The sequence below is a fragment of the Mixophyes fleayi genome, chromosome 1, assembly GCF_038048845.1.
Source record: "Mixophyes fleayi isolate aMixFle1 chromosome 1, aMixFle1.hap1, whole genome shotgun sequence".
NCBI classification, from domain to species: Eukaryota; Metazoa; Chordata; class Amphibia; order Anura; family Limnodynastidae; genus Mixophyes; species Mixophyes fleayi.
In genome coordinates, this window is record NC_134402.1 from 172271650 (window position 1) to 172343738 (window position 72089).

General features: G+C 39.9%; 1 protein-coding gene across 2 annotated transcripts; it reads left to right on the top strand.

Moving 5' to 3' along the window:
• The first annotated feature begins 5622 nt into the window (after positions 1-5622).
• Positions 5623-38217, top strand: CNOT6L (CCR4-NOT transcription complex subunit 6 like). 2 transcript variants are annotated; one of them, XM_075204035.1, is made up of 13 exons: positions 5623-5997; positions 10299-10408; positions 19804-19925; positions 20744-20930; positions 21158-21243; positions 21872-21961; positions 24271-24339; positions 26706-26863; positions 27824-27978; positions 29746-29897; positions 31412-31639; positions 31879-32081; positions 32518-38217. In XM_075204035.1, exons 3-13 carry the CDS (start codon positions 19814-19816, stop codon positions 32728-32730), a joined length of 1653 nt encoding a protein of 550 aa, XP_075060136.1. In that variant the 5' UTR covers positions 5623-5997; positions 10299-10408; positions 19804-19813; the 3' UTR covers positions 32731-38217. The 2 variants fall into 2 exon arrangements, with proteins under 2 accessions (XP_075060136.1, XP_075060125.1); XM_075204024.1 differs by lacking the exon at positions 10299-10408.
• The last annotated feature ends 33872 nt before the right edge of the window (positions 38218-72089 follow it).

Below are 72089 nucleotides of genomic sequence, written 5' to 3' on the forward strand. Positions count from 1 at the left end.
TCTGGATCTGGTGTCTCAACCGGGTTACCCTTGAAGGTGGGGATCCCCTCTCCATCACAGCCCTCTCTGAAGTTCTTTACTGCCCTCATTGAGCTATAAAGTTTGGGGGCATGACCACCCTTACAGGGGATTTTAATTATTGTGCCTCGTGGGACCTGCCAGGCCCCCTTCCACTTGCTGGGGACCCGGGACCACCCACCTCCTAACCAGGTCCAGACTAGCATGGCTGCTCTCCTCTGTCGGGCAGAAAGCCAGAGTGATGCATACCTGGGTGCAGGGCCACACAGGTAGCGGTCGCAACCTTTACACTTGTCCTCAAATCATGACACGGACTGTGTCACATACAGCTTCTTTGCACATTCTGATAAACTGAGTAAATATAGGTTGTACTATTTTCATTTTTGCACCTTGCACTTTTAGGTTGCAGACTCCACTCCTCAGTGAGGGTCGGAGGCATGTATCTTAACATGTCCTTGCTGGACCAAGTTATTTTGCAGTGTGCCTCTAGTTGCAGCTGATGACAGCAGGCAAAATCAACACTGCTCCAAAGGAGGCTTCTGTCCTCCCTGAGCTTGACTTGGGACACCTGCATTACGGTTTGACAGGTGTACAGTCCCAGTCAAACTCCCCAACTGCCACTGAAGGAAGAAAGGTATTGGTGCAAGGAGGTGCCATGCATAGGAGCAAGAAGGCGCCAGGTATAGGAGAAAGGAGGTACCAGTGACACTTGAGGTCGCATCACTGGAGAGGCTGCGTCATTGGTGGGGGAATGACCAATAAAACACACTTCATTCTGCAAACATATTAAAATGTCATTACAGTAAAATTCTGCATTCAAAGTTAGAAAAATTGCGCCGTTCTCTCTTACCTGATCTTGCAGTGTAGACTACCTGACATTCTCTCTTGGTTGCTTTTGGAGCGTTGGTGTCAGCTGGCTTCTGGAAACCTGGAGTTCTGTATTGAAAATATGCAAAAATTGTATTATAGTTCAAAATGTAACAAACCCCGAAATTATTCAAAACACAACACTCCATTATGACCACATAAAACAACCCCCTAGAACAGACATAGACAATAAAATATATGAAAATTATTTACAATTATATACCAAGATCTTCCAGTCCTGACTGTCCAATATTTAGCATTCTAGCCACCACCACACAATAGAGATCATGCCCCACACAAGCTATTTCATCAGCTCCCCCCGCCAACCAATTTATCACCCCGTCAATTCATTAACCCCCCAGTTAATTCATTTCCCAGCCAATTCATTGTCTCCCCCCTAGCCACTTTATTATCTCCCCCTAGCCACTTCATTGTCCCCCCTCCCCAGCCACTTCATTAACCCTCTCCCCCAACCGTCAAGCAGCCTGTTAATCACTCCCCCTACCCCCACAGTTATCTCCCTCTTGCTTACTCACTCTGCTCCTCTTCTCTCCAGGCTCCGGGACTTCTTTCTTTTTGAAAGGTAGCTAACAGCACATCCGATGCTATTAGCTGCCCTGTCAGTGCAGGCGCAGGTTCAGTGATTAGTGTGGTCATGTAATCATCTCACGTGACCACACTAAGTTTAGCACCACAGCCGCACTGACAGGATTGCATGTGCATAAGCCACATTGTATACAGTGACATTCAGGGCCGCCCCGATCACTGAGGAAGTGAACAATGGACATTTTAGGTTGAATATATATATATATATTTTTATTTTTAAATGCTTGTGAATTGTCCCGGCGCTGCGCCCCCCAGGACCCAGCGCCCCCCAGGACCCAGTGCCCCAGGCTGCATTCTGATCAGCCTAATGGTTGATCAGGCCCTGGATGTTGGTGTAGTTTTTTTAATGACCTTATATGTTAGTATTTTATATTGGATTCGGTTTAAACAGACAACCAATAACTGACAGAGCAGATCAGCAGTAGAAGAACGATTTGCAAGGAAAACCAATCCAGCCGCTGGATGAAAATGGACTGTAGGTGTAGTTCCTTAACTTTGCATAATCTGGGGATTCTTTATTCTCTTATATCTCTCCAAACATAAGAGACAAAGCAGAGCAAAGAAATTCTAGTGAATACCCTTTATTTATAAACTTATAATAATCATTGTTAGCACTCACATTTTAAATGAAATAAAAACAAGTACAATATATCCCCCTCCTAAAGTGTGGCAATTCTCCCACCCAGAACAGCAGTTCAATGAATGTGTTTAAGAAGTCTTTTATTGGTGTATTTACTGGGGGAAAAAGGTCCTCTTTTAGCCAACATTATTTACTTTGCTGCGTGGGAGGTGTTCGCAAACACCCAGGAACAGCCACGGATGCTTTTCAACTTACAAAGTCTTACAAAGGCCATTGAGAAGTGAGTGTCTGAAGGCATTGTAACAACTGGCGCTGTGTATTGTCCTGCTGTTCAACTCGAGCAACAAGATGCTGTAGCATATCCTTCGCAGAAGGCTCCACCGGGGGATCAGGCATTATGGCCTGTTCTTACTGTCACGACTCTGAATGATTTTTGTAGATCCCTTGCCTCTGCTTAGATGGAACTTGCCCAGGAGTGCGGAGTCTAACGGATAGGAGGTTTTCACCAGGGATCCACGCAAGGGGATATGGACTCCGCTGCTCCTATTCCGCAGGTCGCGGTCTCCCAGACAAGAATTAGCAGAGGGTAGTAGAGGCAGAACACAATGGACAATGAGAATGATGATATTCACAGGATTAAAAGTTCACGGCTCACAAGTATCACTGATAATAATAACACTGGAGATAGTGGTAGGCTGCAAAGTAATGTATTGGCTGATGGTACAATAAGAATGAGAGAATATATACAACGGCAGAATATATACAACGGCAGAGACTAAACACACGGCAGGTTGGTCAGAATGCAGAGACAAATCCCATCATGCTACTTCATAGTTGATAACCCTTGACAACTGCATGAGATGAGTAAAGCAATAGTTCAAACGCAAGGATGATGAATGGAGAACACTTGGATCCAATAAAGTAACACACAGCAGATAAATGTGAATCACTGGTACAGCAATAGTCCAAACAGAGTAATAATATAGAACTGGCTGATCCGAAAACAAAGATGATTCAACGTAGCAGGTGGGTTACTGGTATCACGGTAATTCTCATTGTGGAAAAGCAATAAGCGTTGGTTCTACAGATAACAATCCCAAATGACATAGATGAACACAAGTACATCAAACAGTTCGTTACCTAGAAGTAGCGGAGGAGTGAAGTGTATCTGAGCCGTGCGTGGAACTACAGGTGACAGGTAACTCAGCTGTAGATTCAATAGAAGGTTCAAAGCAATATTGAAGCAGCCGGATAGAGACAAGCAGCTTGAGCTGACGTAATAGACACAGGTGCAGCAAGCAGTTCACGATAACAGTTCAGCGTACAGGTAACAGCAGAGTGAAGTTACAACTGAGCCAAACGTGGAACTACAGGTGACAGGTAACTTTGGCAGTGAATCTATCAGTGAAGTAATAGCGGTATTGGGCCAGCCGGGTAAAGATAGAAACTTGAGCCGTAGGAATAGCCAAAGGTGCAGCAAACAACTCACAGTAGTAGTTCAGCGTGCAGGTTAACAGCAGAGAGGAGTTTCAGTTGAGCCCAGCGTGGAACTACAGGTGACAGGTAACTTCGGCAGTAGATCTATCAATGAAGTAATAGCGATGTTGAACCAGCCGGGTAGAGATGGAAGCTTGAGTCAATTTTATTTTTAAAAATATAATTTTTAAGGTAAATCTATTTTTATTTATATTTATTTTTCTTAGTACTTACATTTTTAAGGATACTGTAATGGCGGTGGGGCATATACAGCAAAGAGGAAGGCGGTGGGGGGACCCTGCCAGATTAATTAGTCCTGGGACCCACAGCTTCTGAGGGCAGCCCTGGGGAGCACTACTGGGTGGCATGATATGACCTGGGGGTACTATGTGTGGCATGATATGAATTGGGGGCACTACTGTGTGGCATAATATGAATTGGGGTACTATGTGTGGAATGATATGACCTGGGGGTACTATGTGTGGCATGATATGAATTGGGGGCACTACTGTGTGGCACAATATGAATTGGGGTACTATGTGTGGCATGATATGATATAGGGGCACTACTGTGTTGCATATGAATTGGGGGCACTACTGTGTGGCATAATATGAACTGGGGGTGCTATATGTGGCATAATATGAACTAGGGGTACTACTGTGTGGCATAATATGGTATCAATGTATTATAATCCTGGCTGTACATCAGGAAGGGCCCTGTCTCTTTCGTTTGTACTGGGCCCCACAATTTCTGATGGCAGCCCTGTGTGTGATAACAAAAGTATACCCTCCTACTTCCATCCCTAGCCATAATTCCTTCTGCAATTCTCTTACCTCCATGCCACTAGAGACAGAGTCTGTTTTAAAGCAGCGTATCGGTATCATTATATCACAGGATGACTGTGAAACTGAAAATAATAATATGTGGCTCTGCATAGTTGATTAAGACAATGGCAAAATAGCCATATCAAGAACTCTCATTTTTTTTTAGTACCACTGTTTTACTATGGTACCAGTAAATTGATCACCCCTAATTGCCACCTGGTTTGTATTTTACCATCCTGGCCAGTAAGATGCTGGCTCATTAACAATTATATTAATAGATTTAGGGGCATATTCAATTGGCGGCAGGATTGCCGAAAATCCCACGCTCAAAAAATATAACCGTTAATACGGTAATATCTCGCTGGATTTCAGCTGGCAGCTCCCTAAGCTGCCAGCTGAAATCCAGCGAGTAAATTACTGTATTAATGGTTTTCCCGTGCAGGATTAATAATGGTAATATTTTTTGAGCGCGGGATTTTCGGCGATCCCTCCGTCAATTGGATATGCCCCTTAGAATTATATTAAAAAAACAACATAAATTATAATAGTGTGTTGGGCTACACAAACCTTTAGCGGCCCTCTTCAGCCATTCAAAATGTCTGTAATAATTAATATTCAAAATAGGTGTAAAGCAATAAAAATATTCATTGATTAAGAGACCCTGAAAGATTTCCTCACAAACCAACTAATAAGTATAATCCGTTTGTCTCAGTCAACATTCCAGCATAAACTTAACATCTCCTATAATAACCAAATGCTTTTCCACACTGCAGTTGTTTATATTTTGATCTTGCCTCTCACCTAATACATTACTCTACGTGCATTTCAGGAGAGGGAGAGATGGAGGGAGGGAGAGCGTTACAATTTAGATTAATTTATAATATGCCACATGAATGACTTTTAAAGCCTTGAAAGCTTGCAATGGTTTCACTGAACCATCAAAGGGACCGTCGTAAATAACTTTTCTCGTTTTTATTTGCAAACTATTGTCACAAATCACATACTGGTGTCCTAAATGCTGCCATCTTGTGCTGTCTGCCCCCTTCTGTCAGATGACGTGTTTTATCAGTACGTATTGCCCCCCCCCCCCCCTTCCCCTTGCCCTAAAGCACCATGCTACTTAGACCCCACGGTGACTTGAAGGGTACGTAACCCCAAAGGCTAAATTTAGCCGAGGCTGTGCCAGCAGGCCATGTCTCCTCCTCTTCCTCCCTCATCATCACCTCCTCATCATCATCATCAGGGCCCGCCTCGGCCTGTAAACGCCCCTTTTATCCCCCTCAGTGTACACACACATCCTCCTCACCCTTATTATTCATCTCAATATTTATATCCCTCCACTCAGCGGGCAGCGCTTATAAACAGCCCGGGGACTCACACAGCCGAGCGCGCTTGTCGGAGAGGAGCACGGTAGTAGCAGCGGGAAGCGGCAGAATACGAGCGGGAGCTAGGAAGGAAAACACCGAAGAGACCCAAGCTCGGCCAGTTCCCCCGCACCTCCTGCTGCCTGCATGTATTTACTGTCCACCGGCTCCCGCTTATCTCCTATCCCCAGCCAGCAGAAGCCAGGCCCGCTCGGAGAGCAGCAGCAGCGAGTGACCCCGTACTCTGAGGCGCTGAATGCAGGTGAGCGGGGGGAGGCGGTGTAGTGCTTTGTCTTGGCACATGATTGTGTGTGTGCTGCACATGTGCCCGGGCCCTCAGATTACCCCCACTGCCCCGGGTGAGGCCCCGCCAAGCTTTACTTCCCATGAGGAGGTGAGGGCCATAGCCCCCCCCCCCCCCTCCAAGCGCTGCACTCTATAGACTTGTTGTAAAATAATCCAGTAGCCCCCGAATAGTAGTAGTAGTAGTAGTATAGGTTACCCAGGTTTTCAGCATACAACTTATATTTATTGAGCTGACTTGTTGGTACACTTAAATGTTTCAGTTGTATTATTGCATTGATCTAAAATTTCTTGTCCTTTTCTATCTTCCGATTGTGTACTTCCTCCTTGTGTTCTTTGTTTCCCTTCTCCCATGAGGAAAATAACCTGTTATGTACTGTGGATAGAGGTTTTAGTTTACAATCATATCACTTTATTGGTTTAATCTTCTGCTTGGCCTAAAATGCAATAAAATGTTTAATTTTCTCTGTTCTTTTTTTCTTCTGGTGTCTGACATGTTATAGCTTATAGTCTAGATTTTGGTCACATATCCACTTTAGTTCTTTACACTGTATAAAGAAAATCAATGTTGTATTGTATTCTGCATTTATCTTCACAACTTAACTTCTAGTTGATGGCTTTAATAGACTTGCATTATTAATGGGCTGCTGCTGTTTGTAATTCTATGAATAATATTTTACACGAATAGGTTTCAATATTGTCTGTCCATTATTTTAAATCTTTTGCTCTGTATGCTAATGGTCCCAGTCTTTGTAGTTATACACTGGGTTTCAAGGTGGTGTTTTGGTAGAGTATCATGGTTATATTTTCAGAGATGTATCTTTAATGTGTGTGTTATATCTTTACGCAACCATTGGAGTGTGATGGTTTGTTGTGCTCCTACCTTCAGAGCATCCTTACTACAGGAGTATTTAAAATGATACATTGTAAATGAGGCCTAGAGATACTTCTTACTTAATGTCAATTAGTGACATTTTGAGTGCCTTATTTCAGTCCTGTTTTGAGGATTTTGTATATGCTTAAAGATGTAAGATACAATATATTTCTAGTGGTTGCATAACCTATGTTTGTTTTTGTCTCTATTATATCACGTGATATATATGTGGGAACTGTAGGAAGGAAGAGTGTGTAGCAGAGACACATACACAGCCTCAGCCTACAAAGGAGGAAAAACAAAACCAGCGGCAGAGACTATTCATACAGCAGTCAACTGTTTCGTTTTTATCTAATATTAGCTTTCACATTATTCCTTGCACAATGATTGTTTTTTGTTATGCTAGGTTACTGCTTGGTTTTATTCTTGGCTCATACTGTACCCTAGGTATGGCTTTTATTCTGGTGTTGATTGTGAACATGTATGGGATCCCACAGGCTATGTTGCATGTGTGAATGCCAGTGAGACTTGAACTCTTATTTTATTTTTTTATCTCTATCTCTAATCAGTTTACTCAATTTTGGTAACCAAAGGAAACTTTACTTTTACTGTAGCCATTTGTTCAGTACTACTCTAAAAAACAAAACTAAAAAATTCCTGGCTCCATTTTTAAAGTGCAGGACTTAAAATATAAATAAAATCTGTTCTGGGTACCTTGTCTGCTTTCTTGCTATTAAAAGCCTTTAGGGATGGATAAAACAGTTGCTATGGTTAGTAAAATGAACCAAAGCAATCCAGAATAATCCTGTCTTGAAATAAAGGCAAAGCAGTTGTGGAAAATATTTGCAACTTAATATTCCCCACAAAGTACTATTGTCCAACATTTCTTTGTAGTTTTTACTTTATAGGTGTTATAACTTGGTGTAGTCATCCATTGCAAACAGTTGTTTTAATGACATGCAGGTGAAAGGATGATGATGTAAACAAAAAGGCTCTTTAGAATTCAAACTTTCCGAATTGAAATAATGAATGTCTTTGTAGTCTTCCACTTTCCAAACTCTCTTCACCTATCTCTAATGACTAGCCCTAGATGATGGAGAAAAAATTTAATATTTTTTTGCCTTGTTGAAGTACAATATTTTCTAGACTGCAGTTATGTCTCTAACAGATATGGGGGCCTACTTAAGATTTTTGTCCCGTTAAGTGTCATCGCAACAATGAGAAATTTTTCCCCTGGCAGTTTTCTATAAAAGTTGCCGGGACAGCGCATCTGATGGGAGGCTGTTCTGGCAATGACTCTTTTCTAATGAAAACTCTGGGTTCTGACGCAGTGTCTTTACTACGCTTGTGCTACCTATGGATGTGCAGGGTAGGGCTGGCAAATTTTAGCCTGGGGGCAAGACTCTACATTTTAAAAGGGAAAAAATGCAGGAGACCAGCCCAAGGTAGCCCACTATGGACAGGCCTTAGGAGCAGATGTTCCCTGGCAGCAAGACTGCTGGAGAAGAATCTGAAGATCCAAGTGATGTATCAATCTACGGATGCCGTTGGGGTTTAAGCTCAAAAAAACGAAGCTTTTCAAAGATTGATGGAATTGCCCATACCCCAGTCCCCATTGAGAGTATTGTGTGGTAATCTGCCTAATGCAAAAGACACCTCAGCTATTTCCTGTGTTAGGCTTTTCTTAAATTACCATTTTGCTTAAATGCCTAGACCATGCGGTAACATCAGTTTTGACATGGTTTAGGGCTTTGTAAATAGGCCACATGGACACTAAAAATTAACTTAAGTCCATGGATGACTATTTTATGGTGAAAGCTATATTGCTCTTTTACCATTATACAGTATTGTGCTACTTGCTGCCGTATTACAAATTCTAGTTAAGAAACTGAAAGGATGCTCTCAGTACTGCAGCTGTCTTGAGGGTTGACGGGATGCCTTGAACTTGGTTTTTATTTTTGGGTACATTGTGCCTTGTCTGTACTTTTCTGTATACATGTTTGATATTGCAGGTTTTCATTAGACAAGTCTCAGACACAATCAGATCATTTTTTTATTTTTTGAGTCGTTGTTCAGTGTGAAAACCATGCTTGGACATAAGCTAGGAGTCTGCAATTCCTGCTATGAAACACTTGCAAGTCGTGCAAAATGTAGGAATAGTTTTAAGCACCATGGCAGGTAATGGCATACCTTTATAATGACCAGCATTCATAACATGTATGCTGGTCATCATTTTATACGTCTGTGCTTTCCCTTGTTGCTTACTACCCTTTGCCTTCACAAAAAGATTATACAAATAAGGTATTGCATACAAGCTCTTGATCCCCACCAGAATAACATTATCCCACCTATAACCACCCCCATAAAGGTTTTCGTCTCGCAGTGCGCCTCATGGAAATTATTATCTGCTTCCAACATCTGGCTCTTAAGGGCATAATGATCAGCACTGACATTACAATTTTGTTTAGAGCCACTTTCTCCTATAGGTTGACCCTAGTAAGGGTGGCACGAATATATCTAAGGGTTAATGCCAGGAACCAAACCTAATGGTTCATGGCAGGGGCATGGCACTGTCATGCATAGCTGGTCACTGGTGAAGGGGGAAGTGTCTTTAGTTGCCAGGGTACATTTCTTAGTTGCCATGGTGAACTGGCTTTTGGCATTTGACCAGCCCAGACTGCTTAGATAATTTAATACTCATTTAATCCTGCGTGGGTTTGACAAATCCTAATATAATTTTGGATTAAGGAATGTCAGACTTAGAAATAGGTGTATAAAAAGCAACTTTTGAGACTGCATGACCAATAGACTTGCAGAAACAGCCTGTGAGCTAGTCTTACATGGCCCATATTAAAGTCCTGTTCATTTGTCATAGTTGTTGTGGCTGGCTGACCACACTTTACCAGGCTGCATTTATTGGGGAAAAGTTTATGGCCATCCTGATCATGTTTTGAATTGGTATATGTTGTGTATAAGACCACAGTACCAGGCAATCCAAAACTGGCCAATCAAAATGCCTGTCTATAGTCTCTTTAATGCTGACCACATGCATTCTAATCCAGGCATATCTGTTAGCGGTATAGCTTCTCAAATAAATGGCCTAATTGCATGGATCAGATGGTATTGCTGTGCAATTTGTACTCACCTGTTTTTTTTACTGCCCTGTCCAATAAGATAAAACATGTGGCCAAAATAATCCTTGCATCAAATAAAGCAAAAGGTCTAACTTTTGAATATTGGTCATATGTAGTTGCTTGGTTTAACTACATCAGCCCATACATTTTTAGCTGATGTATGTTTAATGTAATAATAACTTGCACTCTAAGCTGTAGTTCACCATTGTAGCCAATAATGTCCTTTTAAAATCCATCCTTAAATTCTTCCAGGTTTCTTTTGCCCTCTTGGCCATCTATAACGCTGCTTGAGACGTTTTGCTTGGGGATTCTCCTACCTGGTGCTCTTTCAGCAATCAGCCCACTTCATGCTGATTTGACAGGTAACACAAACTGCTGTTTTCTAAGTTCTTTATTCTAAAACTTTTCCAATCCCGTTAACAGGGATTAAAAAAAAATCCATTCACCCCCATTCATTTCAGGTGATTTATTACAGCCACAGTTGCTAATGCTTCTGTCTAGGTCCCTTCTATTTGAATTTGCCTTCATGTGAATCTTGAACATGAATTAAAATGTCTAAATGACTACTATACCTAAAACACAAGTTGCCATTTATAACAAATGTAACTATTTGTAAATGTATAAATAGAAGTTCCCAAACCTTGATAGAGATGTGCAAAATACCCTCTAACCAGAGGTTTTCTTCAAAAGATAGCAAGAAGAGACAGATTGCAATGCCCTTCATTGTGGTTACCTAACCTGTTTTGTGGTTTGTTTGTTTTTTTTGTTTTACTTTATATTGAAGCATGATTAACAATCCCCTAGTCCTCAATTTGATACAGTTAATCTCTTGACAAATGGCACCAGATTTTACTGTGTCCTCATTTATTCAAGAACAAAATTGGTGAACATGAAGTCATGTATGAGAAAGAAACCCCACATTTAGTAGTTTGTTAAACTACCTTTAGCAGCAATCACTTGAAGTAGCCATTTTCTTTGCGTTTGGCAGTCTCTTGGTTCATACTTGAGCTTTGGCACACTATTTATTTTGAAAAATAGCAATCATGTACAGATACAAATCAACAATTAGTACATTTGCAGGGCAAGAAACAAAAACAGAGAACAGTACATGTCATGGGCATATGTCAATGAAGCTGAAAATGTTTGAGTAGCAAATATCTACAAAATAGCCAGAGGTTGTCAATAAACAGACATGTAAGTATACAATTGGGCACACATTTCTTTTAAAACACTATTCCAGCTCAGTGTTGATGTTTGAGGACACTAACTTAAGCACAGTTTGAGCTCTGGGCTTTGACTTGGTCGTTCCAAATGCCTGAATTTTTTTTTTTCAGCCATTCAATTGTAGGTCTTGTAGTATGCTCCAGTTTTGTAGTCTTATTTCAGGAACCAATTTCAGTTAAGCTTCAGTTATTGGCCAAATGACACTGGTATAAATAGCAGTGTTGGTGTGAGGCATCCACAACTGTTCTTCATGGTTAGTATGAGGCTCTTGATATGTTGCATTTGGTTTTTGCCTTGTATGTGTTGTACATTAAGGCAATACTGTTCCAGAAGTCTTGTGTTTGTTGAGATGCAACTGTACAAAACCATGTAATACCACAATTTTTTTTTTTTTTTTTTTTTTGTATGGTGGGAAGGGGCTTTCTCCTGGTTACAATTCCATGAAAGCCATACTTGAGTGTTTTGTTTTTGTTTTTCTAGTAGTAGACTTATGAACTTTTACTGTCTGACAAAGGCATGTTGGTCCCTTTTTAATAATTGTTTTGGTTTCATTGCGATTTCTTGGCATGTCATACAATCTAAACTTTGTATGACATTTCCTGGGTGTACAGTCATGGGAAGAGTGAAGACCTTGGGTAGTGTTCTCGTTTGTAAATCAGTCGTTGTAGACTGACGGACTTTAATTTGTATGGAATTGGCCTTATGACCTGTTTCCAGGTTGAGAAACATCAATTGCTTGTGAAATCATTAGTTGTCTTTTCTTCTTGGCATGGTGTTAAGAAACCTTGTGACTGCTTCATACTGTACTGTTAAATATTCAGGGTTTTATGTAGTGGTGGTGGCACTTGCTCATAATCAAATAATGGACAGTAAGGATGAATTTCACATAAGGCACTATCATATTTGCATGATCTATTTAGTTGAATAAGTAATGACAAAGTAAAATCTGTGGTGCTTTAAATTCTTCAAACACACAAGTGTCATGTAATAAAATCCTCACTCATGATAAAAATTGCTAAATGTGTTATTTTTTATTTTATTTTTTTATAAATAAACCTTTATTGGTTTTAACATTGTACAAAGGTTAATATCAACAATATATCAAAAGTTGTTGCGGTACAGTGTTTATAAATAAGGGAATATGAAAGTACAAAAGTAGTGTCAAACAAGAGAGGAACAAAAATATACCATAAAGAAATTTCATGCCAAGATTTATTAGGGGAAGAAGTACAAGGTGGATAGATGGGGCTGGAGAAGATGGGGAGGGAGAAATGAGGGTGGCTATGCAAGTTTATTTAATGAAAGGAATGTCTCGAAAATGTTAACCAGATGGATTTTGATGTGATGTGTTACAATTTTACACCATCCACCCTAAAGATTTCCCTCCCCATGTCTTATGCAATGCTAGATGAACTTATTGGTTTTTAAAAGCCTCTCCAAAGACTGAAGGGACAGGTAGTTTTGAACATTGAAGTTTCCTTGGCAGTTACCAAGGTGTTGCATGGTAATATCTACTGTGCTTTTTAAATGGGGGTCCTGACTCGCTCTATGAAGCAACTGATTTTTAATGCTAGCTCAGAGTTGCTTGGTTAAAAGCCCTGCTGCAGACTGACCTCTCCATGATACTCTTCTCTGATGCTGTTTTCCACAGTAATATCAAATGTTTGACTTTACTCCATAATGTAATGGATATGGTTTTCTGTTTTCCACTAATGCTACAACCACACAACTTTCACTTCCATTATATTTGAAGAAATAAGCTTGTGCTTTGATGTTAATGCCCACTGAAGGGCTGAATCCTCTCACTGTATTGACTATCTTACTAAATCATAGTTCTAGAATTAGTAGTTAACATTTACAATGCCACAGACTAAAATCCACCATAATTAAAATGTTATGATGGAACATTTTGGTCACATTAGAAGCTGGCCAGTTATCGCCTTTTTAAATTAGAATCTGCAAGTGGTACATGACTTGTGTTTAGCTAGTCTTCAGTTTATTCTGCTTCAGTTCACCAGTCAATCAAGCAAGACATTCTTTAGGTGCCCATAAATACTGCAGTTTTGATGACCACTTAGGAATAAAATATATTGGGTGGATGTTAAATGCTGTTGAATGATGAATGCGTTTACCATAATAAGGTCTTCTGACTGCCCGTATGGTGTGCCCTTTCTGAAATGCATAACAAAATCAACTCTGGTGTTTGTGCTTGGGTTGAACTAGTGATTTCATTGCTTTTAGATGTTTTCTGCAGTCTTCTCCTTGATGTATTTGATATGGTAAACATGCCCTTCCCCTTGCTAAACTATTAACACATCTCTGCTCCCAGTAAGCATGTTAATGGATCTTATAACACATAATCTAAACACAACCTTGCTGATCTTTTCTTTAAGGCTATGTGGCAAGATCACTGTTTGGCTGTATACATTGTCACTTTGGGGATTATTAGTGTTAAAAGATGACTACATACACTCTGCCACAAACCTAAAATGTGAAGGGGTTGAAGAAATCCTGACGAAGGTGGTATCTAAAAATTCATATCTTCATATAATTCTCTATAGCTGTAAAGCTAGGAGTATATTTTATGGGCCAGGCGGTCCACAATGACCATCATAGTCTTACGAACACATGCTTATCTGTCTTGTGTTACTATTCGCTCAAAAACTCCTGTTTTCATAGGTCATACATTGTGCATCTGCTTAAGTATAGATAACCAAATGGAAACTGCAAGTACAGAATAACTGTAGTGATTACATGCAATGTCCTTTTTATATCCCATGGCTATCTTGATTCATTTCATGTTCATTCTCTTTATCTCATGGACTTTGGTTTTAAATTGGGTCCATTTGTTAGAGAAGTCATACATTTTAAGCAATACTACAACATGCCATAACTTCTGTATCTAATTTCTTGTCTATACTAACTTTACAAATTGTGGTATGTTGAAGCCTTTAGTCATTTGTGTGGCATTGTGTTGAGTAGTGTGAATATAATGTTTCTCATTTGCTTCATTACCCATAATTTTATTATTTCACAGTGTTATTTTTGAGTCTATCTAGGGCTCCAACAGGCACTCCCCTCTAATTATGGCCACACCCAATCATTAAACTTGCAAGGTCACCTGTTACATTGACACTTAAATGTATTGGGGTGGAGATGGCCAACATTCTCGTAACATTACAGAACATGATATGTAATGAGTGGTGCACAGCTGATTGGAGACAGGCATATGTGATACAGCTGTCTCTTCAGCTCCAAGTGTAAGTAACAAAGCACATATATATATATAAATTTATAGGTTCGATGTATCTGAAATCCAAGCGAAGATTACTTTTTATATTTGCAGGCTAGTGTAACAGATCTGAGAAAATGGTATTTGTACACCTCATTGAGTGCAGTGAGTTGATATCATTTTATGAATTTAGACCTGGCGAAAAAAAGCTTGAACCATTGGTCTTTACTCATTGTGGCATTTTTAGTAATTTAACATCCACTGATTTAAGGTGCCACTCTGTGCTAAATCTCAGTCCTTTACCCAGTTGTACTTTTCTGAGGACTCCCAACATCTGCTTTATTTAGAAAGGTCCCAGTGCTCCAATGTAATCAGTAACCTTCAGTACTACATTACTCTCTGTATCAAGAAGGATTGTAAGCAGCAGCAGTTCTAACTAAGCCATAGCGGTGCTATACTGCTGTGGAGACACCCACGCAGCACTAAAGGTGAAAGACAGAGGTCCCAGCTGTAAGGTTGGGTCTATGACTACAGAAAGTACAATTCTTAAATCAATCAGAATGATCATTAACCAAATACACTATTTTAGCGGTCTAAATGACCAAGCATAACTAGTACATGAATTTAACATGGAACATTAGTAAATGAGATTTAATATGGCAGAATGGCCACTATGCTTAAGGCATATAAAAATAAGATGGGAGAGGGGGGTTGCAGTAATATTATGCAAATTAGTTTATTATAATAAAAACAAGTACAGAAATAGAAAAACTTTCTTATCTCTATTTTGGGAGAATGAGTTTGATCCATATTTCTGCAATCTGAATTGGCTTCCAGGTAAAATCAACAAAGATGCCTTAATCCGATGGTGGATTTAAAAGATCAGCTTCCCTCTGAGGTCACTCAGTCAGTTTACATGCTAATGGGGTTAATTCACACTGGCTTGTGAAACAGTATATTCAAGAATAACCAGAAATTCTTAGAAGCCATAATTTTCTTAAACATCACAATCATAATATATGCAATCAATGGGGTATTAGCCTACATGTAGTCATAAAACATCACTATTGGGGAGATATTGTATTTTTATGGCTTCCCTTGGAGGCTAGTTTTGCTTACTTAATGTGCCTAGGTGCTCTAATCATACACTTGTATAGGGATTTTTGCATATATGAAGGATAAAAAAAAAATTTTTCCCCTTGTTCTGGCTCTGAAGACTGGGCAATAAACTTAGAGGTGTGGTGCTGAGTCTGGAGTTGGCAAGCCTCCTGAACAGAACACCCCATGTTTGGAGACAGGCTGGGTACCCAGATGCTTCATGGGTAGTACTGTCATGAGGGAGTGAACATCTTGTGTGTTGTTGTTTTTTTTTATTATATTATGCTGCTTATTTTGCCCATGGCAGAAATTGCTGTTCACATGTGTAAGAGAAATAATCAAATACATTTTGGAGAGCACTTATACATAAGAGCCTGTCTAAAATTTCCTTAACTTTAATGAAGTAAGCAGGAATCTTGCAGCTTTCTCATTCAGGAAGGAGGAAGCCATGTGATGCACACTACAGTTCCTCTGCTCTCAGATGTGCTGTAGGCTCTGTGACCTCCCTGCATTGTCTAGTGGACATCACGTCATGTGGAAGTATAGTAAAGAAGCAAATTAAGTGTATTTGTAGGTGGCTGTGGTGTTACAAGCGCATATCTGGAATGCTGCACTACTGAAAACTTGAACAATTTCTAGACTAGATATTCCCTGCTCACAAATTCAAATATACTTTTTACTACCCTTTTTTTTTTTTTTTTTTCCCACCCCTCCCCCCCCCCCCCCCCCCATCTTCCCCTGTTCTATAGGTATATTAGTTTGTACAGATACACATGGGATTTGTTTGTCTGCCCTTGGAGCAATCTTGCATGTTCTATATGCATCCAGGATGCTAGTGAAAGCGAAAAAAATAAAATTAAACAAATTTACTTATGTGGCTTATGTTCCTCTAGGGCAGTGCAGCACATCGGTGTGTCGCAATATGTTGCTGAGTGTGCAGCGGCATAATGCCTCCAACAGGAGGAAAAGCACAAGATTTTTGGCAGTACATGCATGCTTTTGGTGTGCCGTGGACTTCTGGCAAGGACTTAGGTGTGCTGAGGGTGAGAAAAGGTTGTGAAGCACTGCACTAGGGGATGCCATATGTATTGCCATTTCTACAATTTGAGTCCGGTAGAGTTAATTTAACATGTTCTTAGTAGCTCCTAGTTCAGTGTTTCTTAAACCTGATCCTTGGGACCCTAACAGTACATGTTTTCCATATCTCCTTGCTTTAGCACAGGTGTAGTCATTACTGACTGGCACACTGTAACAGATCCACAGGTGGTATAATAATTTCCGTTGTCACCTGGAAAACCTGCACTATTAGGGGTTCTCAGGAATAGGATGGAGAAACACTGATCTAGTTGACAAGACTGGAGAACTGTTCAGTTTCTATAGAATGCTATTTTAACATCTTCAGATAGCATTACTTGTTGGCAACTTATGTTAAGCCCACACAATAAAGGGAGCCTAACAGATGTACACATTGTATTAAATCATTGTTGCTCTGACACTATAATATGGATATTATAGTTGGTATATATCAAATATTTGTATAAGTAGCTAACCTGTTTTTATGTAGTCTTAAACTACCTTTAGGAAGTATGTTTGTTTGAACTATGACACGCAAGAAAAAAAAAAAATTACAGCGACTTCCTCTAAAGAAGAAGTTTCAATTGTATGTGGGTTCTCTGCCAAATCCACTTGAACTTGTTTTGCTGTATTAAACTCCTGTCAGTACATGTTTGTGCCTGTAGTTGTTCTATTATAGGTGTTGTCATTCCATAATGTGTATGAAAACATACTTGTTTGAGATTTTCATGGGTTTAATGTTTGGTCTTTCTAGATAGCTGTTGGCGTCACTTCTGTGGTTGACGTATCTGAAATCATGGTTGCTTATCCATTTTTTCCCTGTATAGAAAGTTGCATGTGCTTATAAATGTAGGTTATCTTGACACTACTAATTAACATGACTGAATTTTGAACAATATTCACCTATTTCAAGAATACTAGCAATCAAGACTAGAATAGTCACAACTACTCAATGTAAAGTGCTAAGCAATATATTGGCACTGTACATTGAAAATGCCTTATAAACAATGGTTTATAGAGGGTAAAGGCTTTAAATCAGGCCTGTCCAACCTGCTCCCCTCCAGATGTTGTGAAACTGCAAGCCCCAGCATGCTTTGCCAGTAGACAACCTGTTGATAGCTGGAAGAGCATGATGGGACTTGTAGTTTCACAACATCTGGAGGGCCGCAGGTTGGACAGGCCTGCTTTAAATAAACAGTGCACAAGAGGAGATGGCTTCTTTGAAAATGATGCCAGCATGGTTTTTAGTGTCTTGGCTTATATGGGCAACTTCAGAAGCATGTTTAAGATAAAATCCTTGGTGATGGTTCTCATTTCACCTTTGGTATAGACCTACAGAATTAGATGCTAACTTGTTTAGAATAGTTAACATAAATACATGATTTGCTGTTTCCAACTGCCTTATCAAGAGGATGTGGTTGTCTGGTCTCCTCCTACTCTTAAGGTGTACATAAACTGTAATTTTGTAAGCCCATTTTAGACCTAATTAGCCTCAAATTGCAGCATAGATGAGCGGATACCAATCAGACGTTCAGGTATATTAAGCATGTTGGCTGTTGCATTAGGAATTGGTGTTTGCAGACACTGTCTGACCACCCTACCAGTGCACTTTGATCCTGCACATCAATCATCTCTTTGATTGGGACATACATGTGTGTTCCCTGTTGTCTCGACAATCTGCAAAACTGTAATGAGGGTAAGTAGCCTAAGGTAGCACACAAATTAATGTGTTGTATATCATGCCATCTTTTCATAGTTGTCCAAATGACAGCTACTAAAAAAACAAATTTTCTGTTTTGTTGGGAAGAATGAAATAAATGCTGCTGCTGTGTAGGGTAAAAGTACATGCCCTGCTCTCCATTGTTTTTATTAGGAGACCTACAACTTCAAAACAAATCTCTTCATGACATGTTCCATACAAAGTATTTGTATGGATATTGACAGCTTTTGTAAACAAAAGCTTTGCCATGTTTCTCTGTAGTGTTGCACACCATAGATGGCATTATGCATCACAGTTGTAGCAGGATAAGCTGTAACATACTCATAGCTGATTATTTATGATATAAATGTTATCCTTCAACTTATGATATAGCCTTCTTTGCTTCTAAACCATTAGGCATTGTATAGAATCACTATTTATAAGGTGCCACAAAATGTCTACAGCGCCATACATGGCCTATACAGAACGCAGTGGTTCAGAACACATTACATGAAAAACAAAATACAAAGACCGAACCTACTAAATATACAGATAACATGGCACTGTGTCTTATAGACTGTATTGTAATAGGCAAAGTTTAGAATTCAGGCATCTGAATGTAGTATGTGGCTTGCATGTTAGTTCTATATTGTATGGTTATGCTTAACAGACAGAATGTTCCCAATGGCAGCTGCTTGGAACGGCATTAGGTTTTCCTTCCCGCAAGTGTACTCAAAGCACTGTTAAAATTGTGGAAACATATCATTAACAATGCTTAAACTAGGCTAAAATCTTACTATGCATTGTTAAAAACCTAATTTTCTCTAGTGATAGAATGTAGTGGACAGACAGTTTTTAATGTCAGCATGCATGTGCACTTCATGTGACAGGAGTTAAAAACTTGCATCAAACCTGAACATTTTCATTACAAAGGAATGTTCACTTGATAATGGCAGCAGTTTGAAGTCATTTCTGTTAAAAATTTTGTGCATTTAGGTCAGTGACTTTACAAATAACTGCACAGCTCCTTGATGCAGACATGTCATGGACGAATTCCATGAAGTGAAGAATACTACTTGACTTTTGTTTTTGTTTTTTTATGAACTGCATTTTCTTGCTGTATTAGTGCTTGCAGAACTTGTTAAATTATTATGTTAATATGGTTGATTAGCTGAAGAGGTATGTAAGCAACAGTAGTAGCTATTGCTTCCTAATGTTATCTCTAGGTTACCTTGTTTTAATTTGACCCAGATCTTGTTGAATGTGCCTCCTGTAGGAGCATATGTTGGAAGATTTAAGCACAATTCCTTAAATTGAGGTGTAAGTGTGGACCTAAACAGTTTCTCTATTTAACCTGCATTGCCTTGTTTTCAGGCATTTGGGGTAGACTGTAACCGTCTTGGATTTTTTTTTTTTTTTAAATCCCCTAGACTAACAGGGATGCCCAAAGAAAAATATGACCCACCTGATCCTCGTAGAATTTATACCATCATGTCAGCAGAAGAGGTGGCCAACGGCAAGAAGTCTCACTGGGATGAATTGGAGATTTCTGGTGAGTTTGTTACTTCACATCATCCTCTCCTATTTGCAGTTATTTTTTTTATTTTTTTTTGTTACTTGTTGCTTCTTATTGTACTATTAAATCCTTCTGGCATGTACCTCACATGGTGGTTAATGCAAAAAGAGAATAATCCTTGCGTATAATTTAAGTGCACACTTTAAGACACTGATGGACAACACATGACCCAACTTTGTTTGCAAATTTATTTTGTTCTAGCGTGCAACAATTATTTAAGTTGCCTGTTCATATGTTCTGATAGGCAACTGATTAAATGTATGATTTTTACTTTTCACTCAAGTAATGTGAGGCCCTTTTGTGCAGCCATCTATCCTTCAATGTGCCTCCCAAAGTGCATCAGTCTGCCCATTAGTTTTAAGGAGTGGGGTCCATAGTAACTTTAAACAGTTACAGTAGACACTGATACTATCTTGACACATGAAGATGTGGCTTCCTTTTTGTGAATGCAGAGATCCATTTAAAATGCTGAATAGGATGTATTTATAATTTTTAAAAAGTACATGAGATTGTACAGTAGCAGATCATAATTGCTATAAAGTTAATAAAATGTCATACTGCTACTGTCCTTTCTATTGTTTGCAGTTTTATTTTTTTAAACCATAAATTGGCTACATATTTTTTTTTGTTAACATTTCATAACTCACATTTAAATGTTCATGAACTTAGATACACATGTCGTCTGTTTAGTAATAAACATTTAAATACAAAACGTATAAATACAGTAACTCCTGTATTTCAGAGGTTAGAAGATTATTTCTTGTGATTGGTAACAACCCCTTTCTCTTCTACAGGTAGGGTGCGGAGCTTAAGTACATCGCTCTGGTCACTGACGCATTTGACTGTGTTGCACCTCAGTGACAACAACCTCTCTCGTATCCCATCTGATATTGCCAAGCTCCATAATCTGGTTTATTTGGACCTTTCATCCAATAAACTCAGAAGTTTACCAGCAGAGCTAGGGAACGTAGTGTCTCTCAGGTAAGTGTGTGATTTGTGTAGGCATTTGTGAAACAAGATTGTGAGCTTCTGAACAGCAGTCTAAGCACACTTGTGTACTTTTTTGTTAGTGTTTTTGTTTTTTTTTCACATATACCGTTTAAGGATAGGATGGAGACTTGGTCCAGGTCTCCAGTGCACATCTTAAAATACTGATTGTGGTCATAGCAATACTGAAATCCATTATGACATTGTTTGTTTCAACACAGGGAATTGCTTTTAAATAACAATCTGTTACGGGTTTTACCTTATGAACTGGGGCGACTGTTCAGGCTTCAGACCCTTGGGTTAAAAGGTAAGTTAATTATATTTTCTTTTTTTTTTTCAGACTTAACTGTAGTGTCTTTTTATAGTCGAAATGATGGAAGGTTAATTCAAACTAAATGGGTGCAGTTAAGCTTGGTCTTTGTTATAACTGGTTTACATGTGTTAAAGCTTCTACAATTGCATGTTTGTATTTGGACAAGAGATTGCTGCTGCAAAAGTCTCTAAATGGTTTTAGAGTAAAGGTTGCATCGAGCAAGCAGTGTGTTCATGGTGACTGCACTATGGACAAAAGCATTTGTGAGCCTTAAAAGGGTGCAGTGCATACGTACACCCCATGTTTATCAGATGCACATGGCCACAGTGGAGCTTTCTTCTAGGATTTGTAGAACATGACCCTTGTGGCTAAAGAAAGCAGCTGCATCAGCTGAGAACTTTGTTTGTTATTTGACTGAATTTTATTTTTCATTTTGGTCATGCTTGCGGTGTTTGCTAAAAAGCTATGTTCCGTATGTACGTTGATAAATCGCAGATCCACAGCTTTTATTTATTCATGTGAGCGCACAGGTTGACACTGACCAAGCAGCTTAGTAACATGGTACATACAGTACAAATCTATTCTGTATGCATTTGACAATGCTGTCTTCTGAATTCTTCAGGCAATCCTTTATCACAAGATATTCTTAGTCTGTACCAGGAGCCAGATGGGATCCGAAAGCTACTGAACTACATGCTTGACAATCTAGCAGGTATTGGCTTCAACTATCTATATAAAAACAAAGTATGAATTGTGCCATGTTTGATCTTTAAGACCTTCACCAGTGCGAGTGATTCTCTGTTTTTAGACTACTTGTGATAACTGCTGTCCTAAGCATCAAACAATTCTTCCACTTGTTGAAATGCTTACTTTGTGACTATATGAATCATTAGTTACTGTGCACATTGGTTCCAAACTGAAACTACTTTATACATGCATTCCAGGACTAAAACCATCATGGGGAAGGATTCTTTTTGGTTCTACACAAAATAACCGCTAAAGCAAAAACATGTTCTCACACTTTAAAGGTCTTAACTTTAACTATTAAGTCAGCTTTTGTGATGAGTTTGTGCTTCTGTCGGAAAGATGGTGTCTGTATCCTTTCACTTTGGGCACTACCGAGTGTTTTAACCTATATAGGAATGCATTCAGGAGGCATCAACTACTTAATAGAAGTATAATTCATAGGGTAAGGGCTTTCAAATGTGCTGTTTCATATGCGGTCTATTTCTTGCCGCTTTATATGCCAAGTATGTTTTTATTCAGCCCCGAACTTCAGAAATTCTAGACATGTTCTCTAAAACTCAAATAACTTTTAACAATCAAACGCTGCACTTAAACTAGCATTTTAATCACTATGCATCAGTGATTAAGCAGAGGCTCGGCATTAACGTTTAAACTAGTGATTGTAGTGTGTATAAAGTACATATTGGTGTATCAGAGTTTGTGCTCAAATACTGTGCTTTAAAACCAATGTGCTAAGTTTTTAACCATGTTTATGTAAATGAGATGTGCAAACCTTCCTGTATAGCCAATCTAGGCAGTTGTGTTTTACAACAGAAGCTAGGTCAGACCTTTTTCTAGTCTGAGTACACAACTGTCAATAAAGCTGTTTTCTTATTGATGGGTCAGTGACTAGTGGGAAGCTAAACTGCACAGCAAAAAAAAGTTGAGAACCTGCATGGCAACACATCTTTCAGTACTTGAAAATATGGCCCTGTCTATGCCCTGTTGGGGACCAGTCTTTAGTGCCACAGGGAGTAGATCTACTTTAATTACTTTAATTACAATTGTTGATTCTCTTGTCTGATTGTAACTGGGTTGTTGCTGTCAGGTGTGTGCTGTGTCCACATAGGGATTGCTATGCAATTCGGCTACATAATTATGTCTTCATCAGGGACTTTCTCCATAAAGGGATGACTGCACATACACTACGTGGCCAAAAGAATGGGGATGCCCGATCATCACATCTGTTTGTGTTGACCATTCCAAAACATAAGCATTAATATGTAGTTTGAGCAGCAAAGGGAGCAACAACACCCTCCATTCTTCTGGGAAGACTTTCTGGTAGATTTTGGAACAAGACTACAGGTAGTTGCTTCCATTAAACCACATTAACATTAGTGAGGTTGGGCACTTAAGTTTCCCTTCCAAATCATCCCAAAGCTGCTCGTTTTTTGTTGGGGTTCTGTATGCAAGTGAAGTTCTTCCACACCACACTCTGGGAAATCCATTTTTGATGGACCTCTTTGTGCACAGGGGTATTGTCATGCTGGAACAAGAGAGCATTCCCCAAACTGACACACGATTCTCTAGAATGGCTTTGTATGATGCATCATTACAATTTCCCTTCACTGGAAGCATTTTGGCCTCTGTCGAACCAAGATTCAGCCGACTGCCAGATGGTGAACTTCAATTCATCACTCCAGAAAATGTACTTCCACTGCTGTAGAGTCCAATGGCAGTGTGTTTTACCACTGCAGTCTGTTTGGCATTTGACATGGTGATCTGAGGCTTATGTGCAGCTGCTTGGCCATGAAAACCCAATCCATGAAGCTCCCAATAAGCAGATCTTGTCCTGCTGTTCTTTCCCAGAGGCACTTTTGGAACCCTGCAGGGAGTTTTGCAACCAAAGACAATGTTTTTACACACACATGCGGTTCAACTTTGTGGCTGAGTGTTTGTTGTTTTCAATTCACAAAACAGCATTTACAGTTGACCGAGGGCAGAAATTTGATTAACTGACTTGTCTACTCTGAGCTCTTCAGTACAACCCAGCACTGTCAGTAACTATCATTCTACTGCTAATGGTTGACTATGTATGCTTGAGTTTATATGTCTGTTAGCATTGGGTGTGGTACTTTTGACTGTATTGTAGGTCACTCTTGCACCCCAACAATCAGATCACCTGCCAAGTTCTCAGCCGGGTTTTCAGGAAAAAAGCAGTTTCTGTATTTGGCATTCCCAGTTTGTGAAGCAATCTGCCCTTTTTAGGCTAAAATTTATTCTTGTACATTACAGTTCATCCAGAACAGCTTCCTCAGAGACCTTGGATTACTTTAAAAGAACGAGACCAAATTCTCCCCTCAGGTATTTATTCTTCTCTTCTGCTTTTTATGTAAATCCAAAACTGTTATATATATTTTTGTATAGTGAAGCTCTGTTGTAAGGGCAGTACAGTAGAGGTCCTCTCAAAGTGTTTAAAAATCTAAATTCTTCTAAATTTGTATGCACATTGATATTTATTGAAGCAGTTCAAACTGCAATGTACTTCTGAAATACAAAGAGGCCAGTGTACTTTAACAGTGTTTAATGGAAAGCAAGGCAAAACTGTCCAATATTTTTAAAGGTTATCTTGATGCATATCTGCTAATGACTGGCACTCGCTGACTGAAACATTGCATAATGAAAACATCTTGAGCAATATTCCATTGTTTTAAATTCATCTGATCTCCTTTTCAATATGTTTTGCATAGATTTAAATACAGTTCAGATCCCACTCATGGTATTTGCAGGTTCTGCAGGGAACCTCTTAAATGATGGTCCTATTTATAACTAATTTTTTTTCACTGTGCATTGAAAAAGGAAAGATTTATGTTGTGGGTTTTTAAGCTTTCTTTCCGATTGCAGAATACTAATCAAGGTTTGTAATCCACTAATTAGCAGTATTAGCAGACCTCAAAGAACCTTATCTGTGCAGATTAACAGTGAAAATAGGTTGCTAAACACCATATACTTTTTTTTTTTTTTTTTTTTTTGTTTACTTCTGGAAATGCCAGAATTGTTTCATCATGCCAATTTAAGATGGCACAAATAAGGTAGTGTTAAGGGATCTCTTGTAAAGAAAATACCAAAAAACATTACAACTACCACATTCACAATAAAAGTACCGTATATACTCGAGTATAAGCCGACCCGAATATAAGCCGAGGCACCTAATTTTACCACTAAAAACTGGTAAAACTTATTGACTCGAGTGGCCTAGGGTGGGAAATGACTTGCTTTTAATAAACTCGGGCTCCCAAAATGTCTCCAAATGTACCAAAAAATCAGCAACCATATTAGTAAGGTGTCTATAGCGTTCACATGGGATAGCAGATGCCACAATTTGGAAAATATTGAAGAGGATATGTTTGTCATTAATAATTACTAGATAAACTGCTCACCCCAGGTACTGCACCCCTCTCCTACTAGGCTGTCTTTAGGACAGTACACACATCTTGCATCTTTCTCATTGACGAGGAGCTCTGGATGTGTCCCCCTGTGTTTACTCTCCTCAGTGCCTGGTAGGGAGGGAGGGATTTTCTTCAGCCCTTAACTTCCGCAGTGGAACACAAGTTTGCGTTCCAAATGCCAAACTTCCTGTCAGTGCGGAAGTTAAGGGATGAGGGACCAGAGAACAGGGACACACGAGTATAAGCCGAGGGGAGCTTTTTCAGCATAAAAAATGTGCTGAAAAAGTCGGCTTATACTCTAGTATATACGGTATGCTAATTTTATCCATAAGGGAACCTTGAGCATTAATTCAAATGTGCTTTGTTTCCATACATTTTCTTATAGATGTTAGTGCACCAGTCTGGCTGTAGGGTACTGACTAGGTGGTAGCCTTAGTTTTGAAGTTTTGGTGTGTTCATCATTCTGTTTACAATTATTTTTTTTTTTAATATTCTGAAAGTGGGTGGAAAGAAAAATGCTTTTTCCATACTTATTGTAGATCATACTTGCCAACTCTTCTGGAATGTCCGGGAGACTCTCGCATTTCGCGAGAGGCTCTCGGGAGAGTGGCAATTTCCCGGATCTGCCCAATTCCTAGTGAAGTGGGCAGAATTAGGTCCAAAACACCGCGATTCCCCGGGAATCGCGGCATTTGACCCCGCCCCTACTGTCACGGAGGCAGGGCCAAAATGACACTAATTTTGGAGCTCCCGGAATCCAACTTTCAAAAGTTGGCAAGTATGTTGTAGATAAAAAGGGAAATTTTTCCTAAATGGTAGCATTGTTGGACCTAGTGCGATGTAGATCTGCTTGCTGCATATAATGCTTGGTAGAATAGTGCTGGTGCATGTAAAATTAGGGCTGTTCCTCCCCAAATAGCTCCCCACCCTGAAAAGAGCTCCTTGTGATGTCAACCACTGTTTTGGGCTGTCACTAGCTGTATATTGGATTGTGGCTGACTTGATTTTATGGGGGGTTTTTGTACCCCAGTGTACTGTTGCTTAGCTTTTAATAGGGGCAGAAAAAGTAAAATTATTGTGCAAACTGTGACTTTGGCAGTTTCAGTAACCATGCTTGCTTTAGAAATGTTGCTTAATAGATTACACACTTCTATGAGCTGCTATGGAAATATTATTACTAGATTATATTATGAAAAACATGGCTAAGCTAAAAGTAATTCTAGCCCCATTCTTGCAAATTAAAGTATTCCTCAGGACACTTAACATGTGTTTATTTTACAGTTTCCTTCACAGTAATGTGCTTCAATGTACTGTGTGATAAGTATGCTACTCGGCAGCTTTATGGCTACTGCCCTTCTTGGGCATTAAACTGGGAATACCGGAAGAAAGGTATCATGGAAGAAATAGTTAGCTGTGATGCAGATATCATTAGTCTTCAGGTAAGCGAGTAAAGTATTGGCTAATTACTTTTCAAGATTTGCTATGCATGTACTATTCCAGTCCACAAGAGGGCAGCAGTTGGCAAGGAATCTACTATTTTTCGACTGTTGGCAGTTAACCTACAGACTACTGCTGACTATACAAATGGCAATGCTGTCTACTATTATGTGTTTTTTTTTTTCTTTTTTCCCTTTTATTTGTATAGCACTTTATTTTTACTTTGTTTTTTCACTTGGAATACTGGGTTATATCTGTTCTATTTTAACACATTTTGTGAATCTTTGTGGTTTCCCTTTAACTCCTAAGCAAATCCATAATTTAATTTTATATTGATGCTATTGGCTCTGGACTTCAAGTTTTGTGCCACTGTCTGCCTAAATGAAACTATATTGATCTGGTTGTAATGTGATCCAGGCATTTGACAGGCCTACAACACTTGGCCAACTTAACAATAGTGTTTTTTTGTTTTTTTTAATCTGTGGTAAAGCCATAAAAAATTGAGGTTGTTTCAGCCTGGTTTGGGTGTTTGTATTGTCTGTCCTATGCTATCTACAGTGAGGGCAGTTATGAAAACTGGCACAAAGCGGTGTACATAGTACTACGCAGATTAGAAGTACTTTTTTTTTTTTTTTTTATGTACATTAGAAAATGAAAGACAATCTTTGCACAACCATACTGTCAGGTTTGGCAATATCTGCTCAGTTTAAGTAGCAATGTTGATTTCTTTGGTGTTTGCGCATTTTGGGATCCAGTGCATTTCCCATGTTAAACTGGGAGATGATCGTTCAACTATTTGACGCTTTCCTAAATCTAATGTTTTTATAGTAAATTCTAAAGGTCTTGTCTAAATGTGCACTTATGATTTACCAAGCGTTGGCAGATTTTGTTTGGGGGAAGTGGTGTAATACTAGTCTTTTAGAGTTTAAAATCTAAACATCTTGTAACTATTTTATTTTTAGGAAGTTGAAACCGAGCAATACTTTACCCTTTTCCTGCCAGCATTAAAAGAGCGTGGATATGATGGTTTCTTTTCTCCGAAGTCACGTGCCAAAATAATGTCTGAACAAGAGAAAAAGCACGTGGACGGTTGTGCAATATTTTTCAGAACAGAAAAGTAAGTAACAAGGGCTTTGATTTAGTATGGCCTTAAAGGCATGTATGCTTAATTTATGTACTGCATGGGCAGCTGTGTCCCTGTTGCCATTTCACTTGTCCTTCCTTGGAACACTTTTGGTAGATAATAACCACTACATACAGGGAACACCCCACAAGACCACCCTGTCTAGCAATCACAATATGGCCTTTGTCAAAGTCGCTCATAGGTGCCATTGTAATGATATAATCAATGTTCACTTCACTTGTCAGTAGCTGATAGTTGTGTATGTATTGGCTTAAGTATAAATTCTTAGTTTGTACTTTTGTGCATTTTGGTTCGATCAGTTGACCATACACAGTATTTTAATGTGTAGTGTGCCGAAGAGGGGTAAAATGCAAACACTCAAAATAAGAGCTTGTCACTTGTTAGTCTATGGCTAAGAAATTAAATGCATCTAGTTGGTATTATGGTTGCATTTAATAAACTCTCAGATCAATGTTCCCTAAAGTGTGCACTCTCACACAAGCTGTGAGCTCAGTGTAAACAGGGTCTTGGTATAGCTGTAGTCAAATTTGTGCAGCTGCAAGTCTGACTAGATATTGCAGATAAATCTGCCATTCACAAGTCCTGCCTACCCCTTCATTACCTTTACTTTTCTCCTAAAGTACTGTTTACTTCAGACTTTTTTTTTTTTTTTTTTTTTTATTAAATCTTGTGAGTGATCAGAAATGTCTGGACTGTCTTGCTCTTTTATGATCTCTTCCAACATGAATTAGTAATTGTCACAAAACGGCATATACAGGGGCACATTCATAAATGACTTTACTTCAGACTTTTTTTTCTTGGCCATGATTACTACTATGGAAAGCAGCATAGACCTAGATTTGTCATCTTGTACAATCTTGGGAACTTGACAATCAAACCTATATAACATGTATGTGTCAGCTATGAAAGAAATGAGTTGGCAATCCAAGTGGCTGCCATCTCTTGCCTGGTTTCTTCAGACCAGTGATCACTTGCCATGCCTTGCCACTAGGATACCACCTGGATGGTATATAGAGAGCACCTTAACAGCAGTAATATGACTAAACAAATGAAGCTATTAAGAGCATGAGCTAAAAAATGGTTAACTGTACTGAATGGCAAGTTCTGCAAGCAAACTTTGTAATGCCTTACCTAGCAACAGTCCTGATTCAGGGATGTCAGAAGGGTGTAACCTAGTGGAAATGGACAGTTTGTGAACTTGCTCTATATTGGTGAGATTATGAAATATGGAATGGTGGGGAGTATGCAACAAAATTGGGTTAAAAATGTTTATAGTTTTAAAATATCGAACTGCACAGGTGAAATAATACTACCCTACATCGGTTTCTGTAAGGGCTCCTTCCTATAGAACAAATGTTTTTGGGTGTGCTAATTATTGCAACCTGCTTTTCTCTATTTCAATGCAGTGTTGTGATGGGTACAGTGTTAAATGGCTCTGGAGTGCATAGAATACGTTTCTACCTGTGTGGAATATTATCCTTTTGTTTAATTTGCGTTATTGATTTATGTTCAACTTTACTCCAGATTACTACAATATAAAGTGCTACAGAATTTGCAGATGCTATATAAATGATGTATCAACTGTGTTCCTCATGACTCATTAAAGGAAGTCTTTGAACTTCTTTGTAGCATTTGTTCTGTAGATAGTTTAGATATACATTTCACTTGGAAGTGAGAGCCTGTTTCATCTTTGTGCTGTTACTTAATATTTCTAATCTTATTTGTTTGTGCTCTTAACAGATTTGCCCTTGTGGCAAAGCATACGGTGGAATTCAACCAGGTAGCCATGGCAAACTCTGAGGGATCAGAAGCCATGCTGAACAGAGTAATGACAAAGGATAACATTGGGGTGTCTGTTCTGCTAGAGGTCCACAAAGACCTCCCAGGGGGAGGTGAGTATCTTGTTGTGCACCCCATAGATTCTACATCTGCACACCAATCTCATTGGACACCCTTTTTACTAGCAATACAACTGATCCGTTCACTAGGAAATACTCTTCCATGAACATTCTAAATGTGCATCTTTGGTTTTACTGGCACACCTAGTAAATAGATAAGTTCTCATTTGTATTCGTTCATCTCACAAATTGGCTTTGTATTAGAAACATAGAATTTGACAGATAAGAACCGCTTGGCCCATATAGTCTGCCCGTTGTTTTATTAACCTATGGTAACCTTAAACCTGATTTGATCCCTTATTATTTAGAAGGATATTCTTATGTCTATCCCAAGCATGTTTAAACTGCTCTACTGTATTAGCCTCTACCACATATGATAGGATGCTATTCCACTTATCCACTACCCTTTCTGAAGTTTTTCCTCAAATTTCCTCTGAACCTGCTTCCCTCCAGTTTCCTTGCATGTCCTTGTGTTCTAGTACTTCTCTTCCTTTGAAGAATGTTTCCCTCCTGTACCTTTTTTCAAACCCTTGATATATTTGAAAGTTTCTAGCATGGCCCCCCTTTCCCTTCCCTGCTCCAAATTATACATATTAAGTTTTTAGTCTTTCCAGGTAAGCTTTGTGCTGTAGGCCATGCACAATTTAAGTTGCCCTTCTTTGTACAGTTTCTAATGTATGTATTCTCCAGAATTGGACACAATATTCTAGATGAGGCCATACCAATGACCTATACAGTGGCATTAGTACTATCTTTCTGCTACTGATTCCTCTCCCTATACAAAAGTAAACGTGTTACCTTTTACTTACCAATGTCCAAATGACACATTCCTGTTCACCCCAGTAAACGAACAATGAATGCTCACTCCAATATCTCCATTTTATGATCTTTACCTGTTCTTTGCAAAGTCTAATAAATATTACACTGCTCATATTTCCCCATAAGTCTGCTTCAACTGTTTTTTTGAAAATTAAAAGACAATTTTTGTGAAATTGATTGTAACATTCAGTCCTAAATCAGGGCAAATGTAAGGAATATATATTAAATTGTTTAGCTCAGTCCTTTGTATTTATTTGAACTTTCTATGTAGTTGACTAAAACATCCAAAAATGTGTGCACACCTTTTCAGTCTCAGATTGTGTATTTGTGTTCAAACCAAAGCACCTGTGTATTTTTTTTATTTATTTTTTAACCTGTAAGCTTTGAGAAACAACCACAAAGTAGAACCGTGAAAATTTTATGATGTCAAAAGGCTTTTAACAGTATTGCGTTAGGTTTTTGTTCATACTCAGATATTTTCTTATTTAATTAGAATATTCATATTGATCCCATTAGGCAATTACCCAGTACAAACTTAAAATATTCTGTAGATTTCTCTAGAGGCAAATTGTGTCCATATTGAGACGTGTGTGTGCATCACCTACTACAGTGCTGCAAAATATTTTAATATAAAACGAGAATTCAAAATAAACACTTACTATTTATAGTCTTTCACTGTTTATATTCAGGCATGAAGCCCCATCACTCTGTAGAAAAACAACTGCTCATTGTAGCAAATGCCCACATGCATTGGGACCCAGAGTACTCGGATGTCAAGCTTATCCAAACTATGATGTTTGTCTCTGAACTGAAAAGCATTATAGAAAAGGCTGCAAGCAGACCTGGCAGCCCTGTACCTGATCCAAATTCCATCCCGTTTGTGTTGTGTGCTGATCTGAACTCTTTGCCAGATTCAGGTAAGATTTGTAGTGACCTTTGATTAGAAGGCTGCTCACATTGATCGTCTTTCTATATTCGTGGCATAATAGAAAAATACAATCCTTCACCTTCCCCTTGAAATATCAATTTTTCTAAACCAATTGGCCCTACTTTTAGCTAAGGCATGCTTTTACTTTTGTAGCAAGAAGTCAATGCAAGAACACTTGGTGTTTTAATTAAAGTCTTCTGTAAAGCCCACTTTTGTATGTTGTATCAGGTGTGGTTGAGTATCTGACAAATGGAGGGGTAGCTGACAATCACAAGGACTTCAAGGAGCTTCGATACAACGAGTGTCTCACAAACTTCAGCTGCAATGGAAAGAACGGTAACCCTGATGGAAGAATCACACATGGCTTCCAGCTGAGGAGCGCCTATGAAAACAACTTGATGCCTTACACGAATTACACCTTTGATTTCAAAGTAAGTTGTAGGTTAAATGTCTAATATGGATGTCATGGAAGCTTTGACTCAACATTTAGCCTGTGTTTATTGCAGTTAAACTGATTCACTAGAAATCTGCTGGAATTGTGCTTTTTGGAGTTGTTGACCGGATAAAAAAAAAATTCAAAATTTGCAAAACTTTTTTCCTGTGGCAAAGAATCTGCTAAATGTGGAACATAACTTTCTGATATTTGCATATAGTGCAAACTGTTTATAAAAACCTATTAACAGTTAATATTTTAGTCCTGCATTGTAACTGTACACATCTTGCAACACATCTTGATCCTTAGAAGCCAAAATAAATATGTCCAACTACGTTAATAGTGATAATTCTTGATTTTTTAAATTGCAATTTTTTTGTAATGGAAAACGTATACAGACTATTCTGCTTCATGTATTTTGTTTTATCTTCTAGGGTGTCATTGATTACATCTTCTATTCCAAGACACACATGAACGTTCTTGGCGTCCTTGGGCCTTTAGATCCTCAATGGATGGCGGAGAACAACATCAGTGGCTGCCCCCACCCCCATATCCCTTCTGACCACTTCTCACTGTTAACGCAGCTGGAACTCCACCCTCCACTTTTGCGCCTCATTAATGGGGTACACTTGCCAAGCAGGAGGTAGTGCTGGCTGATGGCCGGGCACTTGTTCTCATGGACCTGTACAGCTGTAAGAGTCTGTAGGAGTGAAGTATAGCCAACCATAAGCTGCTTTCTCACGGCTCCTTCCCTTCTGTAAAAGCCGTGGTTCTGCGTTTTACTGCAGGGAGGCAATATTTGGCATTAGGGCTGGTACAAAATCTGTCCTCCTCCCAACTGTATTTTTTTGTTATTTTAAACAAGCTTATTCTTTTTATTTTCTACCTTCCCACATTTTTTTGTTACTCCTTTTTACAAGATACCGTTGGCTATTGACCGCTAGATACCATTTGTATTTACGCCCCTATTTCATTGCGTATCCCATTTTCACATGAGTAGTTAACTGAATCACTCCCAATTCTCTAGCTCGCCCAAGGAAAAAAATCAACTTCAAACTGTGAAGGGAAAAAAGATTTTACATTTGTTTTACTCTGCTCTATCAAGGCTGTTAGCTTTCCTTCTTAATGTCAAGCACAAACTAGCATTTATGTTTTTTTTATTTCTTGAAGTTTTTTTTTTGTTTTATTTTCCCCATTTCTCCATGAATGTATCTAGGGGAAAGATGACTTTAAAGTCTAAAATCAATGTATTTTTTTTTCTTTGACTTGTAAACAGTGACTCCTCATCTCCACTGGCTATGAAGAGAACTATTAAAACTGAGTGATTTGTGGGTTTGCCATAAACCCACTTATATGTATCATGCCTTTACCATTTTCCCAACCCAGAGTTCAATTTCGGTGATAGCCTAGAAAATGTAGATTATATAGTTTAATCTTTTGAACTTAAATCCATAGTTACTGCTCCATTATTGCCATTTTTTTTTCTTCCCGTTTGATAGAATACTTATTGTTAGTGTGATTTGCAATAAAATATCCCTGGAAGGTGCAGGGTTTGACACTGTTGGTGGTCTTTGGAGTAAGGCCAAAGGAAAGCTTGATGGTCTAAACTTGTAACCAAAGATGTCATTTACTTCTGAATGCAGATTTTAATTTCTTATTAGTCTTTCAATGCCACCCCCCCCCACCCCCTCCCTTCTGTGTGTAATCTTGGCTGAAACAGTACTGAACTCCTTGTAGTCTCTTCACAGCCAGCTGGCTTCAAAGGTTGAAGGGTGAAATGTCAAAACAGATTTTCTTAGCTCTGTAAAATGACCAAACTTAGAGGTTGAGCACAGTCAAGACATTGCACATGTACTACAGGCAAACTTTCTGTAAATACAGATCTTTTTATAAAAATATTTTTTAATTTGGTTTATCCCTCACCTACGTCTCCAACTTTGGGGGTGGAGGGGGCAGGAGTAGTTCACATCTTTACAATGGGATATTTCTTGCCTCTTAATGGCCACAATTATCCAATGTTTAGAGACTTGGCACAGATTACATCTTCAAGCAAGACCGCTGTTTACATGTACCCTTCCTCTCCTCTCATTCACCACTCCACATCCCCTGCATGATTTTTAACAATCCATATTCTGGTATGTATTGTTTCCCATATATAAATTCCCAATAGGGTGGTCTTCAAAGATTTTTTTTTTCCTGACGCCTGGCTATGAAGGGGTTAAACAGTCTCCTGTGTTTTTTTTTTTTTTTTTTTCTTTCTTTGACAAATGGTATTGCACTGGTTGAATGGCCTCTAACTGCAAAGGTGTTTTTTCTGTTTTGTCCTGCTTTGTGCTGCTATGTTTTTAAAACTGATTTTAAACAATAATTCTCAATGCACTTTATTGCTTTATGCCTCACAATGTGATCATTTCCCAGAAAGATGTAAACCTTTCTGAACGATAACAAAAAGGGCCTTTGATGGTGTCACTGCCAGATCTCAAATAAAGTAGTCTCTAGCCATTAGGTGTACACACAGAATTTCCCAAAGTCATGGCCAATAATGGTAGCAACCCTCTTGTTTGTGGGATTTCCACTTCATACTGCTTATAGAGAATCCCTATGTATTTTTATGAATGAAACCTCTTACCTTCCACCTCTCTAAAGTGCCTCTGTGGATGTTTTTTTTTTTTGGGGGGGGGGGGGGGGGGGGGGTTGTGTGTATATATTGGAAGATCATTAAATTCCCATGCAAAGTGGTTAAATTCTAAGAAAGTAAATGCCTGCTTTAGTACATATGTCTGACAACACACTAAAACTTGGAAATGATATACAGGTAGCTATAGATTGTAAATTTATGTGTGCACATGTATGTGCCTGTTTTTACAGTGGCTTTCTTTGTGTATGTATTCTTTGTTTTTGCAGATATATTGGTACTAGTTAGTCCAGTATTAAAATTGCCACGCATTGCAGGTGCCTTGGAGTTTAATCTCTGCACTGTATTGCCGTATCTGGGTTTACCTAGTCTTGCCCTGTGATGTGTGCCTTTGTTTCCCATACAGCATTGGTAGTGTCAACCTCTGTCTGAAAAGTCAAGTAGTTGTAGCTTTCACCATCGCGCTCAAAACCAGTGGACATGGTCTTCTCAAAGATTACTTTAGACAAATGCAAGACTCCATATCCAAGCATAATTTCTACACTTTTGTTGTAAACTAGATATACCCTGTAAAACAACCCCTGCTGAGTTTAGACGATCTGCATTTAAAACTTCTCAGGTACTGTATATATGGTTATAAAAATGTATAGCAAATCTCCAGACCAGATTAATCTTTGTGTGTTCCTTTCTGGAGAAGCCACATGTATGTAGCATTGCAGAGACTACTTTGTATTTAAAGTTCTGATATAATGCACTCTTATTGCATCCATGGAAGAGGGGGTTTAAGAACCAGTCACTCTGCAGTCGGAATGGTAATGTTGTTGGTGTATTATACAAACCCATGTCCACATTGAATAATGAGACTCCCTGCTTAGAGGTCTATATAAATTGAAAGGGTGCCAGCAACCTTCAAAGTTTACAAAAATACTGACTATTTAAGAAAAAGTTTATAAAGCAATCAAATTTTTTTTCCTTCTGAAGCCCCCCCCCCCCCCCCCCCCCCTCTCTGTGGATTTCCCAATGTAATAACACGCCTTTTTTGTATTGTAGTTTTTATAGATTAGATCATGTCTAATCGGGGAAAGAAAATTATTGGCCTTTTAATCTGCTCCAATGGGAACGCAAGATGGCTTGTGATTCTTGCCATTGGCTGATGTTCAGTCTGTCCTGCTTACTACCCATAACATTTGTAAATTAGTTACCATGAGCAAAATAAATGATGGTTATAGTTATACAGGTTTTGTTTTTTTGTTTTTTTTGTTTAATTTGGTTCTTTTTATTTGCAGTATATATGACCTAAACTATTCTTTCTGCATGTGGGTTTAGGAGTTTTAAAGTTTATACATTGAGAGTTCATAACTTGTAATGGGGTATTTTTATTAAGTAAAATGTTCCCATTTTTATTGATCAAAACTGCTTTTGTGTTCTGTTGAATTGTAAGAATAAAATGTATGGATGTTTTTATTTTGATTAACCCCTTCACCACCAGAGGTTGAAACAGCTTGGAGACCCCCTCTAAGGTTAAAGGGATACATTTTCTTTTGTTTTTTTTCTTTCCAAAAGTGGTTTATTTTGCGCTCTGATGTATGTTGGTATCTTCTTTTTTTTTTTTTTTTTTTTGTTCCCTCTTGTCCTTTCATATAAATACCATTAAATCCATTATGCATTGGTAAAAAGCAGAAGTACTGAATTTTGATTTTAGATTTGATTTGTTTGTTTTTCTTGTGTGAATTTAGAGGGAGTCTGTATTTTTATGATACAAGATATAATTTGCTCATACAATCTTTGGATTTTGCAGTGTACATTTTTGGATGGTCCCTGCTCAATAAAACATGGAATGTGGAAACTGCATAGAGCTCTATTGTAGAGCTTTGGAAGGATGTACTCTTAATCAGTGACCAGTTCTGTCACGTAATGGATTATGGATTGAATGATTTCTACCCATTTTTGATTTACATGGGGCATATTTTATTGAGCAGTGGTGGTCCTGCTAAATGTAACACTGGCTCAGACTAGTCTGCGGCTTGTCTATAGGAGTTTAAAAGCTCCTATGAATTTACTTCAACAGAAGTAAAATTAATCTTCTAGATCAGTGTTAAAACATGGTAACTTAAATATTCCTTGACCAAGTTTTTTTTTTTTTTTTTTTTTCCCCTCCTACTCTTGTACTTCTGCTTTGCATTTGCAGGGACACATTCCCCAATTTCTTTGTCACTGAGCAAAGCTATCTGAGCTGTGAAACTTTAACATTTCTGGTACCATTGCTTTTTCTAAAATACCTTTGTCAGCACAACGGGAGTGTTTGTTAGACAAATCTCTTAATCCGACCATATGTGCTTCTCTCATTCTATCAATTAGAATGATCAAAATCAGACCTGAAAAATTGGAACATTAGGTCTTATTGGCCCAACATATCAGTGTGAGGTCTGTCTAGCCTGAAAGTAAGAATGTCCTTTGTGGTCCAGTCTCTCCTATGAGCAACTGAATTGTGAAGTTTGGCACTGTACTTTATGGCTGAACTGCTCTGGTTAAGTTAATCAGCCAAAGTGCGCACCATTACTTGCCAAAGCAACAGTTGCTGCATTTCAGCGACACTTATTTAATTTGTGACTCTTGAGTGCAGGTTATATGTATTTTACAGTCCATGGAACCCTATCACCTTATCTATAATGCATAAAATGCTGCCACAGTCCAGGATGCATCATTCTATGATGAGTTTATGGTATATAAACACATCGGTTTAAATTAAGACTGTTGCATGCTGGGGTTTTTTTCATCCCCCACATACCCCAAGCAGCCTTTCTAAGAATTTTTTTTTTAATCCATCCTGTTTTTGCTACTGACTCATGAGTCCTTGCACATTTGGGCGTGTGATGTGCATTTAAATGATGTATGAGAATATACCTGTTTTTTTTTTGTTCAGTGTTGCTCTTGTCTGTGTCGCCACTTATCTGTCACAAATATGAGAACCATTAGGTGGTATAGTTTTGTTTTCGTTTTTTTCCTAGTGGTGGTTCTGTGTATTTTAGCTTCATGTATAAATGAAACCAGTTCCTAAATTCCATACAGCTGGTGTTTTTCCTTTGTATTGCCTGTAGAATAGGTGCGATAATGGTATCTAGCTGTTAAATGTTGGGGTTTCCTGCAGCACCCTCAGGGCCTGTCTAATTACTGGAATTAGGTTTTGAATAGTTTGTTCACCAAGATCTTTGTTTCACAATTATCTGGTTGTCATGTTTAACCAGCAGCACTGCCTAAGAAAGCAGATAAAAGTAAAAAAAAAAATATAAAAATCGTAACCTTGTTTAAAGGTGGTGATTTCTTAAAGTGATTTTATGTAATAAAATGTATGAGAATAGCTATTTTCTATTTTCTGTGTATTAAATTAGTGAAAGATTGTCCATTCTGTAATACAGTATCCTCAGAACTGGCACAACAGTCACATTTTTGATATACTTTCATCTCCAAGAGTTATATATAAATATATATTTTTATTTTACACCCAGGGCTCAAATTTTTTCAATAAAAATGAAACCCTGAAAAAAAAACTTTTGGGGGAAAGGGTTGGGGGCTTTTTCAAGCATTTGAGCCCGCTCAGATTTCACTTTCCATTTACTTGTATATGTTGTAGCAGTGACATTGTAGAATACTTTTCTAAACATACTTTCATATTGCTGTAGTTAATCTGTTTATCTTTAAAACCTTCCATGGTGATATTTGTAATGGACTGTCCCATAATATGTATTGGTGTTTGTTTCAAGTGAAGCTTTTTTCAGTTGAAAACCTATATCATATTTAACTTTCAACTTCAGCATTGTTTCATGGCTTTCTATGTTAGAAAAGACTTAACTCCCTCAATTTAAACATCTATACAGCATGGAATGCATTACCTCAGTCTCACTTAACTTGTTCACTTCTATAACTTATTGCCATATGCTTTAGAATGTTTGTTTCCTTTTGCAAATTGCTTTAGTCCGACTCCACCAATTTGTCCTCTAATAAAGAAATCTAAGTACAGCTGCACATCTTGTTATACATGAGGTCTAAGGTTGCAGTACAATAAAACTGAAGGCTGTAATTGTATATAGTATGGTCCAGACACATGGGTGACACAGCAATAGCTTGAAAATATTTTCCTCAAATAGTCTGTCCTTGCTCTCTACAATTATGTAGGAACTTGAGATAGATAGATATATTCACACTCACACTAAGGTTTGTTTTCATTCTCAACCAGCTACCACTCATACATGAACTTGTATCATGGTTTGTTAAAATGGCCTTACAACAATAATTTGAATGTCAAAAATTTTTACTCTGTGCAAGTACTGTTTTAATTTGCAAATATAAAGAACCTAATCTGTGTTTCTTAGGAAAATAAAAGCAAGCTTATGTCCTGGGTAAAGTTGCTTAAATTTAATACCCATTGATCATCATGTCTGTCACCCAGCATGGGTGGTGTCTGGTAATTTACTTTTGCATGCAGAGGCCAAGTGTGTCAAATTTTTAAGGTCTTTCCTTCACTTTACATGAACAAAAATGATTAATTTATGCTGGTTCACATATGGGAATACACCACAGATTCCATTCTATAATCTAATGCAATGTGCTAAAACAATTCTTAACAAAATATGCATAACAGCTAAAATGGCTGAGCATCCAAATTCACATAACTGTCCAACATGTGCTTCACAATGATAAAGAAGTTAATTGAAAGTGAATCTGTAAAAATGTGATAAAATCTACAATACAAAAGTGGGAGATAAAAATTTAATTTTTTTTTAAAATATATTCAAACAAACTTTCAAAGTTGAAAGCTAGGACTTGGCCAAGCAGAGCCATTGTGGCGGTTAATTCTGATATTTGTAAGCAGAAAAAAAAAATGCATGTGGTTCACCTGTTTCAAAGGCAGATGGGTTTTGCACAGCTTTTTCCATGACTGCTAAGCTGTAGATAAGGCACCTTGTGTGAAATGTCTGCTTTTGTGCACCCAGTTGATTATATTTTCTTTAATTGAATAATTCTTAACATCCAGCTTCTCTCCACTACCTGGCAATCAAAATCCACATTGAAAAAGTGCAGGCCCATTGAACTGTGGCGAGTGATCACACAATAACTTTACTGATCATAATCGGCAGGAGACCGTACCATCTTCTCTATAATGAATGTAATTTCATCAACATTTATGTAGCGCCACTGATTCTGCAGCGCTGTACAGAGAACTCATTCACATTAGTCCCTGCCCCATTGGAGCTTACAATTTACACACACACACACACACACACCAATATTTTTTTTTTTCCCTTTTACTCACTATAGTTTGTACGATTTAGTGTTCTATAACCCTCTTATAGTATGATTCACAACTTTCAATACAAAATCATGATATATTGGCCCACTTTTTTTTTTTTTTTTTTTTTGCTATTGACATTTTAAAGTTTAAGTAACTGTATCCTAATGCAACAATTTTCCTTACCTCACGATCCAGCTGCATCCACTTATAAAGATTGTTTATGAAGGTGATGCATTCTTGTTTGCTAAGCTCAGGACCAGTTAAGAGATTTTACAATACCCTCCAAACATCACCACCTAGACCTAGTCAATCACCAAATGCTACATAACATTCAGATAAAAAGGTGCAGAATTCATTTTTATTATGCAGTTTGCTTTGTGGCAAGCAAGGCCAAATTGTTACAATTGCATTTCTTGGTGACTAGAGTTCCACCAGCAAAGAGGAATAAAATACGCAATTTACAGAGATTAAAATGGAATGTGACCATTATGTATTAATTTTGCACTAGCTATGTTTTTGCATTCATGCATGCAAAACACTGGATGACAAATAGTGGTGGACATTATGGATGTCTTCAATAGGTTGTGTTTTTTTTTTGTTTTTTTTGTCCCTCCCCCCTCAATACACAGCCCTTGAACACATAAGCAGGCTTCATACTGCCTACTGTGTTGTACAGTGGAGTTAGATATGTGTCTGAGCTTACCATTCAATAAAAATCTAATTTTTGTACAAGATTCAGTTGAACTGGAGAAAAAAAAATGATTGTAACAAATGAAAAAGCAACATAGTATAAATTATGCAAATTTAAAACCTTTTCCGTTGGTTTACAGCTATGGGTCTTTTGCAGTGGATTCAGGAATGTATGTGATGGAAGATCACCAGCCATTTTTAAACTTTTTTTGTATTCAGTTGAACAGTCTGGATTACACAGCTAATGTATTTTGGGCAATATATAATGTATAAAATCTGCTGTGCTCTGGAAATTTCATAGTATTACAAATGTGAACAATACAGAATCCAGCCTAAAAGTTGCACTGTTAGTACCGCTTTCTAGACTTGTGGCAGCTGAGGAGAGGTGCTGAAGAACCTCAAACTACTATTTCTGATGACAAATTACTTCATCCATTTTGGAGATCGGGTACTGCTCACACCTTATGTATAGGGCTAAATAATTGCTTGTTTCCTTGTGTACCCTTTTTTTAACCCTATCTGTGTAGGCAATAAATGGCCATTTTGCAATTGCATATTTTTTTGTGGTGTTTATTTGTTCAAACTTTAAATTTTTGGGCTATTGCATTGGCATCTGAAACATTGACTTGGGTTGGTGCAGAGCTGTTACAGTTAAGCTTGTAGGGTGAGTGACAGATCCTGACACTTGTGATAGAGCTAGAATTAAATGAGAACTGGGATAGATGTGGGTTGCAGAGAAAGTATGAAGGGCTATTGTGTAGACAAGTGAAGTGGTGTGGGGTTTTTTTTTTTTTGTTTTTGTTTTTTGTATTCGTCCTAGATGTCATTGAAACTTAAAACCTCTCCCACCATATCTAAATCTTGGTGACTAGGATTCAGTTACACTCCAGAGCAGCTCTGACAGAAGAAAACCAGAAGCTTCAGAATTGTGAACGGCCTAACCCCATCATCCCATGCCCAATGAGGTTTATGATTATTTAGGAGGGGAATTAAATTCCGTCCAGATTAACGCAGCAGCATTCCTACTATTGTCATTACGGTAAATTTTAACCTGGCTTTCTGCTCACAGCTCAAGGAATATGAGAAGTGTGCAGGCCATATTACTTTTTACAGTAACGTGCCCAATTGAATTCCCCCCCCCCCCCCCCCCCCCCTTTCCTTAATGTCAAACTATGGAGCCTGCTCATGCAAAAGTGTTAACTAGGAATTTCCTCAATAAAAGCACTAGACAGTGACCAGCATCTGTCCTATTTAGCAACATCACTTTCAAAAGATGAACTCTAGAGCAAATCAATACATCGCTGACAGAATTAGGAGAGTCACCTTTGAAATACCATATAGTTATAATCCTATAGCAAATCTTCATATGCTAAAAGAAAAATTAAATCTGCATGCTCCACTCAGAGAAGAAAAGATTAGTAGAATCGGACAAACCCTATTCTCCAGAGAAGGACTAGCAAAACCTGCCAGAAGATTTGCTTCAAAATGCAAGTAATATGTATGAACTGGTAAGAGGACGTGCAGCTAAACTTAGGACACTGACATAGAAAAAAATAAGTTTTGACTCTGGCACCTACTTCACGGAGTAAAAAAAAAGTTGCGGAAATATTTAATGTTTCCAGTCTGTCAAGCAAGTGCTTTTCTTTTGCGTTTTTACTTCAATAGTAGTTTATTTTTTCTTTCAAGTTTAAGGGATACAGGAAAAAAATAAAGGGGAGGGGAGGACCAGAAAAGAGAAGGGAAGGGTGTGTACATTACATCACATCAAAATTTAAAATGTACGGTACAATGTGGACTGTCGCGTCAGTAGGTCAGTAATGCAGTAAAGACTAGTAACATCACGGAGGACACACTCCCAATGGGATAGTCTCATAAGAGACTAGATTCAGGCAAGGGTTCATTCAAGGTGAACGGGGTAGCAACGAATCGGCTCGAGCTCTAATTGCCCCCTCCACTTCTGTAGTATATACATGCCAGGAAAACCACTTTAGTAAGGGGGATGAAGAATATGGCATCCCCCACGTCTCCATTTCGAAGCTAAACTGAACTTTAGCTATCACTGTTTAGTGTGGGCAGGTCGGGGGTTTTCTAGTTTTGAGCCAGCATTGCCCTTGCAGCTATCAAGATGTGACAAAACACAGCTGGCATGGAGAGGAAATTGTGGTGGGAAATGTTCTAGTAAAGCCACTTCCGGAGTGGGATCTACGTTTTGAGAGGTGATCTTATTAGCAAACTCAAACACCTGCTCCCAAAATGGACGGAAGAGAGGGCAGCCCCAAAATACGTGCATAATATCCCCTGTTGAGCCGCATTGTCTCCAACAAAATTTGGACTGAGCGGGCCACATTTTGTGGAGACGTCTCGGCATAATGTAGAGCTTATTAATTAACTTCACCAACATTTCCGAATGATTTACACATTTGGACATTTGAAAAGAGTTAACAAATATTTTCCATTGATCAGTGGTAAGTGTAATATTAAGGTCTGTTTCCCATTGTAATTGGGATCTAGATTTAGTATCCAGTGTGGGAGGGAAGAGAAATTTATACCAAAAGGTAATACCTGCCCTATTAGAACCCTTCATCAGTCTCGTATATAATAAGGCTGGAGCCCGAGACAATTCCAGTCCCTGTCCGGGAAGGGAAGAAGACCAATGTCTAATCTGCAAGTATTTATAGAATTCCTGGGCAGGGAGGTGAAACTTATCCCGTATTTGCGAGAAAGACAAAAGCCTCTGCCCCTCAAGTAAATCTGACCAAGATTTAGCCCCATTCTCAATCCAACGATTTAGGTTTAATTCTGGAATGAGTTTTGCTACAGTTGCCAGTGAGATATTCGTAGTACGGACAGTAATATTTTGGCTGTTGACAATAAACCTATCCCACACCACCAGAGAGTCTTTAATCATCTTGGGGAGGAGAGCCGTTGCCGGACGCAAAGGATTTAGGGACCCAGATCAGGTCTTCCAATGGGAACCTCAAACACAATGCCCTTTCTAAATCAACCCACGGTTTCTGATTTGAGGGAAGAGACCAATCTCTTATTTGGGATAATAAACAAGCGTCGTGATATTTATGTAAATCTGGCAGTGCTAAACCACCATGTTGTTTGGGCAGACACATTCGAGATCCGGCAATACGAGGGGGGGGGGTCTACCTTTCCAAACATGTTATCATAATTGATTGCATTTTATCAAACAATGGTTTCGGGATACTAGCAGGTATGGTCCGAAATAGGTACATCATTTTTGGTAATACAGACATCTTAAAGGTTGCCAACCTCCCGAGCCAAAAGACCTCGCAGCATGCCCATGATTTGGTCAATGTAAGTAGCTGCTGAATCGGAGCCGTATAATTTAGATTGATTGTGCTATCTAGGGAAGGAGTGATCTTTACGCCTAGATACGGAAGAGCCACCATTTTCCAGGAGTATTGAAAAGCCACCACTTCTGCCCGAGAACTCGCCAACCCATTCCCGGATACCGAGCACCCTTCTGGTATTGTCAGAGGCTTGACCCCCCAACACAAATCCCACCTGGTCAGGGTGAATGAGTCCCGGGAGAAAGATCCCTGAGAAGTACCTTCATTAAACAATTGTTCAAGTAGTGGAAGAAGTTCTTCCTGGAATGTCACATAAAAGCCATTTATATACCCATCTGGCCCCGGGGCTTTATCTGAGGGGAGATTCTTAATAAATTCCTGGATTTCAGTACGCGTCCACGGAGCTGCCAGGGCTGTTCCCATCTCTGAAACCACTGCCGGAATATTTAGGCTATGCAAGAACCCATCTATGTCTGCCGGGCTAGGTTGGTGGGTAGACTCATCTTCCTTCAAGTTCTAAAGCTTCGAATAGTACTGTGCAAACATGTTGGCTATTTCTCTAGGATTAGAGACTTTCCTAACGGACTCATCAATCAGATGTTTAATTCTATTCTGCGCTCGTTGGCCTCTCAATTTCCTCGCTAGAACCTTCCCTGCTCTGTTCCCCGCCACATAATATTTTTGTCGAAGTCTAGTTAACGCTAATTGGGTCTTGGATAGTAGCATTTTCTGGAGTTGGGCTCTAACTAGAGTAATTTCTTTAGAAGGACGTGATTTATTCTGGGTGTCTAGTTTAACTTTCCTTTGAGTTCTTTTTGCATAAAGGCATTAGCCCTTTTTATCCGAGAGCCCGTTTGGATCGCCATCCCTCTCACAACTGTTTTTAACGCACACCAAAAGTTAAAGATGTTTGTGTCAGAAGGGGCGTTAGTTTGACAGTACTGTTCAATCGCTTTTTTGATATCCAGTCTAGCTTCTAGTAGGGACAAAAGATATAGTGGCATACGCCACGTCTTAGGGGGGACAAAGGAGTTAGTGACCTTCCATGACCACAACACTGGAGTATGGTCTAACCAAGTTATCGGAAGAATCTTAACTATCTTGGTAGCCTGTAGTGACCATTTATCAGCAATAATCAAGTCTATACGCGAATATTGTGGACAGGTGAAAAAAATGTATAATCTCTACCAGTGGGATCTGCAGTTCTCCACACATCATATAAGTCAAATTCCCCCAGTAACCTGGTAAACTCGAACCCCCTGTGGGAGACGACGGTTGAGAGGATCTATCCAGTTTAGGATCTGCTACTATATTAAAATCTCCCATAATTATCAGTCCTCCTTCTTTATGTTTCTCTATTTCTTGAAAAACCCCCCTTCAGAAAGGAATCTGTCTAGAGTTATGGGCATACAACGAGACTATAGTGACAAGTTTATTGTCCAGCGTACCAATCAAGATCAGATATCTACCTGCCTTGTCCGCTATAGTGGATTTATGAATAAATTCAACTCTATTGCTGAATAGGATGGCCACGCCATTCTTTTTATAAGGACCATTAGCGGTGAAACACTGGGAAATATCTATCTCTCATTACCGGGGGAGCTGCGGCTTTAAAATGTGTTTCTTGTAGGGCCACTACGTCTACTTTGAGCTTAAAAAAATGATGAAAGTGCCAATCTTCGTTTATTAGGGGAATTTAGACCTCTAGCATTTTGAGTCAAAAACTTATAACCATTTATAATAGGAATAAGCGCTATTATAACCTCTCCACTGACTACTTACTACCGACCAACTGTTCAATCTGAAAAGTACCAAACTATTATCAGACTTAGTGATGAAACAGCACGAAAGACCGATTGTTTGTGGTAATATGTACCCTGGGCAAGAAGGGAAGTAGGGGAAAAGAAATTTAAAAAAACAATAAACATAAGGAAAAAAAACCCCAAAATAACCCTGAATAGAGGGTTAGAGTGTTTGCTGGAAGAAGAAGCAAGTGCTTTTTAATGAAAAGGGAATTTTTGTTTTACCTGAGTCAAGGAAAGGCAAACAACTTGGTGAAACAGTTTAAGTTCTGAAACTTTTTTTTTTTTCCCCAAAATGATAAATATTCCAGTTATGCCAGGAAAAAGATGGTCACTATTTAAAAGAATGTACGTATACAAAAGAGGTGGTTACTTTCTAATTTAAAATAATTATACTCTGCCTTTAAATTGGAATACCCTAGCACTAAAATAGGCTTCTCAAAATTATGCATGCTGGCAGGGTCCTCTGGAGCACATTCTGTATGTGTTTGTACAATTCATCAAAATGTAAGTCCTCTGTTTTATGCCTGTCCTATAGAGAAGACCTACCAGGACCTAATTACCTATATTAGTCCTGAAGATGAAGTTTCTTAGTCAGTGGGTATTTTACATAACTTTGACCCCATATATCAAACTATGCGGCCTAGAGGAGATCAATTTTGCATGATTAGTAGAGATGTGGTAGTATCAAGTTTAATGAAAATCTGAGTCGATGGGTGTCATTGCCTTGGTGAACTGACATAAAATGACCTTGGATCTGTTTGCCTAGGAATTGGTTGTTGAGATGGGACAAGATGACTTGCTGAAGTTTATTATCCATCCATATATCTAAAAATACAATTACTGTGTGTCTTGGTACTGCACATGCATAACAATGTGTCCATATCTCGATTCGTACGCAACTTCACTTTGTGGCATCTTAGGCTTGCCCACCGCCAATTCCGCCTTTCCATGATTAAGTACAGGACTTGCATATCCAGGAGACATGCTACCCTAAAGAGAACAGTCTTAGGCTAATCAGGGTAATTGGCAAAATCATAGATTTTTATCTTGATCGATCCTAAAATCTTAATTTGCTTTAGATAAAATTGGCTTCCATGAAATCACTGAGTGTAAGCAAACGGGTTATGTATGCTTCAGAGGACTGCTTTATGTCCCATGGCCTTGTCCATTCAGTAATGCTTGGTTTAACAAGCTAGGAGGCAATAATTTGTTGCCTATTCGGCAGATGTTAAGAGCTTGAAATTCCTTTGGCTATGACTAAATTACTTAGTGCCATATCTCTGTTACAGAAGAGTAAGAATATATTTGTGGAAGCAATTACTAAAATGGTTTTGAACAAAATGCTTTAAAACAGGTTAGCATACCAGCACCCATCTTGTTTTGATAAGTTGATGGAAGGGAAGATTGGTGCAAGACATAAGTTTTAAAAACTTCAACACTGCATACTACTAGTAACACTTATTTGAAAACTGCCTTAAAGTAACTTGAGCTCATGGACATTGCAACAAAAATGTAGCTTGTATCAGGCGAAAGAAGCTGCAGAGTAGCATGCGTAAGGTGAAACCTCATTGTGTAAAAAGGTACCAGATAGGGCTTGCCAAACTCCCCAGCTGTCCAGAAGCCGGCATTATTAGGCCATGTCTAAAACGTCTATTTTCGAAAAATGGGCATCTGGATTCTATTGAGGTTTGCAGGGGGGTGGAACTGCAGACAGTACCACCTACCCTGCATTTAGTTTGATACTTGATTTCTAGCCTGAAAGATACAATTTTAGAAGAATTTGAAGATAATTCCCCTGAACAGGAGAAGGATTACGAGGAGACCTGCTGTGCACTGACTGGAGGGCCCATTAGAAACTTCTTTGAAAGAGGTGATTGTTTAAAAACCACCAGTTTTATTGTCTTAAACGATTTGATGAACTAGGAGCCGTTCCTAATGCTGTGACCAGCAAATGGGAGAGAATGACTGATGGATTGTGAATGTACATCATCTGACGGGGCAACCAATATGTCTGACAGATATGTCACTAATTAAGCATCTACAGCCAAAAGAAGCATTTGTGCCAGGACAGTCTACATGGAAATACCGGAGTTGTAGAATATCCCTGTTCCCATCTACCAATCCAACGGAGTTTGTTTTCTGTTTTTATGTCCAGAGAAGTAAAGCCTATACCCTCTGTTGGGGTGGGTTTAAGATCTCACCCAGAAGGACAAACTGCAAGATACCTGGACAGGGTATCTCTGTGGTTAGGTGGCACAGAAGTTGATGTTACCCTTTGTATGTTCAAAGATTGTCGGTTCTGCAGACAATTCCTGGGAAGACTCTTTCTGTGGAAGGAGTAGGACGAATTCACCCTAAATATCCATGGCCAGGTGTGCCCAGATGGTAATGATCTGTCGTAAGCTTTCTTATAATATGTGAAAAACATAAAATTATCACAAAAGGCTTAAATATTTCATACTGTGTTATTGTACATAATATACATCAAAGGAATTGTTTAAGGAGATAAATAATGAACAGGCATAGATGGTTCCCATTTTCATTATTTTAGCATACAGTCCAAAGTGAAAGCTCTTGTAGCAGATGATCCCTTCATGATCCCAAAATAAGAAAAAACTTTTGGGATTTATTAACAACAGTATGAAAAGCTTTTGAGATGTTTTTTAAAAATTTTAAAATATGGCCTTTTGAAAAAATCAAACTTTTGAAAATTTTTTTTTTTTTTATAACATACTGATGTGTTCTATATCATATGAAAGCCCATAAAATGAGGTTTACAATGAAATTTTACCCAACTCTCTAGCTCATTAAGGTGAACTACAAATGCAATTTAAAGACCGTTAACAGCAAGTTTATTGTTAAAAATTTTCAGCTTTAAAGGCATATAACTTCAAAACCAGTGCACATATCTGCCTAAGATTTTGGGGTTTTCTTTACACCCATGGCGGCATTTAGCATACCAAATTTAATTGAAATTAGAGAATGCAAGGTAGAATGTTTTCAAAAATTGTGTTGATTTGATGTGGAATGACCCTTAAGATGCTTTAAGTTTCAGTCAATTTGAACCAAGAAGTGGAACATAATACAAAGTTCAATAAAGTCACTGGAGATGAACAGATCAATGAAATCCAGATATGCAGCAGCGATGAATCACTGTTCACTACAGAGATGTAAAACGAGCCAGCACTAGACAACGATGTTGATAGGGTAGATAGCAAGCGTTGCTCCCACAATAGGTACACTGAGGTCAGCAGAGTCAGGTATATACAGCAACGATGAACCACAGCTTACCACAAGGATGTGGAACGAAACAGCAGTAGTCAGCAGTGTAGCCAGGATAGAGGACAGGCGTTGATCTTAGCGATTGCCACGATAATGGAACTGGTGCACAAGGATCAGCATATTATTATTATTATTATTAATATTTATTTATAAGGCGCTACAAGGCATCCGCAGCGCCGTACAGAGACAAACAAAATCACAATACAATGGGAGACAGCACAGTACAGTAAACACAAAAACTCAGTACGCTCAATGCACAGCTAGAGAGGGCGGGGAAGGGGGAGGGAGGATCCGAAAATGACGGGGCCCAAGAAGGGGGGCGTGGAAGACAGGGAGACCCCCAGGGGGGAGGAGGGAGCGAAAGTGGATGTGGGGTGGAGGACCTTTGAGGAGGAGGGCTAAGTAGCTGGAGAGCAGAGTTAGAAGTGGTGGAAACAGGAGGAGAGATGGCCCTGCTCAGAGGAGCGTACAATCTAAGGGGAGGGGTGGACAGACAGAGAGACGCAGGGGAGAGAGGGAGAGTAGGGGGACAGAGGCAGAAGATAAGGTAGGAAGTTAAGTGGGAGACAGAAAGGCTTTAAGAAAAAGGTGGGTTTTTAGGGCCCGTTTGAAGCTGGATAGATTAGGGGAAGTTCTGATGGAGGGAGGGAGCTTGTTCCAGTGGAGGGGGGCAGCGCGGGCGAAGTCTTGGATACGCGCGTGGGAGGAGGTTATAAGGGGGGAAGAGAGGCGACGGTCAGAGGCAGAACAGAGAGGGCGGGATGGAGCATGAATAGAGAGGAGGGTGGAGATGTAGGGCGCAGTGGAGTTGGCGAGGGCTTTGTAGGTGAGTGTGAGGAGCTTAAAGAGGATTCTGAAGGGGAATGGGAGCCAGTGAAGGGCTAGGTAGAGGGGGGAGACAAAAGAGGAGCGGCGAGAGAGGAAAATAAGCCTAGCTGCAGCGTTAAGGACGGATCGAAGGGGATCGAGATGAGAGTGGGGGAGGCCAGTGAGGAGGAGGTTGCAGTAGTCCAGGCGGGAGATGATCAGAGAGTGGATAAGGCATTTGGTGGCATCTTGGGAGAGGAAGGGCCGGATGCGAGCGATGTTGCGCAGCTGGAAGCGGCAGGATTTAGCAAGAGAGAGGATGTGGGGGCCAAAGGAGAGAGAGGAGTCGAGGATGACACCAAGGCAGCGAAGTTGGGGGACAGGGGAGATAGAGGTGTTGTCGACAGTGATGGAGAGGTCAGAAGGGGATGGGGTATGAGAGGGAGGAAAAACTATGAGCTCAGTTTTGGCAAGGTTAAGTTTGAGGAATCGAGAGGACATCCAGGAGGAGATGGCAGAGAGGCAGGCGGACACCCTAGAGAGGAGGGAGGGAGAGAGATCAGGGGAGGAGAGGTATAGTTGAGTGTCGTCAGCGTAAAGGTGGTAGCTGAAACCGAAGGAGCTGATGAGTTCACCCAGGGAGGAGGTGTATAGAGAGAAGAGTAAGGGTCCCAGAACAGAGCCCTGAGGGACCCCGACTGGAAGGGTGGATGGGGGGGAGAGAGACCCAGAGGTGGTGACAGAGAAGGAACGGTGAGTAAGGTAAGAGGTGAACCAGGACAGGACTGGGCCGGAGAGGCCGAAAGACTGGAGGGTGTGAAGGAGGAGGGGGTGGTCAACGGTGTCAAAGGCTGCAGAGAGGTCAAGGAGGATGAGAAGGGAGAAGTGGCCCCTGGCTTTTGCAGAGAGGAGGTCATTGGTGACTTTAGTCAGGGCAGTTTCAGTGGAGTGGAGGGGGCGGAAATATTTATTTGGAGCATAGTCCAAATATATACAGCAACGATGGGCCACAGCTTACCACAGGGATATGGAACAAGGCAGCAATAGTCAATAGTGCAGATAGTAGGTAGCTGGTGTTAATCTCAGCGATTACCACAAGTAGTGGAACTGGTGCACAAAGATCAGTAGAGTCCAAATGTATACAGCAACAATGAGCCACAGCTTACCACAAGGATGTGGAACGTAACAGCAGTAGTCAGCGGTGCAGACAGGATGAATAGCGGGCGTTGATCATAACGATTACCACAGTAGTGGAACAGGTGCGCAGAGGTCAGTGGAGTCCAGACACACAGCAGCAATGAAGCACAGCTTACCACAGAGATATGGAACACAGGGGGGCATCAGAATCAGGTCAGGTGTGACTTGCAGAACCAGCAATGAAAGGATGGAAGTAGGGGCTGACCAATAGCAGAACTGACCAACACGCAGGTGAGGTAATCACAGGTACAAGGCACAGCTGACAGCCTGTACTAAAAAGAGAGATTCAAAGTGAAAGTCAGTGTTTAGAGGCTTGGGTGGAGATACCCGGGGAGCAGAGTGTGACAGTACCCCCCCCCCCCTTTAAAGGTGGTCACCGAACACCTAGGACCAGGCTTCCTGGGAAATTTTGCATGAAATTTCTTCAGTAGAAGAGGTGCATTGACATCAGATGTTCGTACCCAAGATCTCTCCTCTGGACCCAAACCTTTCCAGTCAACTAGGTACTTCTATACCCCTCTGGAGTACTTGGAATCCATTAACTGCTTGATCTCGAAATCTTCAGTTTGCTGAATCTCAGGCTGAACATGAGAGGAAATAGGAGAAGAAAACCGATTTATGACCACAGGATTTAAAATAGAGATCTGGATGATGTTGGTAATCCGACGAGCTGAAGTTTAAAACACACTGGAGAAATAACTTGAGAGATCCTATAAGGACCAATATAAAAAGGAGCGAACTTCATACAGTGAACCCTGAGACGAATATTCTTAGTCAACTGCCAGACTTTGTCACCAACTCTCAAAGGAGGCAGAGCTCTACGTTTCTTATATGCAAATAAATTGTACCGAGAGGAAGACTTCTTCAATGCTCTTCGAGCTTGTGCCCATGTGGAAAGGAAGTTCTGTCCTAAAGAATTAACAGCTGGAAATGGAGTAGAGGGTAAAGCCGAAAACTCAGGAATTCGAGGGTGTGTGCCATAAACGATGGAATAAGGAGTCGCGGAAGTTGATTCATGAAAAGTATTGTTATGCACGAATTTAGCCAATGGTAACATATCAACCCAATCTTCTTGGTTGGTAGATGAAAAAAATCCTAAGAAAAGTCTCTAGGTCTTGGTTAATCCTCTCTCTGTTTGCCTATTGGTCTGAGGGTGGTAAGACGAAGAAAGCCAGATGCCAAAAAGATGATCCAGAGATCTCCAAAACTTGGATACAAATTGAACCCCTTTATCCGAGACCATTTCTAAAGGGCAACCATGAAGGCGAAAAATCTTTCACAAAATGTTGGGTCAAAACAGCAGAAGAAGGCAGACCAACCAGAAGAACGAAGTGTGCCATTTTGGAAAAACAGTCAACAATAACCCAGATGGTATTATAATTTTTGCTAGCAGGTACATCAGTAATAAAGTCCATCGAAATATGAGTCCATGGTTTAGAACAGTGGTTCCTAAACTTTTGCAGTTCGCGACACCCTTAGAGTCTCCATAATTTTTTCAAGGCACCCCTCCAAAATAATTACTGAGCAGTCCTGTTTTAGAAGTAGGTGGGTCAAAAGAACGTAGTAAGTATTGAGGTCAGGACAGAAATACTTATTTAGTTGTATGCAAAAATAATACACTTAAATCTAAGGAAAAATATTTTATTTTTATTTTTTTTTCATCTCCACACATGCTGCCCCCTCTGCATCCACTCACATTGCCCCCTCTCATGCTGCCTCCTCTGCATCCAGTCATGCTGTCCCTTCTCACGCTGCCCCCTCTGCATCCACTCACGCTGTCCCCTCTCACACTGCCCCTTCTGCTTCCAGTCACGCTGTCCCCTCTGCATCCAGTCACGCTCTCCCCTCTCACACTGCCCCCTCTGCCCTCTCTCATGCTGCCTCCTCTCACTCAGCCCTCTCTCAAGCTGCCTCCTCTCACTCTGCCCTCTCACACTGCCTCCACTCACTCTGCCCTCTCTCACACTGCCCGTCTGCTCTCTCTCACTGCCCCTCTGCCCTCTCTCTCACACTGCCCTGCTGCCCTCTCCCACGCTGCCTCCTCTCACTCTGCCCTCTCTCACGCTGCCTCCTCTCACTCTGCCCTCTCTCACACTCTCCCCTCTGCCGTGGCCAGCCAGAGAAAAACCCCAAAAAGAAAACTTACCAATCCGCGCGGCGCCCGAGACCCAGCATCCTCCTCTCTCCCGCAGCTTGTCACTGAATGTCGGGTGCGCTGCGGGAGAGAGGAGGATGCTGGGTACCGGGCACGCGCGGATTGGTAAGTTTTCTTTTTGTTTGTTTTTTCTCTGGCTGGCCACGGCACCCCTGGGAACCACTAGCTTAGAAGGTACAGGAAGAGGTTGAAGAGGAGCCAACGGAAGTTGAAGAGAGGACTTATGTTGGGCACAAACTGCACAAGTAGCTACAAACTCCTTAACTTCAGACTGAAATTTAGGCCATCAATTTTGTCGGGAAATCAATTCAAAGGTCTTTCGAGCTCCCAGATGTCCAGCCAAACGTAAGGCATGAAACCAAATCAATAGTCCCTTCATAAATTGAGAGGAACAAAAGTTTTCCCCGGAGGGGGAGTAGGGTTCTTGGAAAGATTGATGGCATTAACACACTTTGGATCCAGAATGGGACGATCCAGAAAATTCTCAGGTTCAATATTGTCAAAAGCTAGTGACAATGCATAAGCTTTCTTATTCTTTGGTCCAGGCTTAAATGTAACATGTAAGTTAAAACGTGAGAAGAAAAGTGACCAACATGCCTGACGAGGATTTAGGCATTGGGCAGATTGAAGATACAGGAGATTTTTGTGATCAGTAAAGACTGTAACAATATGTCGAGCCCCTTCCAACAAATAGCACCATTCGCCCAATGCTAATTTAATAGCCAATACCGCCTTATCGCATATGGAATAATTCCTCCCTGCTGGTAAAAGTTTATAAGAAAAGAAAGCACAAGGATGAAGTTTCCCTTGAGTGGACTTCTGTGAAAGAACAGCTCCAACTCCCATTGTAGATACATCAACTTCGAGAAAAAATGGGAGGGAGAGGTCGGGTTGCTTTAAAAAATGAGCAGTGGAAAAAGTCTCTAAGGAAAGAAAATGCTTCAAATGCTTCTGTAGGCCAATGTTGAGTGTCAGCACCTTTCTTGGTAAGAGCCACTAATGGAGCCACAATAGTGGAATAACCAGAGATAAAACGTCTGTAATAATTGTCAAAACCCAAAAAGCGTTAGATAGTTTTAAGTGTATTAGGACAAGGCCGCTCCAATATAGCCTGAACTTTCTCAGGATCCATCCGCAGACCGGTTCCGGACACAATATACCCTAAGAAGGGTATCTCAGTGACTTCAAAGGAACATTTCTCCAATTTACAGTAGACTGTTTTCCCGTAATCGAGAAAGAACTTCAGCAAGATGGAGGCAATGAGACTGAAGATCTTTTGAAAAAATTAGTATATCATCAAGGTACACTACCACAGAAAAATACAGGAGGTCACAGAAAATTTCATTGACATAACTGAAAGATTGCACAAACCAAAGAGCATAACAAGATATTCATAATGGCCATCTTGTGTGTTGAATGCAGTCTTCCACTCATCTCCAGCTCGTATTCAAATAAAATTGTATGCTCCTCGAAGGTCTAATTTAGAAAAAGTTTTTGAACCCTTAATGCGATCAAATAATTCAGTAATTAATGGAATGGGGTATCGTTTTTTTTACTGTGATGGCATTCAGGCCTCAATAATCAATGCAGGGACGAAGGGTTCCATCTTTCTTCTTTACAAAAAAGAAACCAGCTCCAGCTGGAGAGGTGGAAGGTTTAATAAAACCTCTTTGTAGATTTTCCTTAATATAATTGGTGGTATCCTCAGTCTCAGGCAATGATAAAGAATAAACACGTCCTCTGGGAGGCATTTTACCTGGAATAAGATCGATGGGGCAATCCCATGGACGATGAGGAGGCAACCGTTCAGCGTTAGATTTATTAAAAACATCAGCAAACGAGGAATACTGTGGTGGCAAAACAGAATTATTAGAGTTTGGTAAAGTAAGAAGAGTCCTCAAAGGCTTGACTTAAGAAAGATATCTTCCTGTACAGGCTTTCCCCCATGCTGTAATCTGAGAAGAAAGCCAATCTAGTTGTGGTGAGTGAAGATGAAGCCATGGTAGACCTAGAAAAAGCGGACTGGTCATAAAAGGTAGAACAAGAAAGGAAATTTCCTCACAATGAAGTGTTCCAATTTGTAAGCAAAGTGGCTTAGTGCGAAACTGAATAGAACAATTGGTGAGGCGAGCTCCATCAATAAAAGTAATCGTAATAGAGTTCTCCAAAGGCATAGTAGGAAGAGCCAACTGTTTGACAAGATATAGAGAAATAAAGTTTCCTGCAGTTCCCGAATCCAATAGTGCAGTAGTATGAGCAGTTTCAGAGGACCAGTGTAAGCTGACAGAAAACAAACAAACTTGATCAAAAGAAAAATTCGGAGAGTGATGAAAAGCCCCCAGCTTGACCTCTCCTGAACAAGCTAAGGTCTGGCATTTCTCGACCATTTAGAACGAAGTTTAAGAATATATCCAGTATCCCCGCAATAAGACACAGTTTGTTCTTGATTCTCTTCTCTTTGTCTCTTCAGAAGTTAAACGAGAACGACCCAACTGCATAGGTTCATCCGAAGAACCAGAAGTTTTAAATAGAGGGATTACTCGAGAAAATGAACGTCTAGGATTCTCTTTCTCAGAAGATCTCTCACGGAATCTAATATCCACTCTGTTACATACTGAAATTAAAGAGTCCATGGTTGCTGGTAGTTCTTGAGAAGACAATACATCCTTAATTTTCTATTTTTTTTTATAATTTTTTATTTTCGATAGTCAATCAAGAAAATACAAACGTAAAAGCAATAATACCAGGTAACGAACATGGTAAAGCCAAAATAGTAATTACAAAGTATCGAATTCAAGGACAATATTAGGCAAAACATTCAAAATAAAAATAAAGAAAGAAAGTGACCAGTTTTTATATTTTTAGAGATAGATATTAAAAATAGGATACAACAACAAAAGCGATTGTTAGGAAAGGGGAGGGGGGGGACCACAAAGTTAAACACTACGAGTTTTCAGAGGGTAGTTAGGGTATAATGAGCCAAGAGCTGAGAGGGAGGCGTCCATTGAGCGGACTGCGGTCATCGCACATGGGTCAGGTCAGAGGAAGATCAAGTTGGGGGAGGAAATACGTTTTCCGCGTGAAGCCATGGAGCCCAAACCTAGTTGAAGACATGGCCTCTTATCATGGAGGTAGTACGTAATCTCCTCCATGGGGGCCACATGCCAGATCTGCCTTTTAAGGGCTAAAAGGGCCGAGGTGAAGTATTTTTCCAGTTATGTGGGCAATTAGCTTCCTGGAAAATTTGTCCAAGTCTTGGGGAGGGTAACACAAAAGAAAAACCCAGAGATCTTTTGGGATGGGGCCTTCAAATAGGGTGTTTAGGAAACTATGGACTGAATCCCAGAAGGAGGTGATCTTAGGGCAAGTCCACCAAATATGAAGCATTGTGCCCCTATGGCCACAACATCGCCAACTCCCAAAATACTCCATTCTGTGGAGTCTTGTGGGAGTGTAATAACAACGGTAATAGATTTTGTAAGAGGTCTCCTTCAGTTTGGTTGAGATTGAGCATTTAGCTATCCCCAGTCTCATTTCCTCCCAGGCCTCCTCATCCGGAGGGGGACCAAGGTCCTTTTCCCACTCTTCCTCATGAGGGTTTGGAGATGGAAAGGCCAAGGTGAGAAGAATACCATATATTTGAGAGATCATGCCCTTGTCCAAAGGGTGACGCCTACAGAGAAGCTCGAAGGGAGTAAGGTCTCTAAGGACATATGTTGGCGGAAGGGATCATAAAAAGTGGTTAATTTGGAAAAATTTAAAGGGGCTGAGGGTTTGGGATGGGAATTGGAGTTGGAGTTGGAGATCTGCAAGCGAAAGCCATCGGCCTTGTTTGGAGAAGTCTACAGGGAATTTAAAGCCTACACAAGTCCACCTGCGGTGCATCGTGGTGGAGCAACCAGGAGAAAACACCAGATTGTGCCAGATGGGGGTTAAAGGGGATATCGCGGTTGAGAGTTTTAGTTTGGTGAAGTGGGAGTCCCAGAGCATGGTATCAAATTTAATAGAGGGGAGCAGTTTAACAGCAGGGGGACTGCATCCTTAATTTTATTGGAGAGACCATGCCAGAAAGTAGCCACCAGGGCTTCATCATTCTATTGCAATTCAGAAGAGAGAGCCTGAAATTCTTTTACATATTGGGCCACAGAGCGCGAATCCTGGCATAAGCGGAGGATACTGGAAGCTGAAGAAATAACTTGTCCTGGTTCGGAAAAATCCTCCTAAGAGTAGAGATGAAGATGATCATTCCGTTCCCACAGAGGGGAGGCCCAGGCCAATGCTTGCCCAGCTAAAAGAGAAATAATATATGCAACTTTAGCCCTTGAGGAAGGGAAATTAAATGGAAGGAGTTCAAACTGAATAAGACATTGATTCAGGAAGCCTCTGCAAGATTTAGGATTACCATCAAATTTAGAAGACGTTGGCAGGCGTATGATAGAAGAATTTAAAGACGTCTCTGGAACAACTGGATGCACTGATGCCTGTATCGTAGTAGGCAGAGGTGGAGAAACTTGAAACTTGTCCATTTGAGTAGCCAGTGACTGAAGGCACTGGAATAGTTGAGTCTGCATGGCATCTTGACGTTCCAATCTACCAAGCATATGTTGAAGTAAATCTTTAGCAGAGGGTTCTCTGTCAGGATCTGTCATGGCTGGTTCTTACTGTCAGGTTAGCTCACGAATAGATGAGTGAGATCCTGCTGTCTCGACTGGTATTGGCTAGACTTCCCTCCAGGCGCGGAATCTAACAAGGTGGAAGGTATCCACCAGAGACTCCCGTAAGGGGCTTCAGCGGCTTCCACCCTGCAGATCGCGACCCTCCAGGGAAATTCCCAGTGAGACAGATGGAGAACAGATTGAATAGCAGAAGAAATCAAATGGTGATAATAAGGATTACCACTTTATTATAGAATATAATACAAAGTTCACTGAAGGTTGAATAAACTGTAGATGATGAGCATGATAATATACAGAGAGTAAGAACCATCAGTAAAGTTCAATAATGCAGACTGAATGCCTAATAAGCAAAGTCACCACTTCTTATACCACTAAGAAGTGGAACATAATGCAAATTCAATGAAGTCACTGGAGATGAACAAATCGGTGAAATACAGATATGCAGCAGCGATGAATCACTGCTCACTACAGAGATATAAAACGAGCCAGCACTAGACAACGATGTTGATAGGGTAGATAGCAAGCGTTGCTCCCACAACAGGTACACTGAGGTCAGCAGAGTCGGGTATATACAGCAACGATGAGCCACAGCTTACCACAAGGATCTGGAATGAAACAGCAGTAGTCAGTGATGCAGACAGGATGAATAGCGGGCGTTGATCATAACGATTAGCACGGTAGTGAAACTGGTACACAGAGGTCAGCATAGTCCAGACACACAGCAGCGATAAAGCACGGCTTACCACAGAGATGTGGAACACGGCTGCAGTAGTCAGTGGTACAGACCGAGTAGGCAGTGGATGTTGATCACAGCGATTACCACAAGTAAGCAGAACAGGTGCGCAGAGGTCAGTGGAGTCCAGACACACAGCAGCGATGAAGCACAGCTTACCACAGAGATGTGGAACACGGTGGCATCAGAATCAGGTCAGGTATGACTTTCAGAACTAGCAATGAAAGGATGAAAGGAGAGGCCTTATAAAGGGAGGCTGACCAATAGCAGAACTGACCAACACACAGGTGAGGTAATCACAGGTAAAAGGCATAGCTGACAGCCTGTACTAAGAAGAGAGATTTAAAGTGAAAGTCAGTGTTTAGAGGCTCGGGTGGAGATACCCGGGGAACGAAGTGTGACAGATAAAGTGTGGTTATCCACTAGCAACCTTTGTCTCAAGGTTCCTTCGAGGAAATTTGCTCCCCGCTTCATTGGTCCATTTAAAATCTTGGAGGTCATCAACCCTGTGGCGTTTAGATTGGAATTAGCTCCCATCATCGGGATACCTAATGTGTTTCATGTCTCCCTTCTAAAGGCACTTGTTATTAACAAAATTTCTTCCTCTAAAAAGCCAAGATTATGAGGTTGATGAAGTCTTAGACTCTCGTATTTCCAGGGGCTCTCTTTAATTTCTAGTTAACTGGAAGGGTTATGGACCTGAGCAACGTTCCTGGACTCCTGCTAAAGTTCTTCTTGCTCCAGATCTCTTAAAAAAAATGTCATCAAAAATTTCCACACAAACCTTTTAGGGTGTCCAGTGTCCACCCTTAAGGGAGGGGGTACTGTCACAAACTTACTTGCTCCTGTGCTGCTGATTTCCCTGCCTCTGTGTACAGCTCAACACTTCCTGGTTGGGCGGTCACATGATCGTGGCTGGGAGGCGGCATATACAATATGCAGACTATATAAAGCTCACCTGGACACTGCAGCCTTGTCAGAGCAACAAGTTACCACTTTGTGTCTGGCTCTCTCTATGTATCCTGTGCTGTTTCTGGTGTTCCCCTGTGTATGACCTTTGGCCTGTTTTAACCTCTGCTTCAGGATCCGCTGCTGCTTGTGTACCTGTGTATCCGACCCGGCTATCCTTATTGACTACTCTGCTGCCTGTGCAACTGTGTATCTGACCTGGCTATCCTTATTGATTACACTGCTGCCTGTTCCCCTGTGTACCCGACCCGGCGACTCTCCTTAGTGTGGTGTGTTCTCGGTGTATCCGACCTGGAGTCCCACTGTATATGGCTTGGATTTTTCTGTATGTGCTGTGTTTCTTCAGCTATTGATCCTACTCCTCTGAGCTGTACTACACTACCTCTACATAGTCTATTCTCCTCCTTACCAACCACCTGTCACCTATTATGTCGGTTGGCTAACCTAAGGGCCACGACCTGCGGACCTCCGGCAGCACAATCCACCCTGCCTTGTGGCAGTTCTTGGTGAAGGCCAGGGGGTTTGTTGGACTCTGCGCTTTAGGAAGGCCAGCGCTAATACTGACTGATAGAAAACTTCTGAGAACTAGTGTTGATTTCAGCAAAAACAAATATTATAGGTGGGGAACAAAGCAGGCAAATTATTGGCTAATATGACCAAGTTACAAAAGAGACAAAATCAAGTTCTACTGGCTCTTGTTTTTCTGCTACATTGGATATATCAATTTAGTTTCAAACATATTATGATGAGCTTTACAAAGCTCGTCCAGCTGACTCAAAATTGCATCATTAACTTATTGAAGAGGCTAATCTACCTAAACTTAAAAACGCTCAGGGGGTAAAGTTGAATTCAGATAATACACAACAGGAGGTTGAAGCGGTAATCAAGAATCTGGCTTCTAATAAATCCCTGGGACTGGATGGCTATAAAGGGGATTCTTGCAAGTTGTTACATCATAGCCTGGTCCCTGTTCTGGCTTCCTTAATATCATAAAATATTTAAGGATCATCTACCTTATTTAAGGTTCATTGAGGCTCATACTATCTTTATTCCCAAGCCAGGCAAGACCCCAGACTTATTTTCCTCGTATATGCCCATTACTTTGTTAAACCTTGACTTTAAAATCTTGACTAAGGTTTTAGCAAATAGGCTACCATCTATCATCTTTTAGATTTTTGTGTACATCAGTAATCAGCGCTGTATTTTGTTGTTTTGTAAAACTTGCCAGCCCTATTCTGCTAGCTGGAAGCATTTTATGCTTTCCTATTTGGGTTGAGCCAACTTAATTAAAACGATAGTGCTTCCTAAAGTTCTGTACCCATTAGAAATGTTGCCTATATTAATTTCATCATTAGATGAAAAGAAATTGAATAGAGAATTTAGAAATTGTATATGGAAATCTAAGCGCCCTAGAATAAGCCTATTTAAGCTTCAGCAAAGTATGCAAAGATTGGTTCCATACTGGTAATAGTTTTGTAAATAATGATTTGAAACAATCTTTCCTCTCTGGGGCAAGCTTGACTGCTTTTCTCCATTTCCATAAGCAAAAAAATTCCAAGAGACATTGTGGATAATCGACTAGTGATGACAGTCTGGAAAGCGTGGCACTTTATACGACCTCAATTCCATCTAAGATAGTATTTATTCATTCATTGTATCTACCCTTTTTACATAATCCAAATTTCCAATCTGTTCATGCTTACCATCCTTTCAATCAATGGTATATGAGGGGTATTAAGTGTGTTAAATCATTGGTTAATGTTTCCATACAGGATTCTCTGACTATACCTCAACTTTTGGCTAGGTTTGAGCTCTCGCACTTGCAGGTATTTGCGATATTTCAAGCTAGACACTATGGATTGGAGCAATGATTTAGATCAGCTACTGGACAAGCCATTTTGTGGTAGAAAGGCTATCTCATTACGCTATAAATTACTGAGAAGCTCATTTGATTTTGTTAAAACATCTTTGGGATTATCACATTGGTTAAATGTTTTTCCTCATATTTCTGATGTCGAAAATCGTAGGACATTATTTTAGTCATTTCATACTCTTTCTTCTAGTACCTAAAGAGAAATGTTTAATAATATCTTATATCAAGGGTATCTGTCTCAACACTGCAGATATAACATGTTATCTGATTCTAGTAGTTGCCCTAAATGTCATGTTGATCTGGCTTCTTTCTATCATTGTATGTGGGACTGTCCTTATATTAAACATTTTAGGAGACAGGTATACCAATACGCCATTGATACTTTGTATCAATAGCATGCACCTTTGACTCCGAAATGAGTGATCTTGGAAGTTACCCCTAAAATGTATAGGATGACAAAGGGTAGTGGGAAAATGTTAATGATTATTTCTGCGGTTGCAAGATAAAGAATATTTCAGATGTGGATTCATGAGTCCCCACCATCTTTGGTAGTATGTAAAACAAAGTTGTTTTACATATTCATAATGGATTGGTTGGAATCCTCTTTGTTTAAACAAAAACTGACTAAAGGATTGTTTCAGCTTTGGGAGAGTTACATTGACTAACTGCCTAGTTCTATTAAAAGCCAAATTCAGTCCTGTTTTGGTTTAACATCATGGCATGAGTCAAGAATATTGCTATATGACCCACCTATTGATTTTATGGGAGGCTAATATCTAAATAACCTTTCTTATTTTGTTATGTTTGTTCGCATCTGGGTTTCAGGGTTTTAGAGATCCTGTAACCAGTAGGTATAGATTTAAAGACATTTTGTTTTGAAAATTATTGAAAATATAGCATTTAGTTTTTTCTTGATGCCCCATAGGTTTCGTAAGCATTCTAGTATTTAGACAACGTAAACGATTGTTTGATCGTTTTGTTTTATTTCCTCATACATGTATTTATTATTGTACTTTTGTATATTCTTTGTTTTTTTTTGCCTTTACACATAAATAAATTGTAATAAAAAAATACACTTAATAAGTTCCTGTCTCTGTGCTCTTACGAAGTCACGTGTCAGACTTAGCTTAATATTAGAACGCTACATAGCTGAACCAGAGGAGATTATATGGTTTATGATAACCCCGATTTAAAGGAAGTTGTGAGAGATTAGTTTAGATAAAGGAAGGCTTCCCGAGTATGAGAGTGAACTCTTCACAAAAACCTTGGTGGTGGCATAACTGCTAAGGCAAAAATTAGTGTGTGGGATAGACAGAGTTTTAATCATTTTTAAACAGACCAGGTGGTTGTTTTTGATCAATCCTTTGTCACAAATACATCATTCAGGCTCAGACAGGGATGTAGGAACCGGGGGGGGGGTGGGCGCAGAGGGGTCAGTTGCCCACCCCGCCCTCTTCTACACAAAAGCCTTCATGATACTTTCTGAAGTCATGGTATCTGTTATAGACTTTTTTAAATTCTAGATTGTCTTAGTATACTAACAAATGTTTTTTAATATTTATTGCCTTATATATGTATGGATTTAATACAGATAGAGGTTTTTTAAATAAACAAATCAATCAAAGTGTTCCATTCCATTAACATTTAATAACCTATATTGATGATGAACAACGTTTCACTTTATTTTTACTCTAAATTTTGTGTGGTGCATCCAGTAGCAAACATGAGCTATATCAATTTAAATTTATAGCACATACCATAACCAGTGAGGCAGTGACTATACATTTAAAAATGCTCCAAATCAAAAGAGATTATGCTGACAACAAAATCTGAATAAAAACTAGGTTACTGACCATGAAAAGATGAACAATTACATTTATCTATCTTTCTAACAGGTATTGTACTAATTGGTAGTTAATATTAATAATAATTATTTAATAATTTATAAATACATTTTTATAGTAAAATAAGCATTAAAACTGGGGTTGGCCAACCCCTGAAACACTGACAAAAATTAGCATAGGATTGGGAGTCTTTGTATATCTACAGTCACTGTTACAACTGTTGCAAAATGAGATACCAAATGCAAGAAAAAGGGGCTCCAAGCCCTATAGTAGTCCTTGGCCTTTTGCCCCCCCATGAAAATTTTCATTCCTCCGCCCCTGGGCTCAGATGAGTGCTTGTTTGTGACAGATAGTAAGGCCAAATTACTAGCTAAAGAATGTACATATGCACAATACTTCAATGTTGAGTAAATGCTTCTGTTAGTATGCCTAGCACATGCATAGATCCATGAACACTTTCCTGTTTTGGGAAGCGATTCCATGAAAATACTCTGCATTAGCACTGGAATTGCGCAGTAAACATTTGCACCATCTTTACCTACTAAGCCCTGTGTACACTTTGATATATGATGGTATTCATGATAAATAGGACCACAATGTCCCAAAACGACCAACTGAAGTGAAAACTTCTGTTTGGCAATTTTCAACTGAGCCATATTCTCACTTTGACGGTGACTTTCAGATGGAAACAATACGAATACACAGCCTCCATATTGTAGAATTTACTATAACAGCCTATGTACCAGAAATACAGCTAGGTCTGGAAATATTTGGACAGTGACAAAATTGTCTTAACCTTTCCTATGTACATGACCACAATGGATGTGAAATTAAACAATGGAGATGCAATTGAAGTGTAGAATTTCAGCTTTAATTCAAGGGGTTGAAAAAAAATATTGTATGAAACATTTAGCAATTGCAACCACTTTTATACAAGGTCTCCTATTTCCAGGGGCTCAAATGTAAGTGGACAAAATGAATATTATCATAAATGTTCATTTTTAATACTTTGACACAAATCCTTTGCAGGCAATGACTCCCTGAAGTCTGATTCCTGAATGCTTGGTTTCCTCCTTTTTTAGGCTTTGCCAGGACTTTACTGCAGCTGTCTTCAGTTGTTGTCTGTTCATAGGTTTTTCTGCCTTTGGTTTTGTCTTCAGCAAGTGAAATGCGTGGTTGATCGGGTTGAGATCAGATGATTAACTCTGCCACTGCAGAATATTTCAATTCTTTGCCTTAAAAATCTCATGAGTTGCTTTTGCAGTATGTTTTAGGTCATTGTCCATCTGTACCATCCAATCAACTAGGCTGCATTTGAGCAGACAGTATATCAGAATTCATCCGGCTGCTTCTGTCTTCTGTTATATCATCAATAAACACTAGTGACCCAGTGACAATGGAAGCCTTGTGTGCCCATGCCATGACACTGCCTCCACTTTGTTTTACAGATGTGGTATGCTTCGGATCATGAGCTATTCTAAGCCTTCTCCATACTTTTTTCTTCCCATCATTCTAGAATTGATTGATCTTCGTTTCATTTGTTCAAATAATTCTGTTCCAGAACTGGGCTGTTTTTTTTTAGATGTTTTTTGGCAAAGTCTAATCTGGCCTTTCTATTTTTGAGGCGTATGAATGGTTTGCAACTTGTGGTGAACCCTCTGTATTTGCTCTCATACAGTCTCCTCTTTATGGTACACTTGGATAATGATATGCCTACCTCCTGAAGAGTGTTCTTCATTCGACTGGATGCTGTGAATGGGGTTTTTCTTTCCCATGGAAAGGATCCTGCAATCATCCACCACTGTTGTCTTCCGTGGACGTCCAGGTCTTTTTGTGTTGCTGAACTCACCAGTGCATTCTTTATTTCTCAGAATGTAACAAGAACAAGCTGTTAATTTGGACACTCTTAAGGTTCCCTCTTTCTCTGATGGATTTTGTTTTGTTTTTGCAGCCTAAGGATGGCCTGTTCACTTGTATTGATAGTTCTTTTGACCACATGTTGTGGGTTCAGAGCAACAACTTCCAAATGCAAATGCCACACTTGGAATCAACTCAAGGGGGTACATGTACTAACATGCGATTCTAGCAAATCGCCGATATTCAGAGACTTTGCGGGGCAAATGTAAAATGGCAATTTGTTTAAAGGCATGTTTTGCCTTTAAACGCATTGTCGTTTTAATTTGCCCGGCAAAGTCGACGAATATCGGTGATTTGCTAGAGTTTCAAGTTAATACATTAACCCCCACACCTTTTGCCCGCTTAATTGAGAAATTAATAACGAAGGAATAGCCCACACCTGTCCAGCTATTGAGTCAAGTGTCCAATTACTTTTGGTCCCTTGAAAAAGAGGGGTTTACATAATAAACAGCTGTAAATCCTAAACCCTTACTCCAATTTTGATATGAATACCCTTAAACTAAAGCTGATAGTCTACATTTTAGGCCCATGTTCATTATATAACTGTAACTTTAATATGCTTAGGTTTATATATATTTGGACACTGACAATTTTTGTTATTTTAGCTGTTTACCAATCTGTATAACTGAAAAGCACAATTTTTAAACACAGAATTAAACCTGCATGGACAGTTGATCATATAGATGTTGTAAAGGGAATATGACTATAGTATATTTGTATTGCAGAATTTGCATCAAATGTCCCACAATGCACTGTTGCAGAATATGCTGGTGTGCTGCCTTTATTACTTTTGGCAATACCTTTGTGGCTAATTAATTATGCCCCTAATAGTCCATGCAGAGTGCCTCCAGAACAGTCACAAAGGCACTCCAAGGCGATGTATCATCACATATTCCTCTTCACTCCCCCATTGGGGAGCGCGGAGAAATCCACGATGTTAAGGTATTGTAATACCAGAAAATGATTTTCCTCCAAACATCACGGCTAAGTAAATATATGTCCCTTATAGTACTTTTTGAAGATTTCAAATTGTGGGCAAAATGCGTAGTTTTTTGAGCTAATATGTTGCTTGTGATTTATAAATTGTGGTGCACAGAAGAAAAAGTGCAGCTAGAATGTAATTTGTTGCTATTTGATAACAACACCTTGTTCTGCACCAGTTTTCATAAATGTCTTCCACAGTGTGACTCCTTGAAAATGTCTCTGTGCTTGGCTTTCAAAAACCAAAACATAAATATCCAACAGAAATAAGTTTATTAAGTTGCAGAATACATGTATTTATGTCCTAGAAAATGAGTTCTTCCTGATATATAACTAGATGGTGGGAAATAACATGGGAGATAATATTTATTTCTAGCAAGTTAAGAGTTTACCAATGCCACCAAGAGCAGTAAAGCTGTGAACAATGGATCTTGCATAACATTACATATGTGGAGGGAATAGAGAAGCATAGGGGGTAACCTGTAATTTTATATCATTGACAGTAAACTAATAACAGAAACTCAGAATTAGCAACTTGTTTAGTGCCAAAAAGACACAATTGTCTATTGATTGTTTAAACAGAACTTTAATTGATTAAAAAAAAAAAAATCCCTTTTATTTTTCCAGAATTGAAGAAAAAGGGGAAGATAGTTCCGAAAAGTCAAAAGGAGGAAGTATAGTGTAGGAAATGTAATCTGTTTTAACAAACACGCTTTCATGTATACAGGATCAGTAGAAAATAAGAGAATAAAATTGCTAGAACATGTGGAAGAGAAACATTTGGCCTTTTGACATTTTGATTAATACTAAGTGCAAGTTTAAAGTTTAAAGCCATATTTTTTTTTCCAAATGTATCCATTTATATTGAGTTATTATAAGAAATGCAGACAATTAAGAGTTAAATGATAAATCTAATGAGAGCTCCTTCCCAAAGGACTGCATTGATAAACTGCCCTTCAGTGCAATTAACTTTCTCTAATAAAATTTGTTGTTAACACCATCATTTCCAGATTGATAAATTCAGAGGGTACAGAACTTTTTAAAAGAGTTACTAAAAAAGAGTAGTAGTTATTATCTTTTATTTATAAGGCACCACAAAAGGTCCACAGAGCCGTACATGAAATTTACAGTAGTATAGAATACACATACAAACATTACATAATACATTATTAAGCTAAACATAATTCTACAAAGACCAGACATTTACTAACAGATTGCACACAGGTAACTTGGTAATGTCGAACAAGTTATTTAAGGACTGTGAGTAAGAGTACTGGTAATGTCCAGCGTGTAGTAGGCTTGGGCTCGAGAAAACAGGGCTAGGGAAGCAGGCCTAGAGGTACATAGAATGATGCAACAGTGTTAGGTGAACCTGAAGAAAGAGGGCCCTGCTTAAATCCTAAAGGGAAGGGAAAGACACAAAAAGGGTGGCACCGAGTGAAAGAGTGGAGAGTGGAGGTGGTGGCAGGGGCAAAGGAATAAGGAAGAGGGCTGAAAGGAAACCTTGGAGAGTAAAGGCTAATCTAACAGGGTGTGGAAGACACCACAGGTGATGAGCAGCCCGGTCAATGTCTTGGAGGCTGGAGTAGGTAGAGGTAATCCGTTCTGTAGTGAGGTGGTGGTTGATGGCAGAGTGAAATGTGTGCTAAAGAGTGTGGGTAGAGAAGAGATTGGAGATGTAGAGGGGGAGATTAGCTAGGGGCTTTGCAGATGAGGAGCTTAAATTCAATTCTGTAGGCCACGGGGTGCTAGCATAGCAACTAGCAGAGAGGGGAGCAGAGACAGAACAGCGGTCTTGAGGATAGGCTTAAGAGGTTGTAGCCAGCTAGACAGCACATAGTCAAACTAGCAGATGGCCTTAGGAGTTTATTGGTATGGCAAGGAATAGCCCTGTAAAAAACTCCTTTTCAGTCTCTATCAGATTCCCACTATCTAAGGCTGGGTACACACTACATTGTTTTCATCCGATTATCTGGCCAATCAAACGATAAACTACCGCTCAGCCTGATATCGCATTAGTGTAACAAAATCTGACAAAATTGTAGAGCTCATGAAGGACTTCATTGAGACCTACAGGTCCCATCTCTGCTTGTGGAAATCAAAATCAAAAGAGTACTCTAACAGGTGAAAAAGGAGCTTGGCTTTGGATGAAATGGTGAAAGTGAGCCTTCCCCATTATTCAGGGACAACTGTAGAGTGGGTCAAGGTGAACAGCCAGAACATGAGGACTATCTTCAAAAAGGGACTGATTAAGTTGGAGGCTTGAAAAAGATCAGGGGCAGATGTTTATGTGCCCAAGTTGTGGTACTTTGACCTCCTGCATTTCACCTGTGATGAGGAAATAGGAAGACAATCTACCAGCAACATTCCCTAGATTGAGTGTAGTTTCTCGCCTGACGTTCTAGAAACAGAAGACATACCGGCGGGTGGCAAAGTAAGTAAATATACAACATTGTTAATTCGTAAAACATTTATTTTCTATGTCACTGACAATTAGTTATTCAATATAACCTACAATGCGAATGTACACAAAATGGCAGTCTGCTAGGACACAGCACACTCATTAAAATATTCCAAATAAGCCTCCATGTTTAACTGGCATGTGGCTGACATTTCTCATCTGTGAAAACTCTAGTGGTGTCAACCCTACCACTTCCTCCACTTCTACAGTATTCTCAATAATACTAGGTGCCCTGCACACACTGGGGCTTTTACGCCTAAGAAAGTTGTGTAGGACACAACAAGCCATTACCACCTTGTCTACTTTGTCTAGGCAGATTTATGGGGGAATGGAAAATCCTAAATTTGTTACTCAGTATTCCAAAAGCATTTTCCACAACTCGCCTTGCTCTTGGCAATTGATAACTACAGTTCCTCCTTTCAGGTGTGAGACATAGTTGGGGATAAGGTTTTAATATATTGTCGTACAGCACTGTGTGGACACCGAGGTTGGAACCATAGTTCTCTAGATACCCGGCCCTCTAGGTTCACAAGTCACACAGATAAGAGTTTTATTTAACAAAGTGTACACACTAAAGTAAAATACAACAGTGCTCCCCAAGGAGAAACGTGTTCCCCTAACAAATATAACAAGTGTAAGAAAATCACCTGTGCAAGTAAAAACTCCCCAACAGAGTCCCCAGAAGGTAACCTTCCAGCACGGAGTCTTAGCAGGCACAAACTCTCGGTAATAAAGTCCACAGCTGACAATCCAAGACTGCCAACAGTTCTAAACCGTAAGGTGGGTCTGTGTTTCTTACTGATCCCTGTTGCTCGGCCAACTCTTCACCAACTTGGTGGGACCCTGGGTATTAGTCTCCCTACCAATGTAGGCTCACCAAATCCCCAGAATCTTTGAGTGTCTCCTAAAGGAGTGGTGACAGATTCAGCCCTAAAGTTACATTGCCCGTTCTATCTGAAGAAGCTCCTATGGTGGTCGTATCACCAATTCTGAAAAATCAGACACGCTTTATTCCTACCAAAAAAATCGAAATGTGAGAAAAAAATGACTACAAAATAAAGAGACTTATCTGAAAATCGAAGGTCCACATCTCTGATGGAAGCTCCATACTGACAGGCAGTCATTCCGAACACACAGGACTCCGGCACTTCACTTTGACGTCAGTGCAACTTACATGAAGCTTAATTTAAAGCTGCAATGTGTGCGCCCAGCAGGTTAAGTGTTTAAACACTTAGCCTGCAGGTTTTTAGGTAAGTCTCTTTATTTCCTAATCGTTTTTTCACATTTCGGATTTTTTGGGTAGGAATAAAGCGATAGTATGTACCCAACCCCCTGCTTCACCAATCCTTTCTGGCCCTGAGAGAATAAGGTTACTCTCAATCAGTCCAAGTCCTTGCTCTTCCAAGATTCTCCAACAACAACCTCCCTCCCCTCTGGGGGTCCCTTTTTGTCTCTTCCCCAAAGTCCCGTTCCTTGCCCCTTTCCTGGGTCAACCCCTGGGAGTGGGTTGACCAAGGGAGGGTGCCTTTTTATTGGTGGTGTGTAGAGTATAGATGGTAACAAGGTGGAGGTAGAACATGACATCAGTGGTCTTCCACCTGCTGTTTCTGAGCCATCCAGTCTGGGATGGAGAGGTGCTGGAACAATGGTCAGTAAATAGACAGAGTCCATCTCCTGATTGTAGATAGTCCTGACAGTCCTGTTTTTAACCCCTTCTACTGCTTTTTGAAGTCACAGGGTCCACAGCTGTTGCTCACTTCCTGTGAGCTGCCTCCACCCTCACTCTCTGGACATCACAACAATACTGGATCTGGTGACCGGGCAGCATTTAATATCTGAGTGGGCCGCTGTCACCCAGCTGACATTAGACAGCGAGAAAACCACAGACCTACCCACACAGCTAACCACAGATGGACCTTCACAGGACACAGTTAAAGCCGGTGAGTTGCAAGGGAATCGGGAATCATGAAGGGGGAAAGGGCACGTGACCATGAACAAAGTGACATGCTGACTAGAAAAATTATAAAATCTGTGACCCAGTTAATGTCAAAGGATCCGGAGGAATGTGACCTGCTTGGAGCAACACTCGCACAAAAAATGAGAAGGTTGCCTGTTGAAATTTGAATGGAAATTTCATCGCTGCTGTATTTTGAAAGCAAAGTAACTATTTTGAATGCAAAGTAAGTATTTTGAATGCAAAATAACTATACTTTGCATTCAAAATACTTGAGCGACTTGTCTATAACTGTCTCAGCAGCTACCTCTCTGACAACTCCCTCCTTAATCCTCTCCAATCTGGCTTCCGCCCCTTCGCTCCACAGAAACTACCTTGACCAAGGTCACCAATGATCTTCTTTTGGTCAAATCCAGAGGCCACTTCTCCTTGGTTATTCTTCTGGACCTCTCTGAAGCCTTTGACACCATGGATCTCCCTCTTCTACTCCACACCATTCACACCATTGGTCTTTCTGACACTGTCTTTTTGTAGTTCACCTCCTACCAACTGCTCCTTCTGTTTCTACTTCTGCCCCCCCTCCTTCCATACATCCCATAGGAGTCCTACAGGGTTCTGTGCATGGCCCTCTGCCTTTTGTCTTTGTATAACTCCTACCTGGGTGAACTCATCCTTCGGTCTCCAGTACCACCACTATACCGACTACACTGAACTCTACATCTCATCTCCTGATCTCTCCCCTTCCCTCCTCACTTGGGTGTCCAGTTGCCTCTCTGCCATCTCCTCCAATCCTGTTGCTTCCAGCACCACAACATTGCCCGTATCTTATCCTTCCTCTCCCAGGATGCCACCAAAACTCTTATCTTCTCACTGATCATTACTCATCTCGAATACTGCAACCTTCTCCTTACTGGCCTCCCCAGCTCCCATCAAACTTCTCTTTGATCTATACTTAATGCTGCAGCTAGACTTATCTTTCTCTCTCGCCACTCCACAACTGCCTCTCCTCTTTGCCAAGCTCCTCTCCCCTACAAAATCCTCTTCAAGCTCCTCACCCTCATCTATAAAGCACTCTCCAACTCCACTGTTCCATTCATCTCCAACCTCATCTCCATACATACTACCTCCTGCCATCCCTGGTCGGCCAGTAACCATTTCTTATCCTCTCCTGTGGTAACCACATCTCACTCTCTTATCCAAGATTTCTCCTGTGCTGCCCCTTTCCTTTTAGCTTGTCAAAACCTATAACTTTTTCTCACCAGCTACACTGTGCCCCTTCTCTTTGGGCTCTCTGCTCATTGTCGTAACTCCTCTATTGTCTTTGCACCTCTTTCAGTGGCTCTAAAACTGTTAGTTGCACCCAGGGCCCGGGCATGCCAGGTGGCCCGGCCCAGGCCCTCACTGCTAGTATTTGTTT

Bases quoted from the DNA above. Each gene is read 5' to 3' on its own strand.
- CNOT6L (XM_075204035.1), top strand. From the start codon at position 19,814: ATGCCCAAAGAAAAATATGACCCACCTGATCCTCGTAGAATTTATACC. The intron at 20,931-21,157 runs GTAAGTGTGTGA...GTTTCAACACAG, and splicing joins GGGAACGTAGTGTCTCTCAG to GGAATTGCTTTTAAATAACA. The intron at 26,864-27,823 runs GTAAGCGAGTAA...TTTTATTTTTAG, and splicing joins CAGATATCATTAGTCTTCAG to GAAGTTGAAACCGAGCAATA.